Source organism: Microtus oregoni, unplaced genomic scaffold (genome assembly GCF_018167655.1).
Source record: "Microtus oregoni isolate MIOR12 unplaced genomic scaffold, Mior012 000019F_ref0000042, whole genome shotgun sequence".
Classification (NCBI taxonomy): domain Eukaryota; kingdom Metazoa; phylum Chordata; class Mammalia; order Rodentia; family Cricetidae; genus Microtus; species Microtus oregoni.
This window is the reverse complement of record NW_024543078.1, coordinates 10,401,138-10,454,936: the sequence shown is the minus strand read 5'-3', so window position 1 is coordinate 10,454,936 and position 53,799 is coordinate 10,401,138. Positions and strand designations below refer to the sequence as shown.

Here is a 53,799-nt window from a genome sequence, read left to right as displayed (position 1 = left end):
CCCTCATCTCTAAGATCTGGGGAAAGGGCCTTCCCCAGTGAGGTAGGCTTTATATGTGTGGCGGCAAGGGGTTTCCCATACCGCATAGCCTGGCAGCACACACCTGGCACCCTAGCACTGGGAAAGTAGGGGCAGGAGGACCAGGGATTCAAAGTCATCTTCCCTTACAGAGCAAATCCCAAGCCAGTCTGGACTATATGAGACCCTGTCTCCAAAATGCAAACAATAAAATAATTAACATTAAAAACTAGGGCATAGCCGGGTGGTGGTGGCGCACGCCTTTAATCCCAGCACTTGGGAGGCAGAGGCAGGCGGATCTCTGTGAGTTCGAGACCAGCCTGGTCTACAAGAGCTAGTTCCAGGACAGGCCCCAAAACCACAGAGAAACCCTGTCTCGAAAAACCAAAAAAAACAAACAAAAAAAAAAAAAAAACTAGGGCATACAAGGTGGCTTCAGCTGGTAGAGTACCTGCTGCCAAGCCGGATTACTTGAGTTCAATCACTGGACACAAATAGTGGAAGACACTGGTTTCCATGAGCTCCAGCCTTCACGTGCACGTGGCCACACACATATAAGTAAATAAGTAAGTAAATAATTTAAATGTTTATTTAAATAATAAAACAGGGAGACATGATGTCACTGTCTACAAAAGCAATCACACAAGGCAAGTCAAGACAGACCACGGACAATGAACAGGATCTTCCCATGGAGCATCAGGACCTCTGACTCGGGCCTCAGTGTCCTGAAACTCTCACTACGTGCCCCAGGCCAATCACAAACTTGGCAATCCTCCTGCCTCACAAGTGCTGGGATTAAAGGCATAACCCCCCCAAGCCTTCTGGCTTATTTTACTTCAAACTTCACACAAAGTTGTCCAGGCAGCTTCCGGCCTTGGCATCCTAAGTTGATGTGGTGACAGACTGGAGGGTTTCTATTTTCTATGCCGTCCTAGGAAGCAAAAGTCAGGACTGGGGAGCGATGGTCCCAGACACTGCAGCAGCAGGATCAGGAGTTCAAGGTCATCCTTGGACACAGAAAGAGCTCAAGGCCAGCCTAGGCTAGCAGAGAACCTGTCTTCCTTTCCAGAACTCTGGGTGTAGTGATGTCACAGAGGTCACCACAGCTGAGGCGCCCACGGGGAGCTGGGTGGCACTCGGGGGAGGGGAAGGATGTGTCTCCCCCCGCCCAACCTCCCATGTCTGTGGTGAAGTCCATCGAGGTAGTACTGCCCAAAGATGCAGTCTACCTGGCCGGCTCGAACATAGACGGGCAGGTGGTCCTCACCCTCAACAGTACCCTTGTGGACCCTGTTGTGAAAGTAGAGCTCGTCGGTAGAGGTTACGTTGAATGGAACGAAGAAATTGGAGAGACCCGTGATTATAGCAGAGATGTTATTTGCAATAATAAGGCAGATTACGTACATAAAACAAAGACATTCCCAATAAAAGGTAAGGATGCAGCAAGCAGCTGGGGGCAGAAAGGCAAACACATCCGCTAGTCAATCAACAATCCCTTGGGAGTATCATGACATGGATTGGAGATAGGTAGAGGGAAGTCATGTTAAATCATGACCATTGTGAAGATACGAAGACGTGGGAACCAAACAGGACAGAGACATCCAAAATGACCTCTTGGAAGGTAATATATTCAGTCCCACAAACAGCTGTGGGAGGCCCTCTAAGAAATCATTCCTGTCAACTTTCATGAACATCTCCCTCTGGTACTAAGACTCAAGGAGACCCAGGAAAGGGGTCCTGAAGGTCACCTGGGAGGAGGGGAAGACAGCACTCAGGACAAAGTCCTCAGTCCAACCAACCCAGCTCTGGCATATGTAATTATTATGGCTCAGACGGAAAGGTATCCTGGCAATCAGGAGCCAAGGAATACCACAAAGTCACACTGCACAACAAACCTCACATACGAGACTGCGAGGAAAGAAGGCAGGTTTATACAGAGTTTCTTGGAGCTTTCCAGGGTGGGGGTAGGATTTCAAGTCCAGAGCTTAGGTTGTTTCACTCTGTAGGGCAGGGGCTGGGTACAGCCATTGGGGCAGTTGGAGTGTTCTGTGGGTGGGACCTGGCGGTGGGAAGTCCTTAGGTTCCCCACATCACTTCACCTAAGCATCCTGGGAACTCTGTTTCCTTCCCAAACTGTGTTACCGGGTTGTTGTGGGTGTTCATAGGGTTTCCAAATTTAGGATTTGGTTTGGTTTGATTTTTTGAGACAAGATCTTACTATGTGGTCCTGACTGTCCTGGAACTTGCTCTGTAGGTCAGACTTGCCTCAAACTTAAAGAGATCCTCCTGCCTCTGCCTCCCAAGTGCTGGGGTTAAAAGTGTACTCCAGGGCTGGAGAGATGGCTCAAAAGTTAAGAGCACTGGCTGCTCTTCCAGAGGTCCTGAGTTCAGTTCCCAACAATCACATGGTGGGTCACAGTCATCTATAATGGGATCTGATGCCCTCTTTTAGCGTGCAGATATACATGCAGATACAACACTGTATACATAATAAATAAATCTTAAAAAAAAAAAAAGAGTATGCTCCAGGAGAGGAGATGGGGGGCGGCAAGAGAAAGGGAGGGAGGGGAAACTGGGTAAAATTAAAAAAAAAAACAACATGCTTCATCATGCCCTGGTTTTGTTTTGTAATATTTTTATATTTCTTTTTTTATATGCATGACTATTTTGCCTGTGTATCTGTCTAAACATCATGCATGTACCTGGTTCCCCAGATCAGAAGAGAACATTATATCCCAGGAACTGGAGTTGCAGCTGGTGTAACTGCCATGTGGGCACTGAGAACTGACCCCTGATCTTCTGTGAGAACAGCCAGTGCTCTAACCGCTGAGCCATCTCCAGCACCTTGTTTTGTTTTTAAGAAAAGGTTTTACATTTGGGCGGTAGTGGTACAGTTTTTTAATCTCAGCACTTGGGGGATACAGGCAGGCAGAGCCTGTGAGTTCTTAGCCAGCCTGATCTACAAGAGCTAGTTCCAGGACAGGCACAAAAGCTACAGAGAAACACTGTACCACTAAGCCGAGTGTCAGGAAGTATTTTCTTCATTAAAAGAGTTAACAAGCCGGGCGGTGGTGGCGCACACCTTTAATCCCAGCACTCGGGAGGCAGAGGCAGGCGGATCTCTGTGAGTTCGAGACCAGCCTGGTCTACAAGAGCTAGTTCCAGGACAGGCTCCAAAACCACAGAGAAACCCTGTCTCGAAAAAACCAAAAGAAAAAAAAGAAAGAAAGAAAGAAGAAAAAAAGAAAAGAGGCAAGCCGGGCGATGGTGGCACAATGCCTTTAATCCCAGCACTCAGGAGGCAGAGGCAGGCGGATCTCTTGAGTTCGAGGTCAGTTTAGTCAACCAACAGAGCGAGTCCCAGGATAGCCACAGTTACACAAAGAAAGCCTGTCTCAAAGAACCAAAAAGAAAAGAAAAATAAGTTCACAAGAAAAGGAGGCAAGAGCCGGGCGGTGGTGGCACATGCCTTTAATCCCAGCACTCGGGAGGTAGAGGTAGGTGAATCTCTGTGAGTTCGAGGCCAGCCTGGTCTACAGAGCTAGTTCCAGGACAGGCTCTAAAGCCACAGAGAAACCCTGTCTCGAAAAACCAAAAAACAAAACAAAACAAAAAAAAAAAAAAAGAAAGAAAGAAAAGGAGACAAGGTAGGAGGTCCCATGTCGATCAATAAAAACATGGGGGTGTTAGTCAGTGGTTAGCCCCAGCCCCAGTGCTGCCACCAGACAAGGTTCTGGAAGGTTCTCACGCACGGCCTCGGTGTGTTTTGCTTACAGATAATTGGTTAAGGGCAGGCAGCCACACCTTTGACTTCCATTTCAACTTACCTCCCAGGCTTCCATCCACATTCAACAGCAAGATCGGCCACGTCTCCTACTTTGTGCAGGCCCTGTGCATAGGCCGGGAGCATATCCTGGCCAAGAAGAGGCTGTACTTGCTAGTCCAAGGGATTTCTGAATTCCGCCAGCGGAACCTCACCCAGGTACCCGGGAGATGGGAGCAGGAAGGGTAGGGCTGCCTAGCCAGGCTTTGGCGTGATTCCACAACAGGCAGCTTGCAGGGGTCAGGAATAGGGCTTAGCAGGTAAAGGTGATTGTTGCCAAGCTTGATGACCTAAGTTTGATTTCCAGGACCCATCTGAAGAGAGAAGGGAAGAACCAACTCCCTGACCTAACTAGGCATGCTGAAACCTGGGCTCCCCCCCCCCCAGCCTTACACACACACACACACACACACACACACACACAATAATTGATTAAAAAAAATGAAAAAGGTAACTCAGAAACCAAAGCAGGAGCCTCGTAGGTGGGATGACTCTCAACTTTGTGATTTTACATCCTGTGATATTTGGCCCTGGGACATCTTGCAGCTTACGGTTCATAATAGAGCTCCCCACCAGCACCCCCAAACCTCCTAAAAGTCAAGTGAGGGTCCAGGTGGAAGTGGCTCCTGCACCGCAGAACCTTCTGGCAGAGCCAGGAGGCCCAACACCTGACAGGGCCCAGGACATTTGCAGGGAACGATCCAGTCCTTCCTCAGTGCCACTGAGAGAACCGTCAGCATGCCCAGGCTTCATAGCCCAGGTGACACTATGGGGGCCAGAGAGAGAGAGAGAGAGAGAAGACTGGTAGAAGCTCGGGCCTGGCTTAGTCCAGTGAAAGAGTCCACAGCCAAGCACAGGGGAGATGCCCCTGGGTGCCCTTGGATGGGTCAGGCACCCTTTCTGGGGGCTGCATGAGGACTAAAGGTGACTCATCAGCAAATGGGGGTTCAGCCTGTGCAAAGGCCCTGGAGCTGCCCAGAGCTCAGTGTGGAGGCGTGGCGAGGAAGCCCACCTGTAAACCCCAGCTTTGTCTCACTCTCGGCGGCGCGTTCCATGAGGCCCTCTTGCACCCGTGAAGTTGAAGTTTTCTACACAGAGGAGGGGCTCGAAGGGAATGCTCAGCCTTGGTGTAGCAGGCAGAGAGAAATGGCCCCTTGCTGAGAAGGGAGGGGGTGAGAGATGCAGGGGTCAGAGGTTGAGAATGGAAGGTGATGTCAGAACGTCAATGGTTGGTAGACCCTTGACCCTATGAGGACACCTTGTTAACCTGATTGTACTTTTCTTTTTCCTTCTTTTTAACATTTATTTACCTTGGTGAAGGGAGCCCACAGCAAGTGTATGGGCCTCAGAGGATGGCCTGTGGGAGTCAGTTCTCTCCTTTCACCATGTGGGGCCTGGAAATTGAACTTGGGTCTTCGGGCCTAGCAGCAGGTGCCTTTGTCCATTGAGCCACCTCGGAGCTGCCGCCCCATCCCATGGCCTGTAACATTCAAGTCCCATGACCTCTGACAAAGTTGCAAAAGTCAATTTAACATAAACTGGGAGTAACAGTTACATCCTGGCACTTGAAAGATTTAGGCAGGAGGGTGGCAGTGTGTTAGAGGCCAACCTCAGTTACCCAGTGAGACCCTGTCTCAGTGACGATGATGACCATGATCACAACAGTGATAACAGAAATAAAGCAGTAGAGTAAATTCAGACAGGAAGTCATTGTACAAATGCACGGAATGTGAAGCTAAAGCCCGGCGTCAACTCAGAGCACCTAGGGTTTCCTGTGAGCCGAGACATCCAGCTTGCAAAGTGGACAAACTCTTAAACACTCCAAGAAGCATTCTTGTTTTGAGACAGACAGGGTTTCTCTGTGCAGCCCTGGCTGTCCTGGAATGTGCTCTGTAGACCAGGCTGGCCTCAATCTCACAGAGATCCACCTGCGTCTGCCTCCCGAATGCTGGGATTAAAGGTGTGCCCCCACCGCCAGCATTGTCCTGTACATTTTAAAAGTCTCATTCTATAGTCCTGGCTGTCCCTTCTGTGGCCCAGGCTAGCCTTGAACCAACAATCTTCCAATCTGAGCCTCCTGGTGCTCCATGGTCCTTAGGGTTGGAGACACAAGTCAGGGAGACAGAAGTCTGGGTCTCAAGTCCCCCCACCGTCCCCCACAGCCTGCATGAGCTGCAGCAATAGGGCCTCAGCAGGTCTATCCTCTTCCTTTATAGAACCCCATATTGGTGGAAGTGGAGAAGAAGGTATCTTACAGCTGCTGTAGCCAGGGCTGGGTAAGGCTGCAGGTGCAGATGGGCAAGAACACCTTCGTGCCGGGTGAGAATGTGACATTCACGACGGAGATCCGCAACAACACGGGCAAGTATATCAAGACGGTGGTGTTCGCCCTCTATGCCCACGTGCAGTACGAGGGCTTCACGCCCAATGCCGAGCGGCGCCAGCGGGCGGACAGCAGTGAGCTGCTGCGACAGGTGGCCAACGCTCGCATCCCGGCCTTCAACAGCACCACAGTGGTCAGTGCCTTCACCCTGCCACTGGTATTGTCCGTGAGCAACTGCTCCCAGGAGAACGAGATCATGCAAACGAGCTATGAGCTCGTTGTCACTATCCACCTCCCCTGGTCCTTGTCCACCGTCAAAGCCCGGCTCCCCATCATCATCACCAGCAGGAGGGAAGACCAGGACAGCTGCCCCCAGGTGGTTGAGTCACCAAATGAGGATCAACTGGTTTGAATGCCCGAACTTTAATATTAAAAGCCTATTGTAACTCTAAGCGAGCTGCTTGTCTGCTGGGTCTGGGGCTAGCAGGGCAGGTACAATGCCCTGGGCTCTATCCCAGACACCACACAATCCTGGTGTAAGGGCGTGTACCTGTCACCTGGCACTCACTCAGGAGCTGGAGGAACAGAAATTCAAGGGCAGCCTCCGCTACCTAGCGAGCTCCAGGCTAGCCTGGGTTATGTGAGACCCGGTCTGAAGGGAACAAACGTGTCTCTTAAGTCTTGCCAGAGCAGTCACTGTGGGCCAAGTTCCCATGGGTTAAGTATCTACCTCTAAACAGAGGTCTCCAAAGCCAGGCATGGTGGCACACTGTCCCAGAGCTGAGAGGTTTGAGGTCATTCCGATTATATATTACATTGTCAGCAATGCCTGGGCTATGTGAGACTCTGTCAGTGCTACCTCATACTGCCATTAGCAACCTAGTGAAGGCTTTCTGGAACATTCCATCCAGCTCTGCAACTTTCACAGGGAGACTCCTTCCCCCCCCTCCACCCCTGAGACTCAGTGACTCACACAGGCAAGCGTTGGGGACACTTCCTGTGTGGTGACTGACGACACTCACCATGCCAGGTGGGCCAACGGGAGAAGGCAGCTGGGGCCACCAGGTTTCCTGTCCTCCGTGGAAGGGCCCCTCATTCTTCCTGGTTCCCAACCCCAAAATAACCCCCCTCCCAGAAACCTAAGCCACTCACACAGCTGCAAGCTCTGGGGGGAGCAGTGGCTGCAGCTGCCACCGGAGGACCATCCACACTGCAACCAGTGAAGGGACCAGTCTCCCACCACCTAGGACTGGTGGGAGGAGCCCACTTATCTTGTCAATTAGAAGGACTTAAGGATGTCCCCCCAGGTCCAAGGCAACACCTCCGTGTTCACTTATTCAGTTTCAAAGTGGTCACCAGGACAGCAGTCCCCAGTCTCCACCCAGGGGACAGCAGGAACAGCTTGTCCCCACTGGCGTGACAACATGATTAGGATGTCCGGGACTCTGGCGGTGCTGAGTAGCCCGCTTGGCCACTGTGGGCCAGGCTGCCCTCTCTGGGACCTGTGGCCCCTGAGGGATTGGGTTACAGGTCCCACAGGGCACAGCCCTTGGGCCAGCCAAGATATTTATAAAGTGAAGCCTGCCCACTGAGCCCGCTTGCTTTAAAGTCGCCTCAGGAGCCACCAGGCAGCCTGCACAGTCTGTCTCAGAGCCCAGAGAAACAAGGAACCAAGGAAACTTAGTGGCTGCCTCTCGCAGGAGCTGGAGTGCCAGGATGTGGTGGACAAAGGAGATACACGGGGTTTAGAAGAAGCTGGGACAGCTTGGTGGGCCAAGGTCTCAGAGCTGTGCCCCTCCCCCAAGCCTGCCACCACCCGGCCTCTCACAGGGGACAGCGGGCAGCTGGCGCCATGAGGCCCAGGGGGGCGGGGACAGCCAGGGCCTGCGTGTTAAATGTCCCCCAGCTGCCTGTGGTGAGGGGCAGCATAAAACCCTGGCCACACAGGCCATAGAGTAGATGTGGACAGAGGCTGGCCATCAGGTGCTGAGAAAAACCAAGGACTTGTGGCTATAATGTGTCCTCCAAAGAGTGGGGACATGGGGACGTCAGGGCTCAGCCACTGCAGACAGACAGAGTGGGGACATCAGGGCTCAGCCACTGCAGACAGACAGAGTGGGGACACAGGGCCGTCAGGATTCAGACACTACAGACAGAGTGGGGACATCAGGGCTCAGACACTTCAGACAGAAGGCTAGCTCTTTCATCTAGAATCTTTGTTTTTCCTGCCTAAAATCTATGTAACCCAGGCTGGCCTCAAACTCACTGTGCAGAACAGGCTGACTTGAACTCTCCTGATCCCCCTGCTTCCAGCTCCAGGGTGCTGGGGTAACAGCATGCAGCCCACCTGGGAATGTGTGCTGAGGACAGAACCCAAGTTTGGTGTGTACTGATTGAGCAGTGACGCCCAGCAAATGCCTCTCGTTCCAACACGGATGATGGCCTCAGTCGATGAGACAAAATAAAAGTTCCTTGGAGGCCAGCAAGATGAATCAATTAGGAAGGTAGTTTGCTGCCAATTAAAGCCAGAGTTCAATCTCCAGGCACCACGTGGCAGAGAGAAAGGATGCCGGCATACTCTTGTCTGACCTCCACACACCAAATAAATAGATATAACACAATTTTAAAATATCTCTTGGATCAACTCCCCCAAGTATTATGCCATCTTGTTTTTGAGATGGACCCACTATGTAGATCTGGCTGGCTGTCCGTCCCCTAAATTTAGTCTTAATGTTATCCTGCTGGCCTGACTTCCCACTGGTCTCTGAGTGCTACCAAGCCAAGAGGGTTCAGATTATGTTCCCAGGACCAAGGTTAATAGTACATGCCTGCTAAGACACAGGGAAGGGTGGCGTTGGGGGTCACTGAGGGAAGGGCACCATGGGGGGCACAGAGGAAGGGGTACTGTCAGAGGCACAGAGGGAAGGAGCGCTGTCAGGGATCACAGATCACAAAAGGAAAGGTGCCAGGGCATAGAGAAAGGGATGCATGCATCAGGGGCACAGAAGAAAGGGGCGCCATGGGGGGCACACAGAGAAGGCACCATCGGAGGCAGGGCACCACTGCCGGCAGTGTGCCCCATCCCTCCTCTGCCCCTGTGAAGGCCACATTGTTCAGTGGAAGCAGGAAGATGAGGAACACAATCATCAAGGCAATCCAGAAAAAGGGGGTCCGAAACGGAAGTCGGGAAAGGTTTGCGGTACCTCAGCAAGGGTGGGTCCTCCCCAGGTTGGGCTCACGCTTGCACATGTGCAGTTGCAAACGTCTGTGCCCATTTTTTTTACCCCCACTTGAGAGGTCGGGGAGCAGCAGCTATGGTCACCCCCTCAGCAAACATATTCAGCTCTTTCTTAGCCCCTGAGGCCGTCTGAGGTTAACCCCTTGGCTTACAGACCACCGGGAGAAAGATTTCAGGAAGGTGGGCAGCTTCAGGGCCTGCTTGGCCCAGGAGTCTGGGAAGCACGGATGGCCATCTCTGGGTCCCAGAAGGCCTCGGCACGGTGAGCGCCTCAGGCTGGTCGAGAGAAGGCAAGCTTTCACCTAGGGCCTCATCCGGACTGTGCATACTCTTGGCTGTTGAGTCCCCGCGTCCGGATGGAGACTATCACTTGGTACATTTAAAGATGTCAGTCAACCATCCCCTGGATCCACAAGCCTCTGTGAGGTGTCCGGAAACATGCGGGGGTCCAAGGACACCCCCCACCAGAAAACTTTCAGGAAAGGACATTACCCATGATTTCCTCACTTCCACCCCATCCAGGACCAGGGCTCTAGGTCTTACTGGGACTCAACGGGCAACTTGGTCTCCTGAGAAAGGTGGGTAAGTGGGTGGGCGGGACTAAAACATGGGACCCTTTGATTGGTCGTCTGTCTCGTCACTCCCAAGCCCCTCCTCCCACGGAATCCAAAAGGCCGCCCCGCCCCTCCCGGGCAGATCCAAGCTGGCCTTGGGAGGGTAGCTTCCTTGCCTCGACAACCTGAGGACTCTGGTGAGAGCTGGGGGCCCCAGGGTCGATCTTGAGGCGCCCCAGGGGAGGAGGGAGACACGAGACTTTTGCTGGGAGGATCAGAGGCCCCTCCACTTTTACAGGAGACTAACTTTTACCGGAGGCTCCAACTTTTGTAGCGCTTCCAACTCTTGGCCTGGCCACCCTGGGACTTTGGCGGTAGGGACTGAGTTCCTGAGTGCCAAGGAAGGTGGATTCTACCGTCCTGGGTCCCCAGAATTAGAGCTGTGCTCAAATGCACGTCTCATGCTTCCTGACCTGCGGCTCCACCCTCCTCCCCGGTACTGAGTCTCCTGTCCCCCAGAGCAACCAACCCGGCAGGGCAGCCTCGGTCCAGCCCAGCACTGGCCTGGCCCCAGCCGCTAGAATGCGTGAGGGAGGGGAGGGACCCTTGCACAAAGGCGGGCCTGTTCCACAGGAGGTTATGACCTGAGATCTTGTCCCCAGCCGGGCCTGGTGCCGCCTTCTCTTAGAATCTCAGTCCTTTGTTTCTGTCTTGGTGATTGGTTTTGGAAATGGGCCTGCTCTGTAAACTAGGGTGGTCTGGAATTTGCCATCCCCCTGCCTCCACCAGTAATACTGGGATGACAGGATTGTCACCAAACCAGGCAAAAAGACTCCTTGACCACTTCTAAACCCTGACCCGCAGCAATCTTTGACCCTGGGGGCTTCTGGCTGTCTCAGCAGAGAAAGTAATCTTGTGGGCGGGACGTGAGGGGGGGGGGGGTCAGTTCCTGGCAGCTGGAGCCGGTGTAAGGCGATCACAGACCCCAAGAATTCAGAAAGTGCTTATCTGCAGCGGCCGGCCACCTTTTGCTTGGAGTGGGGGGCTCCAGGGTGTCCGACTGACTCCTAAGGAATCAATCAGACTTTGCCGCACCCCTGGTAAGGTGTGGGTGGACCTTACAAGGCCCGAGGCCTGACCCTCATCACCTGACTCCGCTGTTGGGAAATCTTTCTTGCACACCGGAAGCTGGTGTCTTCCTAGAGCAGTTAGGCAGCAGTGCCCGACCTGGTTACTGTGCATCCCACAGACTCCACCAAGCAATCTACCCGAGAGTCTGAGCTAGAGCTCACGGCAAACAAGGGGTGAGCCCTCTGAGATCCTCCCAGGAGGCTCCAGAGTCGGGATCTGCTCCTGCGGGTTGTCTTGTGGGCTCGACCTGGGCGTACTGTGGCGAGCATCCACTCACATACACACATGATACATAATAAATAAAATGTAGAAAATAAAACAGAAAGTGTGGCTCAGTGGAGAGCGCTTGCCTAGCATGGGCTAGACACCTTGGGACCGGCCCCAAACATTGTACACACACCAGAACAGACCCAGTGTTCTGGAATTACTGGGTTCAGACCTGGCACAACAAAATTTCCTGGGGTGCTGGTGTCTGAGTTAGGAGCAACCTTTAAACTCAGTGTTGTGAGTCAGCAGAACCCGGTGGGGAAGACAGCATGGCCCATCCCAAAGCTGCTTTCAATGAGCTGAGACTCCCGCTTCCCTCAGACATGATCTCTTATTGGTTCAAAACCCGACCTTATTTCTTGAGGCATGGTCTCACGTAACCCAGGCTGGCCTAGAACTCACGATGTAGCCAAGGATGGCCTTGAAGTGGCTCTGCCCACTGACCCCAGTCCCACTTTTAACTGGTTTTTGAATAAGTGATATGACTTTCCTGGCCTAACATTCAGGGACCTGCCTTCTACATCCGCCCTCCATCCCAAACTTCTTCTTAGTCTGTCTATTTTCCCGATCCTCTAACATCTATGTAAAGATAAACAAATCAGGCAGGAGAGATGGCTCAGTGGTTAGGGCACTTCTGCCTCTCCCTCAGAGGACCTGGGTTCAGTTTCCAGCACTCACATCAGACGCCTCACACCACCTAACTCCAGCTCTGGCCACTGCGTGCACATGAAACCAAAACATAAACCTTTCTAAGACTTACTATTTTCTTAACTTTTCTGTACACACACACACACACACACACACACAAAGACTTACATTTTTGTTTTTGTTTTTGAGATAGGTTTTCACCCTGAAGACCAGGCTTGCCTGGGACTCAGAGATCCGCCTGCCTCTGCTCCCGGGTGCTGGGATTAAAGGCCTGCGCCACCACCGCCTGGCTTAGCTGATTATTTTTAGTTACATGCATCAAGACCTCAGAGCCCCGGAGCTAGAATCACAGGCAGTTGTGAGCCCACTGCTGCGGATGCTGGGAGTCAGACTCCAGTCCTGTGAAAGAGCAGTACAGTCTCGGTTCCTTAGAGCTATTTCCAGCCCCAAAATACTCTTTAAGGAGAAAGAGAGAGGAAGAGAGAAAGTCTTGAATACTTTTTCACACATTTCGTCTCTGAACATCTTGGCCTGTGAGAATTCTCTGTCTTGAACACATGGGGAAATTGTTAGTTTTTAAAAAATCCCTCTCTGCTGGGCATCTAGGTTGGGACCCATAGGGGTACAGCCCCCTCCTATGGCAGAACAGGTGTGGCATCAGTGTCAACATGTGGTAACGTGGAAGAGGGCTGCGAGGGGAACAGTGCCCTTGAGAGCGGTGTTAGACCTGACCTTTCTCCTTAATAGATGGTGAAAGTAAACTTTTAAATGGCCGGATCTGCTAGGTGTGGCCTAGGACCTCTGTCACAACCATCCAGTGTTGGGGGGTTCTAAATAAGACTTTGGGGGCGTGGTCAGATGGAGCCCCTGCCTAGATCCCCAGTGAGGGCCTGGGGGCGTGGTCAGGGTGGAGCCCCACCTAGAATCCCCCCCAGTGAGGGCCTGGGGGCGTGGTCAGGGTGGAGCCCTGCCTAGAATCCCCCATGAGGGGCTGGGGTATGGCTCAGGGATGCAGATTTGTTGAATGCACCTGGGTCACTAGGTCGGCTCTTTAACACCAACAGGTCAGGGGTTGAGGTGCTGTGGTGAACTGGGCCCCACCTTGGACCTTCTGAACTGATGACGGGGCTCTGGCAGGGTGGAAGGTTCATAGGTCACCTCTGCTTCCTGTGTTCCTGGGGCAGGCTGTCACTTGACTGTCTCTTCTGCCCACAGCATCATGTCTAGCAACGGGTCAGATGTCCCTACTGAAGTCCAGGCTGCTGTGGAAGAACCTGTCCCACAGGTGAGGGGCTGAGCTGCACGGAGCCCTAGGCTCCTAAGGGTGCTCCATGGCATCCTGCTGGGGGCTGGGAGGGGAGGGGCTGGCCAGGGAAGAAATCCTGAGATCTACCTCCCTGCTTCTTTCTTTTCCTTTCCTTTCTTTTCTTTTAGTTTTGAGACAGGGTCTTACTATGTAGCCCAGGCTAGCATGGAATTCACAGAGATTCCCCTACCTCTGCCTTCTGAATGCTGGGGATTAAACACCTAGGCCCGGCCTTTCAATACAGGGTCTCACATAGCACAGGCTAGCCTCAAATTCACTATATGACTGAGGATGATTTTGAATTCCTCTTACATCTCTTTGTCTCTCCTCATCTCTCTGGAACTGTCATTTAGCTCAGGCTGGCCTCTAATTCACTATGTAGCCCAGGGTGCAGTTGAGCCTTCGAGGCCCCAGCCTGTGTTGAATGATGTCATGTACTGCCACGCCAGGTTTCTAGGGTTGGGGATGGAACACAATGCTCTAACAACCAGTGCCTGACAAATATGGAGTTCCTCTGTCACCACACTGCCTGACACTTCACTGGGTGCTCAGTCCAATTCTCAAACAAGCAAGCAACCAGAAGCACCCGATGGGACCTTCCGGTGTCTTGCCTTGTGCAATTGTTTGTACCAGGCATGGTGGAGCCCAGCTGGTCTGCTCCCCCAAATTGAGAGCATACCTGTGGGCACCCTGAGCTGCTAACCAAGTCAACTGCTCTCCACAGCCCAGCGTGGTGGGCCGCATGGCCAACCTGCCTCTCATCAGCTCCACGTGTGAGATGGTGAGTTCTGCGTATGCCTCCACAAAGGAAAGCTACCCCCACGTGAGGACCGTGTGTGACGTGGCTGAGAAAGGCGTCAAGACCCTCACTGCAGCGGCGGTCAGCGGGGCACAACCCATCTTGTCCAAGCTGGAGCCCCAGAGTGAGTTGAGGACCTCAGGGTTTGGAGAATGTTCCTCATGGCCATCTGTGGAGGGAGTCACCCCCACTTCTGAACTCCAGTTCCCTGAAACTGGCCCTGGGTGGCTCTCCCGCCTTTGAAGGGCAGTTACAGTGGATGTGTTTTCTCTGGTACCCTGCAGTTGCGACGGCCAGTGAGTATGCGCACCGCGGGCTGGACAGATTGCAGGAAAGCCTGCCCATCCTCCAGCAGCCGACGGAGAAGGTCAGTGCTGGTGTCGGTTGACTCTGCCTTGAGCCCCTGCCTGAGCCCACCAGGTCCCAGCTTTATCCACAACACAAATACGACAGCCCCCACAGTCCCCACCACACTGGGCAGAAAAGGTGGCAACATCCAGTCAGAACACCATCTGGATCCCACCCAACCCAGAGGAAAGGACACACACTGTCATCTGGTCGGGCCCCTCAAGCACCACGCACAGTTTAGATGGTGGAACACATCCTTAGAAACAGAGTTATAACTATGCAGTGTTGGTGCACGTCTTTAATCCCAGCACTCGGGAGGCAGAGGCAGGCGGATCTCTGTGAGTTCGTGGCCAGTCTGGTCTACAGAGCGAGTTCCAGGACAGGCTCCAAAGCTGCAGAGAAACCCTGTCTCGAAAAACAAAACAAAATGAAAAACAAAAGAAAAAAACAAAAAACAAGCAAACAAACAGAGTTGTAAGCCTTTGGGAAGGAACCTAAACCCAAGAAGGCAGGGTCCACTTATACAGCAAACGCACCCATCAGAACCCTTCCCCAGGACCTTCTCACATGCTATTCTTTTTTGTTGTTGTTTTGTTTTTTTTGTTTGCTTGGTTTTTTGTTTTTGTTTTTGTTTTTTTTTTTTTGAGACAGAGTTTCTCAGTGTATCTTTGGAGCCTGTCCTGAAACTTGCTCTGTAGACCAGGCTGGCCTCGAGCTCACAGAGATCCGCCTGCCTCTGCCTCCCGAGTACTGTTTAAAGGCGTGCACCACCACCGCAGGGCTACATGTGCTTTGCTATTCTTAACTGAACCAGAAACTCTAATCTCCAAAACATCCATTAACCAAATCCAAACTAGTAGAATGTTCTCTTTGTGTGTGTGTGTGTGTGTGTGTGTGTGTGTGTTTTGTTTTGTTTTTTTGAGACAGGGTCTTACTTAGATAGCCTAAGCCTGATTTGAATGTTCTGTGTACCCCCAGGCCCCGCTCCCAGCCCCTCACTGACCACGCCCCCAGATCATTGTGGGTGGGGTGTTCTAGGTGAGGTGGGGTCTCCAGCTAGCTTCCATCTTATCTGGCTTCTGAATCACGTGCTTTCTGATAGGGACACACTTCATTCTCATGTTCTTGTGGGCTGGGCCCCCCTCCTGGATGCCATGCCCAGGAATAGTGTCAACTCCAGGAAAATAGGACAGGTCACCGCTTCTGCACAGAGGCCCCACATCTGGGTGTAGTTGCAGCTGGAGGCCTCCCAGCAGCGAGTGCCCCACCACTCCCAGCAGTGCCCCCACCGCTCCCAGCAGCGAGTGCCCCCACTGCTCCCAGAACCCAGCAGCGAGCGCCCCCACCACTCCCAGCTCTTTTTCTCCTGACACAGTTCTGTTTCGAGGTGTCCTTCGCAAGGAGCAGTTCAGGGTCAGAGTCTCCTGATTCTTCTAACAGAGCCTGTGCTATGGCTCTGGGCTTTGCATTTGGGAGGGGCTGAGCTGTGTTTCCGTTCTGGGTGCTTGGAAGGTCATTTTACCCTCTGGGCTACATGGGACAAGCGGGATAAGCATGTGGCCAAACTGGCATTTGAACCCCGGCTGTAGCATAGATCACAGCTACACAGTGAATTTAGGGTGGAGCCAGCCAGGGATAGCTCAATGAGGACCTGCAGTCAGGTCTGAGAGCCTCAGTTCTATCCCCAAGGATCCACAGAGTTGGATAGAACTGATTGCCTGTTGTCCTCCAACCTCTACACACACACACACACACACACACACACACACACACACGTAAAAAGAAATGTAAACTATTTACTTTCTTACATGATTAATTAAGTGGCTATAGAAATGGCTCAGTGGTCAAGAGTGCTGTTCTTCCTCGGGACCTGAGTTTGGTTCCTATTACCCAGTGAAATAGTAACTGAGCTACCTGAAGGTAGCTCACAAGTGCCTGGAACTCCAGGTGGCCCCCAAGGGCCCCTGCACACAGAACATATACCTATATTGATGTATACACTTAAATAAAAATAATATAAATCTTTTTTTTTAATTTTTAACTAATTGGGAAAGATGCAGGTTCAGCCAGAAGCACCTTCAAATAAAAATCAAAGGCACAGAGAGATTGCGTGACTTGCCTGAGAACACACAGCTAGGTGTGATTTGAATTTAGAAAGTTACTACATTTTAATTTTTTTTTTTTTGAGATAGTAGCTTTGGCTGACCTAGAACTCACTGTGTAGCCCAAGCTGGAGTCCAACTGACAGAATCCACCTGCCTCCCCAGTGCTGGGATTAAAGACCTGTGTGTGCCACATTACCCAACTATGAAGTCGTGTGTGTATGTGTATGTGTGTGTGTGTGTGCACGTGCATGTGTTGAGACAAGGTTTCTCTGTGTAGCCCTGGCTGTCCTGGAACTAGCTCTTGTAGACCAGGCTGGACTCGAACTCACAGAGATCTGCCTGCCTCTGCTAAAGTCTTAACCACACGGGAATGACACCCCTCTGGCCTCTTTGGGTGGGAGATCTGGGTGCAGAATGACCTTCACGTGTCCCGTCTTGCAGGTTCTGGCGGACACTAAGGAACTGGTGTCATCTACAGTATCTGGGGCCAGAGAAATGGTGTCCAACTCAGTGATCAGTGCAAAGGACACAGTGACCACTCGGGTGACCGGAGCAGTGGATGTGACCCGGGGGGCTGTACAGAGTGGCGTGGACATGACCAAGTCAGCAGTGACCAGCGGCGTCCAGTCAGTCATGGGCTCCCGAGTGGGACAGATGGTGATTAGCGGAGTGGACACGGTGCTTGTAAAATCAGAGGCCTGGGCGGACAACCGCCTGCCCCTGACGGATGCAGAGCTGGGTGAGTGTTCTTACCCCGGCCCTATGCTTGGTCCTCCCCCAAGAGGGTACCCTCCTCTGCCCTTAGCCCTCCACGTCCTCTGGTAGATTCTGTCCATCCACCATGTGGGTTCCAGGAATCAAATTCAGTCTTGACAACAAGCCTTTTCCCCCTGAGCTATTGGTTCAGGGATGATCCCCCTGCCTCTACCTCCCAAGTACCACCATCCATAGAGGTCTCAGTTCTTCCTAGGCTGGCCGTGAGCCTACAGCCCTGTGGGTTTTGAGTGGCAGTGGCATGTATTCATGCAAACGAGAGCAACGCCCACTCCTAGCCAACAGTGACCCTTTGTGGGGGAGACCCGCCTGCACCTCAGCAGATCAGCAGACACCAGCCTGGGCGAGGGTGGGGTGCAGTGTCCAAACAGGAACCAGAAGCCCTGTGGCGGCAGCTCCTGCCTGAGCAGGCTTGGTTTTAGCCACTGACCTCCCAGCTACATCCCTGGTGAGGACACATGTCCTATAGGACCCAGGTGGCTTGTAAGGATTTGCAGAGGCTTGTGGAGCTAGCTTAGGAGCCCAAGCAAGGGGCCTGTACATGTCACCAGCACCTGAGAGGCTGAGGAAGGAAACTGGAGCGGTTCTAGGCCAGTTCCATAGCAAGCCCGTCTCAAATACCAGAATTAGCTTCAGACTGAGCTGTGGATAGAGCGTTTACCTGGTGCATTTGAGGCCCTGGGTTCTGTCACCAGCACAACAGACAGGTGTGGTAGCACACCAGTCACCCCAGTACTTGGGAGGTGAATGCAAGGCTCTGGAGTTGGAGGTCAGTTGAGCTGCCCGTCTCCCAGAGACACAGGCCTGTCTCTTCCTATGTCACGCCACACTCTGCCCATGGCTTCCTGCCCTTGCCTTGGCTAAGAACACAGGGCTCCTTTCACTTCCCGGGGTGCGGTCCCCAGCTTCCAAGAGAGCTACAAACCAGATGGCCTGGACCAAAATGTAGCTGTTTTCCTTTGAAAATCTACTATGTAAGGAGAAATGGGAAGGAAAAAAAATTTTTTTCAAAACATAAGATTTTGCCTGGAGTGATCCCACACACCTTTAATCCCAGCACTTGGGAGGCAGAGGCAGGCATATGTCTATGAATTTGAGTCTGGCCTGGGCTACACAGTGAGATGCTGTCTCAAAAAACAAATAAAGCAAAAAGCCCTGGGATTTGACTTTCTGTCATGCTGTCTCAAAGACCTCTGAGTGTGTCTGCCAAAGCCACAGGTGAGCCTGTCTGCCCCAGCCACTCTTCCCCTTGTTTTTTTGAAACAGGGCATCAGTGACTTGGGGCTCACAAGACTTGGCTAAGCTGGCTGTCCAGGGGAGCCCCAGGATCCATCCTCCTGTATCCTCCTCTGTAGCAGGCTTTCTTGGACTGCCAGCCCCCAAATCGTGACATGGAAACTTATTATTAATTATGAATGCTCGGCCTTAGTTTAGGCTTGTCCCACTAGCTCTGTAACTTATATTAACCCGTTTCTCTTCGTCTGAGTTTGCCTCGGGGCATTTTACCTCTCTTTCCTTCTGTGTACCCTCCTTTCCTGCTTCCTCCGTGTCTGACTGCTGGTGGCTGCCTGCCTGGCTGGCTCAGACTTCCTCTCTTTCTCCCTCGTTTCTTGAGCCTGGATTCCTGCTCCTACTTACTCTCTCTGCCTGCCAGCCCTGCCTGCCCCTCTACTGCCGGGCTATTGGCCAATCGGCTTTGTATTAGACCAGTCAGGATGGAGCACATCTTTACAAGCCTGTTTCCTGTTCCACTACCTTCTGCTTTTCTTTCTTTCTTTCTTTCTTTCTTTCTTTCATTTTTTCTTTTGTTTTGCAGAGTGAGGTTGGATATTTATTTATTTATTTGCTTTTTTTTTTTTTGTTTTTCGAGACAGGGTTTCTCTGTGGCTTTGAAGCCTGTCCTGGAACTAGCTTTGTAGACCAGGCTGGTCTCGAACTCACAGAGATCTGCCTGCCTCTGCCTCCCAAGTGCTGGGATTAAAGGCGTGCGCCACCATCACTCAGCATGAGGTTGGATATTTATTTAGTGGGTTATGGAAGAGAAGGGGAAAGGGGCTAAGGGGAGAAGTGGGGAGAAACAGAAGCTTCCTCTTCGAGAGGGAGATGGAAAAGAAAGGGACTCAGGCTGGAAGCTGAAGCTGCTTTTCAAATTTTTAAAACTATATTTCATTTTAATCCTATGCGGCGTGCCTGTGCTAGGTGCACATGGGGCATCCAGAGCACAACTTCCGACCGTCGCTTCTCCCCACTGTGGGATCCAAGAATTGAACTCGGGGGTTTCTCAGGCTTGGCAGCAAGCATCTTGGCCCGCCAGCCATCTTGCTGGCCCAGGCCTGGGGAGGAGCCTCTAGACAGCTGCTCTACCGCTGAGCCACACCGTCAGCCCTCTTTTTGCTTTTTATTCTGAGACGGTCTCCTGTAGCTTGGGTTGCCAGAGTTTTGCAAGCATTCTGCCTCAGGTTCCCAACGAGGCCACGCATTGGGCACTGTGAACCTAAGCACTCTCTCCTTCTGTGCCACAGCCCTGATCGCCACGTCCTCAGAGGGCTCGGACATGGCCTCGCTGCAGCAGCAGAGACAGGAGCAGAACTACTTTGTCCGGCTGGGCTCGCTGTCGGAACGGCTACGCAACCACGCCTACGAGCACTCACTGGGCAAGCTGCGCAATGCCAGACAGAGTGCGCATGAGGCGATGCAGCAACTCACGCATGCGCTCAGCCTGGTGAGCTTTGGGGTGTGGCCAGGGCTGGGGTCGCCTTCCTGCAGCTCCCATCCCTCCTGAGCTGGGATCTCACTAGGTGGACTGGACTGGTTGCCCTGGGGTGGCTTTCTCCATACCATGGTGTGTGAGTCAGCTCAGGCTGTGTAACAAAGGGCACAGTCTGGGCAGCTGGGCCAGGCACATTCATTGTCTGACCATGTGTGAGACTGTAGTTCAGTTGAGAAAGAGGAATTGCGGACTTTGATGGATGAATCCAGTGTGACTGTCTAGACTGTCCCAGGGTGTGTGGGGCACAGGCTTCTTTTTCTCTCTCTGGCTACCTAGGGGTGCTGGTCAGTGGGTCCTGAGTCCAGCTAAGGTACTATTCCATCTTGCTCATTTGAAGTTGACAATGGTTGCTGGTGGAGCAGGATCCATCAAGCATTGCCCAAGGGGACTCCTTGGCGCTTGCCTCTCATCCTGGCAGAGGCCAGCCTGGGCTACGGAGTCAATTCCTGGCTAGCAAGAAACGGAAAAAAATGTAAACGAAGAGCATCCCCATACCTGCTGTCCCCGACTGGAACCCCGTGTCAGGGGCACAGGCTCCCTTAACCCCCACCCCTTTCTCTATGCTGCAGATGGAATCCATAAAGCAGGGTGTGGACCAGAGGCTGGGGGAGGGGCAGGAGAAATTGCACCAGATGTGGCTCAGCTGGAACCAGAAGACACCCCAGGATGCAGAAAAGGACCCAGCTAAGCCAGAGGTACAGGCTGGAGCCCAGGGCTCCCTGTGTCTGCAGGCCCTGCTCTATGCACAGCGGGCTTCCTGTCCCGGGGTGACCGCAGAACCCAGACTTTACACGATTGATTCTGATTTGTTTTGGATTTTTTTCCTTTTTCTCTTGGTTTCTCATGGAAGGCTCTCACTATGTAGCCCTGGCTGTCCTGGAACTCTCTCTCTGTAGCCCGGGCTGGCCTCGAACTCACAGAGACCCACATGTCTCTGCCCGCTGAGTGCTGGGATTAAACGTATGCACTACCACCGCCTGGCATTTTGGCTTGGTTTTTAATTTTTGTATTTTTATTATTACTGTGGAGGTAATTTGGTTTGGTTTTGAGATCACAACTGTATGGCCACCACATCTGGCCTCTTAGCGCCCACGTTGTAATTTGATTTGGGGTTTGTATGTTTTGTAATTTTTGCTGTTTGGCTTTTGTGTCTGATGAGTCTAGATTCTAGGCATCTTCCACGTCTCCCTGTAAATCAATTTTGAAAAGGTTACTGGGACCTGTGGAGAGCCAGATCCCTGTTCCCAATGCTGGGCTGTACCCCTGCTGGCTCTCACCTTGCCCCGTTCCCCTTTCCAGCAGGTGGAGGCCCAGGCTCTCGGAATGTTCAGGGACATTGCCCAGCAGCTACAGAGCACGTGTGTGGCCCTGGGGGCCAGCATCCAGGGACTGCCTGGCCACGTCCGGGAGCAGGCCCAGCAGGCCCGGAGCCAGGTGGACGACCTTCAGGCCACTTTCTCCAGCATCCACTCCTTCCAGGACCTCACAGCCGGTGTTCTTGCCCAGACCCGCGAACGCATAGCCAGAGCCCGGGAGGCCCTTGACCACACTGTGGAGTACGTGGCCCAGAACACGCCGGTCACGTGGCTGGTTGGCCCCTTCGCTCCTGGAATCACTGAGAAAGCCCTGGAAGAGAAGAAGTAGAGACAGGTCAGGGCCAGCAGTTGGTTTCAGCCAGCTTTTCCCAATAATTCTGTTGCACACTAGGTCCTCAGCTACCCTGAGTTAACCTTCTCCCATCAGTCTTTCGAAGAAAAAAAAACCCTCTAGAATGTTCCAGGAGAAAAAAACTTTTCGAGAATGTTCTAGAAAAAAAAATCCCTAAAAGAAAAAACAGTCAGGGAAACCAGTAGTAATGGCACATTCCTGCCATCCTATGCCAGCACTGTGGCGGGAGAGGCAGGAGGATCAAGAATTCTAAACCAGGGCTGGAGAGATGGCTCAGCGGTTAAGAGCATTGCCTGCTCTTCCAAAGGTCCTGAGTTCAATTCCCAGCAACCACATGGTGGCTCACAACCATCTGTAATGAGGTCTGGTGCCCTCTTCTGGCAGAATATTGTATACATAATAAATAAATGTTATTAAAAAAAGAAATGTACGTAAGAATCATTTCTTAAAAAAAAAAGAGAGAATTCTAAGCCGGACGCTGTATAGCAAGCAGAGTCAGTGAAAACCTGAGACTCACTTAAGACCACGGCCTGATGATAGCCCATTCCTGTGCCTTTAGTATGGCATGGACCATAATAGCAAGGGGTTTCCTACCCTGACAGTTGGTCCTCATGGCATGGGCAGCAGGGACGTGAAATTGTTTCAGATGAGAAAATGGCTGAGGACTGAGTGTCCAGTGTTCCTCAAACCCTGGGGTTCAGTATTGCTATAATAAACTTTATGAGCATCAGAGGCCAGGCGGACAGTGTGTGTGTGTGTTCCTTTCGCAGCTGCTGAGCTGCCCTGGCAGAGGAGCAGGAGGGGCCCATTGCCGGGTTTCCCTCCTGTGAGGTGTAGGGGAGGGGGTGGTAAGGTGCGGCAGACTGAACATAACCTTCCAAACACGGCTGTTCCCCTTGATCTGGAGACAGGAGGATTAGGAGCTCAAATTTCACCCTTCGCTACTGTAGGAACTCCTTCAGCCAGTGGCTTTTTTTTGTTTTTTGTTTTTTGTTTTTCAAGACAGGGTTTCTCTGTAGTTTTGGAGCCTGTCCCGGAACTAGCTCTTGTAGGCCAGGCTGGCCTTGAACTCCCAGAGATCCGCCAGCCTCTGCCTCCCTGAGTAGGCAGTGGCTTTTAAGTTACCCGCCTTCTTGGCATGGCCTCTTATACTATAAAAGCCTTGTGAAGCACTTTCCCTCTCTCTTCCCGCTGCCAGATTCTGTACTGTTCCCCATTCATGCAGAGGACTGTGATCTGTTAAGTCTACCCCTAAATAAGTAACCCTTTATTATACTCATTTCCGAGCTACTGTGGGATTTCTTTTTAGCGTCCTTCTTCACTTGGCTACATAGTGAGTAGCCTGGGCTACATGAGACCCTGTCTCAAAAGAGCAAAACTCAGGAGCAGGAGAAAAATGCTGAAGTGCTTGGAGTGTGACCAAGAAAGATACTTGATGCCAATCCCTGACTTCCACAAACGTGTACGTATACACAAGGAAAACACAGGCTATTCTAATACCATCTCAAACATCCAGAGCTTTGGAGACATCATGTTCAGTGACATGAGCCAGATACTTCAGTTTCAAATCCCCCAGTGAGGGGCTGGGGGGCGTGATCAGGGTGGAGCCCCACCTAGAACCTCCCAGTGAAGGGCTGGGGGCGTGGTCATGGGGTACAGTTCCCCCCTCCCACCTATTATCTCCCAGTGAAGGTTGGGAAGAATGGCTCAAATGTACACACCACTTCCCAGTGATTGTAAACTGCTTCTGCTTTTCTGTTTTCACAGTTTAGTTTCATCAGTTTTTTTGTTTTGTTTTTTGAGACAGGGTTTCTCTGGGTAGCTCTGGCTGTCCTAGAACTTGCTCTGTAGACCAGGCTGGCCTCCAACTCATAGAGATCCACCTGCCTCTGCCTCCCGAGTGCTGGGATTAAGGGTGTGCTCCGCCATTGCCGGGCTAGTTTCATCAATTTAAAAACATGCCTGTAATCTAAGCATCTGGGAGAATGAGTCAAGAGGATAGCTAAAGGGCTGGAGAGATGGCTCAGAGGTTAAGAGCATTGCCTGCTCTTCCAAAGGTCCTGAGTTCAATTCCCAGCAACCACATGGTGGCTCACAACCATCTGTAATGGGATCTGGTGCCCTCTTCTGGCCTGCAGCATACACACAGACAGAATATTGTATACATAATAAATAAATAAATATTTTCAAAAAAAAAAAAAAAAGAGGATAGCTAAAGTTCCAGGATAGAGCCACATACATACAAAGACTGTTTCTTTTTTATGCTTTTTGATTTTCGAGACGGGTTTCACTGTAGTTTTAGAGCCTGTCCTGAAACTAGCTCTTGTAGACCAGGCTGGCCTCAAACTCACAGAGATCCGCCTGCCTCTGTCTCCCGAGTGCTGGGATTAAAGGCGTGCGCCCCACCACCCGGCCAAAGACTGTTTTTTAAAATACTAAATATCCAGAAATATCTTTCTAATTTTTTTTTGTTTTGTGTCCTTGTGAAGTCTCAGCAGGTCTTCTTTGACCTACAGACACACACACACAAAATAGATAAATAAAACGCTAAAAATATCCTCAACCAAATACATTTCCTTGTAGCCACTTGCACTCTATTTATTTTGTATTAATAATTTTTTTTTTTTTTTGAGACATGGCTTCTCTATGTAGCCTGGCTGTCCTGGAACTCACTCTGTAGACCAGGCTGGCCTCAAACTCAGAGATCCACCTGCCTTTGCCTCACGAATGCTGGGGTTAAAGGCGTGCACCATCACCGCCCAGCCTATTAATTTAGTTTTGAGATGGAGGTCTCACTGTGTAGGTTAGGCTTGCTCGAAACTCAGGCAATCCTCCTACTCAGCTTCCAGTGTGCTGGACTAATAGGCCTAAATCACCAGGCTTCCTGTGAATTTAGCCACGTGGTGCTTTGCGAATACCCAGAATATATGTCACTAATTTAGGTCTGTGGCCACCAGCTCCTCGGTCTTTGGGGTGAGGGTTTCTCCTTCCCCTGCCTTGGTTCCATACAATGGGAGCTCTGCCTAGTTCCACGTGGCACGGTGGCACTGGGCAGAGGGCAGTGTTAGGTCTGGGGAGTCCTGGGGACTTTCCCCCTCAGGGGCGGGACACAGATGACTTCATCTGCTCCTCCCCCACACGGAAGGGGTGGAACCGTTCCCTCTTCTCCCTCCTCCTCCTCCTCCAGCGGCCACCAGGGACCCTGAAATCCACCAGCCCAGGACCCCACAGCCAGGTAGGATGAAACAGAGGGGACACAGGTGTCGGACCTGCAGGGCCGTGGACAGCCTGGGTGGCACGCTGGGCCCCCACCTGCAGCCCGTTCTGCTTCCTCAAGCTGTTTCCCGTGGACGCTCAGATCTGAGGCCCAATTCCTGCCCCAACCCAGGCTTGCAATCCTTGGTGCTTGCTCAGTCCCCAGTGCCCCCAAATTCCTAGATCTTCCAGCTCCCAGGTCTCCCCCAGCCACACAGCAAACCCCCACCCTCCCCACCCCCAAATCCCTCTCCTGATCTCTATTTCCTGACCAGATCCGCTTTCTCTACCTCAATGTCTCCTGTCAAAATCCCTGTCCCTAGACTAATACAGGCACTGTCTGCTAGGTGTAGGGACTGGCCTGGTGCAGCTCCTGCAGCCAGCTGCCCCTGGTATATGCAAGATCAGCCTGGGAACCATTCCAAGTCCCCTGGCAGCCCTTAGTGCCTGAGTCCCAAAGCTGACAGTCTCTAGAGACTGGGGGAGGGGACCCTGTGCCACAGAGACGGCCATTTCTGCCAGAGGGAGGCCAGGCAAGAGAGAAAGGGACCCCATTCTCCCATCCATTCATCCGCCCCACCCCCATCCACCAGTCCTGGTTCATACTAGGGATGGCGCCCAGGGTCTCACACATGCTGGATGAGAGCTCTATCCACTGAGCGCCTCCACCCCGCTCTTAAAAATAATTACTTTGATTTTTATGTCATTTATGCTATGTTATTTATTTGTATCTTGAGGTCAGTTCTCACTATGTAGACCAGGTTGACCTGGAACTCACCTAGGCTGGCCCTGATCTCTTCGTCTCAAGATACCCTCCTGCTCCAGGGGGGTGGTAGCACACACCTTTAATCCCAGCAGAGGCAGGAGGATCTCTGAGTTCAAGGCCAGCCTGGTCTACAGATCAAACTTCAGGACAGCCAGGGCGACAGGGACAAACCCTGTCTTGAAAAACCAAAAAGCAAAACAAGACAAAACAAAACAAAAAAAACTCCTCGAATACCCAAATACTGTGCGCCCTGCTATATATTGCCTGTTCATTGCTTAGCTGTGTCAATAACATTTCTCTCTCCTCTCTTGTGTCTCTTTCTCCCGCAACCCTGTCCCCACCTGGCATTGGGAGTTGAACGCGGGGCGTCATGTATGACAGATAAGCATGCTAGCCACTCAGTTTTGTCTCCAGGCCTCAGTAAGCACTTACTAAGCACGTACTGTCCTGTTCATGTGCTGAGTTTTTTCCTCCACTGAATGCTTATTTTATTTATAATTGTTGTTAGAGACAGGGTTTCTCTGTGTAGCTCTGGCTATCCTGGAATTTGCTCTGTAGACCAGGCTGGCCTTAAACTCTGAGATCTGCCCGCCTGTCTCTGCCTCCTGAATGCTGGGATTTGTTTATTTAGTAATTTTAACTTTTTTCTGTCTTCCTTCCACCACATGGGTCCATGGACTGAACTCAAATCATCCAACTTGGCAGTGTGACGCATCCCTACCCACTGAGCCATCTTGCCAGCCCTCAGTCAGCATTTATTATGCACCCACTGTGTGTCAGGCACTCTGGATACTGGGAATTAGACAGAGAGAGCTGTACCTGAGCCTTGCTCCTGCTGGGGCCCACACTGGGGTCTGGTATGGGTCATGATGGCTCTTCCACAACATGGAGTCAAATTCAGCGGGTGCGGAGCGAGTGCCCTGCCGCAGAGGGACTACCCTGAGGATATGAGCCGAGAGGGACGCTGCCTGGAGGGACAGCCATGCGAAGACCTGAGATAGGACAGTGCATATAAGTGACAGTATAGCAGGCACAGAGAGATGAGGGAGGGAGGGACAAGCCCTGCTTAACTCTGTAACGCTGTCTCCTCTGCCTGGTGCCCCCAGGTGCTTCCTTCCTAGGGCCTCTGCTCACAGCCTTCCAGGGCGCCTACCTCCCTCGGGGTCAAAGCTGCCCTGGTCCCCCCTCTCTCTCTGCTCCAACAGGTCAGCATCCCTGCTCTTTAGGCTGAGTCCCGCGCCCCAGGGCCTTTGCGCTCACACACTCTCCAAGGGAGCTCTCTGAACTAGCTCACCTCCGCCAGGGTTGCAGCCTGATCTTGCCCTCCCTAGGGCATCCCCCACTCCAGGTTCTGTCTCAGGTTCATTTCCTCCATGGCACTTTTATTTCTCGAAATGACCTTAGGTGATTTTTTTATCACTTCCTGTTGCTCTGCCTGATACCTGCGCGTGTGCCCTCTCCATGTGCAGCATCTCCCATGGCAGTGCCCAGGCTGTGTGAGCAATGCCCAGTCTATGAAGAGACTGCACGGGTGTGGGGGAGAAGGAGGGACATGAGGACATGTACCTACACGTGGTACAAGGCTTTGGTGTGATGGGGAGGCCAGAACAGGGGTTTATCTGGTAGGGCTTTGTTTGACCCCTGCCACAGGGTCTTTGCATGAGCCGTGTCCTCTGCCCCAGGGCCTTTGCATGAGCTGTGTCCTCCCCTGGATGTCCGTTCCCCCCACCCCAGGCTTCTCCATTCTCACGTCCTGTCCAGGTGCTGTCTCTGTCTTAGGCTCACAATGCTCAGATCCGCCAACACGAGCCTTACTCCCTGAGTTCCCCACCCTCTTCCAGGCTTAGTCTTGTCTGCAATCATGATGGGTAGCTGGCCCACTGTGAATGTCCTCCTTTCTCCGGCTTAGCTGTTTCTTTTGTTCCCACTGTCTGTCACTGCGTCTGTCTTCACTTTCACACCTGACTGCCTCCATTTCCCAGCAGCCTCTCTGACACCTTCCTGGTCTGCCATGTCACTGCCCCTACCTGCCAATGGTCATTAGGCCCCTCCCTCTGCCTACCTGACTCCCTTGACCTGGGCCCTGGGCCCAGCCCACTTCTGCTGCTCAAAGTCCAGTCTTCGAAGACTTTTCAGTCATCTGTGTGCAAAGTCTGTGGGTTGACTTCTGCTCTAGACCAGGTCCCTCTTGAGTAGCCCAGACATTTACATGGCCGGCTCATTCTCTGTGAGGCATTGTGGACCCTGTAGGCGCTGAGAAACATCCTTGACCTCCACCCACTCCATGCTATGACTGTCTGGTCACAGCAGCCACACCTGTCCCTGTCTGAGAAGCCAGCAGGGCACTGGGGTGGGACAGGAGTGAGCCCCATCCCAGCCTGGCTGTGGATGCAAGACTGGTGTCGGGGCACTAGGACTAACAGCCTCTGAGTTCGTCTCAGCCGTGAAGAGAGAGTGGGGGTGAGTGACAGACTTGGTCCTCCCACCTGAGGGTCCCTGTGAGAAGCCTCTATGCCAGTTCACACATCTGCTCACCCGCTCACTCTCCACATCTGGCTGTGCAGCACTGGGCGTGGAACCTGCAGAGCCCGCAGCTCTGCATGCTTGGCCAGTGCTTTCCCCTCTGACCACAGCCCTCCTGCTGGTTTGGAGACATCTCCCTCTGTCGCCCTGGCTGGCCTGGAGCTCAAAGAGATCCCCCTGCCTCTGCCTCTCAGTGCTGGGGTAAGTCACAGTGAACTTCCATTCCCACAGGTCCGTTGCACCATCCTCCAGGATCCCCTGCAGCTGGAGACACACGTGCAGGAGGCTGTTGATCCAGAACATGTCTTCACCCGCCCCAGCCTCTGTGGCTCCAGGCTTCATACTTCCTCACCCATGGCCAACCCAGGCCCATCGCTCCATGGCATCTTAGGCATTTTAGGAGCTGTGGGAAGGGACAGGCTGGTCCACCTGGAACACAAGCTGGAGAGTCTGCACCCAGGCAGCCAGGAGTCCAAGCTTCTTCACGCCATGGTGCTCTTGGCTCTGGGCCAGAACACAGAGGCCAGGACCTCTTTGCAGTCCTTGAAAGCAGACACAGTGGCCCAGCTTGTAGTCCGCCAGTGGGCAGGCGAGGTCAACACAGAAGGCCCCGAGGAGCCCCCAGATTTACCCTGGACTGTGGCTCGCCTGTATCACCTGCTGGCTGAGGAGAACCTGTGTCCAGCTTCCACAAGGGACATGGCTTACCAGGTGGCTCTCCATGACCTTGCCTCCCAGGGTGACCACCTGCTGGGCCAACTCCAGAAGGAGGCCTGGGATCGGTGTAGTTCAGACACCATGGGGGACTCCCATGGCTTCCAGCCACTACATTCTGATCAGGGTTGCCTGCCGCCAACTTCAGCATCTCCTTCAGTGACCAGAAGCCAGCCTCGACCCATTGACACATCATCAGACTGGAGCCGGGGGCATTCTCTACACTCCACTGGCAGCATGGCCTCACTGGCCAGCCACCTGGAGATCAGTCAGTCACCCACTCTGCCCTTCCTCTGTCCACAACGTGGAACCCATGGACCCAGCAAACTCTGTGACACACCCCAGGCCTCCCCTGAGTCTCAGCTTGTCCCTGCAGGCTGCCAAGAACCTGAGGAAGTGAGCTGGCCCCCATCAGTGGAGACCAATGTTCCCTTGGGGTCACCACACAGAACTGGGGTCCCAGAGGTGTCCCCTGAGGTGACTTCGGTAGTTCTCCCTGACTCTCTGGCTGCTCCAGACACAAGTGTCCACCACCCAGTTGAATGTACAGAGGGTTCTAAAGGTTCCCAGTCTCTTTTGCCACCCACGGAAGGTGTTAGAAGGCAGCTGTCTGTGGCGAGTCATATGTCGCCTCTGCGCTCTGTCGGAGATGACAGTCGGCAGAACACCACGTCCAGCCCCCCTGCACTGCCACCATCCCCCCAGACCTCCAGTACACTGCCTCCTTCCCCTCCGCCCTCCACCTGCTCCTCCAGCAGCTGTCCTGCTCCCCCAGCCCCCACGTGTCCCGTTCTGGGTCACTCGGAAACATCTGAGCAGAAATTCTATAACTTCGTGGTCATCCATGCCAGGGCTGATGAACACGTGGCCCTACGTATCCGGGACAAGTTGGAGACCCTTGGGGTGCCCGACGGGGCCACCTTCTGTGAGGAATTTCAGGTGCCTGGGCGTGGTGAGCTGCACTGTCTCCAAGATGCCATCGACCACTCGGGATACACTATCCTGCTCCTGACTACCAACTTCGACTGTCGCCTGAGCCTGCACCAAGTCAACCATGCCCTTATGAACAGCCTCACTCAGTCGGGAAGGCAGGATTGTGTGATCCCCCTCCTCCCACTGGAGTGCTCCCAGGCCCAGCTCAGCCCCAATACGGCCAGCTTGCTCCACAGCCTTGTGTGGCTGGATGAACACTCCCCGATCTTTGCCAGGAAGGTGGCGAACACCTTCAAACCACAGAAGCTCCAGGCACACCGGATGCGCTGGAAGAAGGAGCAAGAGGCCAGAGCCCTCAAGGAGCAGAGCACACAGCTAGAGGCCGAGCGGCAAAGGTTGGCTGCCATGTCTGCTGCCTACTCCGCCTATGTCCACAGCTGCAGCGCCTGGCAGGCACAGATGGACAGCCTGCGGGTGGTCTTCGGCAAGGACTTGTCACTGGGGACCCCTACATTCTTTCCCGGTTGGCTAGGATGTCCACAGCCAATATCTTCACATCCACGCCAGGGTGGTACCCCAGCTTTCCCCTGTTTCCCGCAGCCTCCATCTTTCCCACAACCTCCATCATCTTTCCCGCAGCCTCCGTCTTTCCCGCAGCCTCCGTCTTTCCCGCAGCCTCCATCACCTTTCCCGCAGCCTCCGTCTTTCCCGCAGCCTCCGTCTTTCCCGCAGCCTCCAGTCTCTTCCCCACAGTCCCCACCCTTCCCACCTGCTTCTTCAGCAGCCCCCCAGACTCCAGGTCCTCTCATTATTCACCATGCCCAGATGGTTCAGCTGGGGGTCAACAACCACATGTGGGGCCAGACGGGGGCCCAGTCGACGGACGAAAAGACGGAGTGTCTGGAGGAACGCTGCTTGGGCCCTCCGAATGACCAGGGGGAATCCTTGCTTGATCCGGAGTGACAGTGGGAGAGGGGACACTCACTTGGGTGCACACAGTGGCCATGAATTGGACCTCAACTGTAAACTCAGGGCCTGGGAACCCATAACTCTATTGGACATTGCACAGGACTCTGTGGAACCCCAACCTGCATTCTCTAGGTGGAAAGAAGTCGATGGGGCCGCGGGCTCGTCCGAGGTGCTCCCAGCAGCTACGTGACCTTCATTCAGTGTGGCACGTGCTGTCTCTGGGGAGGATGCAGTGCTGGGGCAATGGAGACAGAGAGTCCGGTCTTTATAATAAAGTTATTGGCAACTGAGTCATGAGCCAGCATCCCCCACGCACCACCGCCCTCAAGAAACCAGCAGGAGACTCAGCTTCGCCAGGGCTGGAATCCAAAAGCTCGAGAGCCAGCGGGCTCCCTGAGAGGCAGAAATCGGAAGTTGTGGATGAATTCTTATCCCATTGGTCAGCGCGGGACATGTGGCTTTTTGCTGCAAGGGACTCTATGAAATGTAGGCTTTTTTGGTGGTGGCGGCGGGCGGCCATATCGCAGAAAGGAGAAGAAGAAAAGACACTGGGGGTTTCTGGTGATTTTGATCGTTTTGTGCATTTATTTATGTATTACATGTGTGCCAGACATGTGTGGAGGTCGGAGGACAACCTGTTTGAGCCGGTCCTCCTCCTCCATGTGGGTCCCTGTGATAGACACTTCAAATTCACTCTCATACAGTAAAAGAAAGTTTTTGGTTTTTTTTTTTTAAATCATTTGACAGATTTTGCTACAGCGGGTTTTCCTTGGCGTGTGAGCGTGTGGTGAAGTTCAGCCAAGGCTGTGCGACTCTGCATCTCTGGCCCTCTGCTGTCTCACCTCAACTTATTTATCGGTTTTAATTTTTTAAACAGATGTATTATTTTTATTTATGGGTATGTGTGCCAGGTTATGTGAGTTTATGTGCACCTTGCAAGTCAGAGAGTTACAGGCAGATGTGAACCCCTTGCTGTGGGTGCTCGAAACCCAGCCAGCATCCTCTGCAAGAACAGTAAGCACTCCTTTATTTTTTAAAGGATTTTTTTTTACTCACTTTTGTGTCTTATGTATATAGTTGTCTTTGTGCATGTATGCACACCAGAAGAAGGCATTGGGTCTCATGAACTAGTTACGGGTGGTTCTCAATCTGTGGGTCGCGACCCATTTGGAGCCCAACATCCCTTTCACAGGGGTCACCTAAGACCATTGGAAAACTGAGAAATTTACATTACAATTCTTAACAGTAGCAAAATTACAGCTATGAAGTAGTGAGGAAAACATTTCTGTGGTTGAGGGTCACCACAACATGAGGAACTGTATGAAAGGGTCTCCGCGTTAGGAAGGCTGGGAGCAGCTGGTTATAGACAGTTGTGGTTGCTGGAAACTGGACTCGGGGTCTCTGAACCACTGCTCTTAACCACTCAGCCATCCCTGTGCATTCATTTTCTTATCATTTATTTATCCTGTTTCCCCCACTCTTTATTTATTTGTGTTTAGTTTGTGACGAGGTCTCTTTACCTAGCCCTGAGTGAGCCAGGCGTTGGTGGCACACACCTTTGATCTCAGCACTTGGGAGGCAGAGGCAGGCAGATCTCTGTGAGTTCAAGGCCAGCCTGGTCTACATAGTGAGTTCCAGGACAGCCTGAGCTACACAGATGAACCCTGTCTCAGAAAACCAGGAGATTTTAATGTGCTCAGACATCCCAGCCCTCTGTGAAATGTGGACCCATTTTTACAGATGGGGAGAACTGAGGCCCAGCACTGAATTCTGGCTCTCAGCATCACTCTAGTCAGAATTTAGGGGAGCACAATGCTAGACTTCCCAGGACGGGCAACTGCGGGGCCATCCCACAAACAGCCAAGCCTGAGGGCTGTTCCAGGCCCTGACTGATGCTGCAGGAGGGGCATGAATCACTCCCCTCGCTATTTCAGTCTCTGAGTCAGACCTGGTCAGGGCTGTTCTGTGCATGGCGGAGCTGAAGTGAAACCAGCACCGGTCGGAGATTCTAGGAGGGCAGTGAAGTCATCTGACCAATGGTTGTGTGGGATTGTCCGTTTGCTGGGGTCAGAGGCTGGAAAGGGGCTGGGCTCTTGCTACGCGGTTCCAGGGTGTAGAAGAGGAAAAGGAGTAAAGAAAGTAAAGAAAGCCAGGGGACTTAGGAAAGCTCAAAGGAACTTGGAATGGGCAGGGAGGTGACAGCCTGTCCTGCGGTGTACGTGGACAGGAGAGCCCAAGCAAAGGCCCTGGGGCAGGACAGAGTGTGTTAGGGGTACAGTGGGGGGAAGTGGGAAGGGGGTGTAGGTGTAGGGAGGACAGGTAGGGAAGGGCAGAGAGCTCCCTGTCAATTCATTCCCCCTGGATTTGGCGGGGGGCGGGGACAGGGACCGGAGAGATGGCTCAGCTGGTAGAGGTGCTTGTCATGAAGCCTCCTGACCTGAGTTCCCTTGCCAGGACCCACACGGGAAGGGCCATACACAGTGCACATGCGCACACCCACAATAGAGCAAGAAATGTAATTTAATTATTCTGGCACTTGGGAGACTGAAAAAAGACCAAGAATTGAAGGCCAATCTTGGCTACTTAACAAGTTTGAGGCCAGCCTGGGCTGTGGGAGACCCTGTCTCAAGTCAAAAAGTGTACATTTTCTACACGGTTCCCTCTTAAATTTGCTTGTGGAGGTGGATAAGGTGGTCTACCTTTGAGCCACAGCTCTAACCTACATGAACTTTTAACTAGTCATTACTTTGTACCTGCTGTGCGTGGACCTGCGCTGTGCTGGGCACTGGGACACAGCAAGGCCATGTCTGTGCATTTACAGTCTTAGGGCTGTGACGGGGCAGAACTGGTGGCTTGATTAAAGGAAGTTTCTGGAAGAGGAAGTCTGAGGGGCTGGAAGTTTGGCTGGACATTCTCTGACCTCCAGGGTCCCTAGTCTAATGTCCCCTGGTAGCAGCCTCAGCAGGGTGTGGCCCTAGCTAGCCCTTTGTGATTTCTGTTGGGTGGTGGGTGGGGTGGGATGGGTCTCATGTTGTAGTTCTGCTTGTCCTGAACACCAGGCTGGCTTCAAACTCACAGAGACCCAACTGCCCCTACCTCCTGGGATTCATGCTGGACATTTTTTTTTTTTTTTGATTTTTTAAAATTTATTACGTATACAGCGTTCTGCCTGCAGGCCAGAAGAGGGCACCAGATCTCATTATAGATGGTTGTAAGCCACCATGTGGTTGCTGGGAATTGAACTCAGGACCTCTGGAAGAGCAGCTGGTGCTCTTAACCTCTGAGCCATCTCTCCAGCCCCTGACCACCCCCCGCCCCATGCTGGACGTTCTTAAGGGATTGTTTTTCAAATGTTCTCTCCAAGTCTGTGTGGCTGGGGTTTGACCTGGGCAGAATGTGTTTTTACACTTCTTTTATGTGAGCAGGTGTGTGGAGGTTACAGCACAAGCTAACAGTCTTCTCTTTCTGTTGGGTCCCAGGGCTCCAACTCAGGGGTGGTGAGGCCTAGTGGCCTCACAGGCAGCGGAGTGGCTCCCGTGTCTGTAGACAGCTGGGGTGAGCCAGGGACAGGAACAGGCTTCTGCTCATGTTTGCAGCTTGTTCTAGAAGCATCTGGCAACGCCACTTCCTGGGCCCCGAGTGTACTGCTGGGCTGAGTCCAGGGTTACCATGACCTGGCTCCAACCAGCCTTGTGGGCCCTACTCGGGGAACTGAAAAGAGGAAGCTGTGCCACCTGCCAAGGCCCTCCTGGCTTCTGCCCACACCGGGGAGAACTTTCTGGAAGGTGATGACAGCCCTAGGGGCACAGTGGGTTCCTACAGGTTGTTCCAGAAAGGACTTGGATGCACGCTGGGTGGCACTCTCCTCCTCTCACTGCGGTGAGAGGGCTTAGCGGGTACCGTGCTCCTGATCCTGCACGAGTGAAACAGCTGGTGCACACTTAGGATCCCAACCTGTGCTGTAGGTCAGTGAGAATGACTCAAAATCAGCCAGCAGAGGGCTCAGACAACAAGACACTTGTGGCCAAGCCTGCGGCCTGTGTGCAAACCCAGGCAAGTACCCAGAGTTGTTCTCTGAGCTTCACAGAAGGGTCATGTGTGTGGACACTCACACACTCAACATACACACACACACATACACACATATACAGAGACACACAGACACAACATAAAGACACACACAACATAGAACACACACAAATGCAAACCCAACAAACCACCAAACAGCCAAGGTGAGCAGCTCTTTGAATGCTGACACTCCCAGGCCTCCAGACGTGTGTGTGTGTGTGTGTGTGTGTGTGTGTGTGTGTGTGTACATCCGTATCCACATGTGTATACGCGTGCACAAACACGATTATTTCTGGCATTGGGGATCAAACTCAGAGCCCTTACCGAGCCAGACAAATGCGGCACTGCTGACACACACCCCAGACAGACAGACAGATGCTGCACTGCTGACACACACCCCAGAGACAGACAGACAGACAGATGCTGCGCTGCTGACACACACCCCAGACAGACAGACAGACAGATGCTGCACTGCTGACACACACCCCAGACAGACAGACAGACAGATGCGGCACTGCTGACACACACCCCAGACAGACAGACAGACAGACAGATGCGGCACTGCTGACACACACCCCAGACAGACAGACAGATGCTGCACTGCTGACACACACCCCTAGCCCAGACTCACTTCAGGTCAGCCCTTTAACCCAGGCCAGAAGCTCATGTGGCCACCTCAGCACTTGAGAGGCCTTAACTCAACAAAAACCTTTCAAATTAAAAACTAAAACTTATGCCAGGCCAGTCTGGGCTACATAGTGAGACCCTATTTCCGAAGCAAACACACAAACCCCAAATCAAAACCCCTTACACGCCACCTACCTAGTCTTCCACAGGTCCCCACTACCACACACTACTCCACTATTTACCAACCACCCTCTGGTACTCAGCAGGTGACCAGGAAATGGCTGACTCTCAGCTGACGTTCAGCTCTACCTTGGTCCCTGTCCCCTCCTGCTGGCTGGTGGGTCCTGTTCGTTCTACCCTCACTCCGGGAACGTTGACGGGAGTTGATGTGATGCCTGCTGTGGTCCCTGCCTCCACCTTTGTGAGCTCCAAGGCCAGCGGTGAGGATGCTGAGGGCACAGTAGGAACTGGCAGGCAGGCGGGAATGAGTCCACCTGAGGATGCAGGGCACAGCTGGGGAGGAGTGTGGAGCTTTTGAGGGGCCCATCCCCAGTGAACCAACAGTTCAAGGTCAACTTCAGCTAAGTAGCGAGTTTGCGAGTTTGCGTTCAGCCTGGGCTGTGGGATGGTTATAGCATGTTAAAGAGTGTGGGGGATGATGGGACATGCCAAGGCGGCGCCACCATGAACAGACTTTCAATCGGGGCACCCAGAGCAGCAACCTGAGGTCACAAGCACAGTCCAGACTGCTGAGTGTTTCTGCCCTGGGACAAAAACAGCAATAGGGGCCATCCAGATGCCCTTCCTGGAGGGGCACAGTGTTCCTTCCAAATCTGCAGGCAGGGAAACTGAGGCCCAGAGAGGTGGTATCCATCTCCAAGATTGAGTGGGGCTTTTCTACCTTGAGATGGGCACCCAAAGAGTGCCGTCTCCTGCCTGGGTCAGTTTCCTGCCAGATGCCAGGGCAAGGCTTTTATTTTTAGCCTGTCCTGTGGCCCAGGCCTTTAAGCAGCTTTGGGATGTGGTCAGAATCTCAGGTAAGTGAGAAGGGGGTTTCTTCTCCCTGAAGACTTAGGCTCTCAGACCCCTCACCAGATGTGAGCAGGTCAATGCCGTGACCACGGCTCTGCAGCTTTGATACGCCCACATTGAATTCTAATTTTGAGGGTTCTGTCCTTCTGGTTCTGCTGGCGATCCAGCCTCACTCACTCATCCCGCCCATCTTTCCCTGCCAGCCCTCCTTTTTGTATAAAGATTTATTTATTATGTATACAGTGTTCTGTCTGCATGTCTGCCTGCACACCAGGAAAGGGCACCAGATCTCATTATATACGACTGTGAGCCATCGTGTGGTTGCTAGGAATTGAACTCAAGTCCTCCGTATCATCAGTGTTCTTAACCTCTGAGCCATCTCTCCAGCCAGAGCTCTTGTTTGTTAAGTCAACGTTAGTTTTTAAAAAGTGTTTCTCTCAGTGCTGGGGGTTGGGTCCCAGGGCTCCATCCACAATGTTTACTGCTGACCCCTTCCCCCAGGTCTGAAAATCAGCTTCTGGGGGACCTCTGGAAATGGCAATGGCTGTGCACCTCTGAAGTATCGATGTGCTAAAAACTGTGTGTATATGTAAACACAGCTTTGCAAACTGAGCACGATGGCACAGGCCTGTCACCCCGGCACTCTAGATGAGGCAGCCTGGGCTACAGGAGCCTGCTGCCTAAAAAGCACAGCTCCAGATCCGGGCGAATTGACACTTCCTGCCTCTGCAGACCCTGCGCTCACATGCATGCCCTCTGAAACACACATAATTTAAAAAGCGAGTAAGCACTCAGCTAAGAAGGAAAGAGCCTGGAAGGCTGCGCTGGGAGACTCGTGGGTGATCTAGAGAGCTTCTGCAGGTCAGGCTCCACCAAGCTCACTTGGAGTTTGTTTCTGTCCCCAAGAAAGGGTCTCACTGTAGCCCTGGCTGTCCTGAACCGCACAGGGAGCATAGGGAGCCGGGCCTCCCCTGCTGGGACTGAAGGGGTGTGATGGCGCCTGGTTTACTCTCACTCCTTGACAGGCTGCGGGTGTGGAGTCTCAAATGCACAGCGCCAGGCCCACCTCCTCCTCACCCACACCTGCTATGCCAGTCAATTCTCCTGCCATCCTCTTGGGCCCTCTGTAACACTGGCCGAGTGCCCAGTGACATGGCTCTATACTGGGCTATGTTTAACCTGGGGCAGGAATGCTCCCTACCTAGAAATAGCAGACACTGGTGCAGCCTCAAGGAACAGTCTGTGCCACTGCCCTGTTCCATATGAACAGAGAACACTGCACCAAGCGCCCGTCTGTTGTGATGGGGTGTGGCGTCAAATGGGGACATGTCACCCACCTGTGACTGGCACCCCCACACTGGGGTTAGGGTTCCCCCTCCTTGTTCCCAGTCTTTCTGCCCACCCACAACGGTGCTGTGTTCTGAGGGGTTGAACTGGAGTCTCACGGGTGGCAAGCTCTTACCCACTGAGTCATCTCCCCTGCATGACTCTTTGTTTTGGAGGGCAGTCTCTCTAGTAGCCCTGGCTGTAGACCAGGATGGCCCTGCACACAGAGATCCAGCCGCCTCTGCCTCCCAAACGCACCAAACCCTGCTTTAGTCTTTTTTTTTTTGATTTTTCGAGACAGGGTTTCTCCGTAGCTTTTGGTTCCTGTCCTGGAATGTGCTCTGTAGACCAGGCTGGCCTCAATCTCACAGAGATCCGCCTGCCTCTGCCTCCCGAGTGCTCGGATTAAAGGCGTGCGCCACCACCGCCTGGCCCCTGCTTTAGTCTTTAATTCCTCCCCAGAACTCCAACCTTATAACCGCAGGTCTCTAGGCTACCTTGTAACCAATCACTGCAGCTAACTCACAGGCTATTGTGATTGGCTGGGGTACACAGGCTTGTCCAATCACAGACACCACATAGTGAAGGACAGGCGGACCCTGTAGGGATTTGGCAGGAAATCTTTGATTCTGTTGTTCCCACCAAGGAGAACCCCTTGGGAGCTGCAAGATCAACCCTCCCAGGGATGTCCAGCAGAGCCAGGCCCAGAGCCAGATGCTCAGGGGGCTGAGGCAGAGGAATGGATCTGGGCACGTCAACTGCTCAGAGAGAGTTCAAGTCTGCCCTCTGGTCATGTGCTACATGTCCCTAGGCCCTCGGCTGGTGATCTTAACCTCTCTGGACTAGCTCACAGGCACCTGAGTGGAAACAGCTCCTTCAGAAGGCAGCTACCGTGACGCAGGGGCACATTTGAGCACTTCGGTAGGGCCCGTATCTCACAGGAGACGGTTTTAAGAGGGTGGGGGTCTTGACTTAATGTCACCTCAGGCTGTGCTTGGACTCACTTTGTCCTCTAGGACGGCCTCCACCTTGTGATCCTCCTGCCTCAGCCTCAGCCGTGCTCAGATGGCGGGTCTGTGTACAGGCATTCTTGACAGGCACTCACCTGGCTCCCCGCCCACGACCTGCCCACATCAATTAACTGCTAGGCAGATTCCTTCACATACCTGTATTTTAATCAATAAATATAAGTGCCAAGACTCACAGGGGTTCATGTTTGCCCTGAGCTTCGGATGGCAGGGCAGTGAGGCTCTGCCCAGTAAGGCCTAAGGCTTGTTTTATACAGAGAACAAGCTACCTAACACTGCAATCACACACCGATGTCCTCGCGGGACGGCTTCCACGGCTTCCACGGCCAAGGGAGGGACTGGCCTCTCTACACTAGACTTTCTCCCCTTGCAGCTGGTTCCCACAAGCCAGGGATGTGCACCTCCTGCCTTGGGGTGATGCAGGTTTAATCCCACTCACGGTAAAGGACAGGGACAAGAGCTGGTGGAGCCCCAGGCTGGTGCTGTTCAGGCGGTGTGCACCCCTAGGGCTGCACTCAGGGCCCGGGTGGCCTATCCCAGCCCTGGGCAGCTCCCCACCTTCCCACTCCTGGCAGTTAGTGGGGATACTATGTACTCTTCACGAAGATCTGGGGTCAGGTGAGACAGGACAAGTGTGGCACGGATGTGACCTGGTGACCAGAGCACCTGCCAGCCATCCCACAGGATGGGGCTGGAGGCAGTCGTCGGCCTGGCTGTTTCTGTCACTTGCTCTAGCTCTTCTTGGGGACAGTCCTCTCTCTAAGCAGTGTGGAAGCTGGGAGGCTTCGCAGCAAGTCTGTCACAGGTCTGCACTCACAGCTCATGCTGGTTTCAGCTGTGGCCACACCAAAGTCCTGGCAGCAACTTCAAACTAAGTCACTGAGTCCAACAAACAGAAACCAAGGAAAAAAAGACCGAGCAAAAACCTCAGAACGTGGGCTCCAAGCTGTCGCCCACTTGCTTAGTAAACAACAAACCAACCGCAAACATCTAGGTGGCAGGTGCCCCACTGCAGGAAGGCGCCAGTGACTTCTGACTCCATCTTGACAGTGTCGGGTACATAGGACTCCAGGACAAGCTAGCTGGAGACCAGGTGACAGGGCAGAGGTCTCCAGACCCAGACAGATGCCACTGAGGAGGCCCGGTACCCTTCTGCATTGCCACGGAGAAAGACCATCTTCCTACCACGTGACCCTGAAGGTTTCTAGAACCAACAGTCGGGCTCACTCCACTGCCAGTAGGCCAAGGGGACAGGATGCTTCTGCTGGGAGAAGGCCAAAGTGCAGGCGGGTAGCGGGTCAGGCTCAGTGCAACTGGATGAAGGCCTCCAGCTCCTCTGGGATGAAGCCCTTATAAGGGACCTTGTTCCTGTCCAGGGCACGGGCGGCCAGGCACTGCAGTGTTACATAGTTGAAGGGCTGCACGGTGCTCTTGGCCAGCAGCTTGGCGTCCAGCAGCTCATAGGCAGTCTTCTTGAAGGCGTTGGTGGCATCCATGTGGGCCCCGGCCTCAATGAGTGCGTCCATGATGGCTGGGCAGTTGTTTTGAGCAGCAATGTGCAGTGGAGTGTTGTTGTCGAAGTCCCGGCTGTCGGGGTCAGCCCCGCAGTCCAGCAAAACCCTGACCACATGCAGGCAGGGGAAGACGCCCACACGATAGCGGCCCACGTTGGTGGTCTCCTTGTCCACTGCCATGTGCAGTGGGGTGAAGCCATTTTTGCCACGCGGGGCACACTTGAGCAGGCGGTAGACTGTCTGGTGTTTGAGGTGTTCCTGGCTAGGGGTGCACTCCACCTTCTCCAGCAGGTACAGCAGATGAAGGATGATGGCGATGGCTTTGGTGAACTGCGCCGAGTCCCCCGGCTCCTTGGGCAGCTGCAGGGCTCGCTCCACTTCCCGTACCCCTTTGCTGAGCACACCCATGAGGTCGGGAAAACCAAGCTGCATGCCCAGATTGCCCTTGGCGGAGCGGTCCTGCAGCACATAGGAGAAGAGCTCTGCAAATGACAGGAAGCTGCTGGCCGTCATGGGGCTCAGCGGCTCCAGGTTGTTCTGCTGCATATCCAAGGCATACTTCCAAAGACGGATACAGCGCTCGAAATTTCCAGAGTCTGCATAGACAGCACCCCGGTACCTTATGTAGTAGGAAGTGTCAGGGTGCGAGGGGCCCAGGATCCTCTCCCGTATCAGCAGGGCCTGCATCCGCATCTCATCAGGATCTGTGATGAGGGCCTCCAGCTCTTGGGGCGTGGTCACCTCCCTGGAATAGTCGTAGGCCAGAACCAGCTGTTGGGGCTCGGGCTTGGGGAGGTAGTCCCCACCCTGGTGGCGGAGCTCCATCGCCCTTCTCCAGTGCTTCAGGGCTCCGAGCAGATCCCTTTTCTTATCCACGTAGGTGGCTCCCAGCAGCTCCAAAGCCTCCACGGCCGCTTCACGGCTGGTGGGACAGCAGCTCTCATAAGGCTCTGCTTCCTCAGGGGTGGAGCGGCCGCTGCTTGCCCCCTGGGGGGACCCTTCCCTGGGCAGCTCCACCCCCGAGAGATGCCCGTGGCCGGGCTGCTCCTGGATGAGGTACTCCACGATGTTGGTGTGCCCGGTGACACTGGCGGCCAGCAGCGGGGTCATGCCATAGCCGTCGCGCTCCATGCGCGCGTGACAGCCCAGCAGCAGCTGCAGGATCTCCAGGCTGCCGGACTCGGCGCAGTCGTGCAGGGCCGTGTTGCCCTTGGCGCTGCGCCGGTTCACCTGAGCACCGCGCTCCAGCAGGTAGCGCGCGATCTCGCGGTGGCCCTTGTAGCAGGAGATCATGAGGCACGTGTGGCCGTGGCGGTTGGCTACCTCCAGGTCGGCCTTGTGCTCGCCCACCAGGTAGCGCACCACGTCCAGGTGGCCGTCGAAGCAGGCGGCGCGCAGCGGCGTGGAGTTGGTGCGGGTGGTGCGGTTGACCGAGGCGCCGCGGCGCAGCAGGCTCCGCACCACGGCCAGGTGGCCCGCCGCCGACGCGGCCCAGAGCGGCGGAGCGCCCTCGATCGTCTCACCGTCGAAGTGCACCGAGCCGCCCGCCTCCACGCTGGCGCCGCAGTGGTCCACCAGGTACTCCACCACGTCCAGGTGTCCGCGGCGCGCCGCGATCAGCAGCGGCGTGCCGCCGCCCGCCACCTCGCCCAGCAGCTCGTCTAGCTCCTCCCGCCCGCGGCCGGCCAGGAGCTTCTGCAGCAGCTGCAGCTTGCCGTCGTGCGCCGCATTGTACACCGCCGTGTGCAGATCCATGCTGGGCGCCACGTTGCCGGCTCTAGCCGGGCCGCCTGTCGCAGGAGACAACCTTCACTTTCTCCCCCGCCGCCATCTTAGCGGTCTCCGGGCGGAACGAAATGGCCTCCGCGACGGGGCGCGGACGGACTCGGCGCAGGCATGCTGGGAAATGGAGTCCTGTGAGCGATCGCCTGCCGGAGGTACCGAGATGAGAGCGGAGAGAGGAGAAAAGACTACATTTCCCGAAAGGCATAGGGAGAGCCTCTGGGAATCGAAGGCAAAGTGGTGGGCAGTGCCGAAGGGAGGACAGCAATTTGGCCAGGCCAGGCCAACGATCAGATGAGTGCGACCCTGGGAAATCGGTCACGCACGTCCCGTTAGTGTACGGCGGACTGCAGGAAGCACGTTCTCGCTCCGTTCTACAAAGGACACCGGCACCGGCAGGGATTATACAGGGGGTTCCCGCCCTGCTCCCTGGAAGTGACATTTCCCAGGATCGTCGGCAGGAAGCGCGGTGGTGCCAACAGAAGCGCAGGCGTCCTCCCGGCCAAGAAGGGCTCGGTTTCCGCGCTCACTGAGCATCGTGGCGTGGCTCCGGAGCGTGCGGGTGGAGATCTGTCTTGCACGGCTAAACTGTCATTAGTGTGTGCGACCCTGGGAAATGCGGGTAAACGCGCTCCTGCCCTAACAGGAGTCCCAGAAGGTTGGGCTTCAGCCCAGAACGGCACGAGGAGCATCCGAGCCGGGGGTAGCTGCTGAATGACTACGGGTCCCACCATGTGAAGCTGTACACCATGCTTTTAGAGGCGCAACCGAGTCGGCCGAGTGATGGCGTGCTTCTGGTGCCTGTCATTACCGCAGAGCGTACGAGAAAACATGCACGTCCGGCGAAAAGAAACTACATTTCCCCGAGGAAATGTCAACGAGTAGGCGGTAAACAGCCTGCGATCCTGGGAGTGCTGGGACCTACTTTCGGTTTGCGTGTGGGCGCAGGCAGGAGACGAGGCTGCATCGTTCCGCGCTGCTGCCTACATTTCCCAGCCGGCACCGAACGTGCCTCGGAGCCAATCCGGAGCTACGCTGAGCAGGGGCCGAGCTCCCTCCGGGCTCCAGGAATCTTAGGTGAAGCAGCCGCTGGCCAGCAGGGGGCGTAAGCTAGATCTGACCGAGCAAGCGGAGACGGGACCCACCCCCACTCGCCCGGAGCTTACTTGGCAACACGTTAAGCAGACCCCTTTTTCATGTTAGGTGGTATTTTCTTTCCTTAAAGAGGCACGTGTGTCAACCTCATGGGCGCCGTGTCCTCCGAGACCGACAGAGCGCATCGGGTCCCCTGCCGCTGGGTACACGTCACTGCTGAGCAAATGACTCCAGCCCTTCACTTTAGTTTGAGATAGGATTTCATTCCCCGCACCCACATGATGGAAGGTGAGAACTGAGTCACCCCAAGGGTTGTCGTCTGACATCCATCCATATGCTGTGGCACACGGGCATAAACCCCCACAGTGAAAAAAACAATGCCCTTTGAAAATGTGTTCTTGTGCATGCGCACACGCGCGCCACAGCAAACAGTTCTCACCTTCCACCACAGGGACTCAGGGAATCGAACTCAGGTCTTCAGGCTCGGCAAGAGCGTCTTTATCTAACCATCTCACTGGTTGTTTGGTTTCCAATTCGATTTGGTTTTCTGTCCTTCCGCAGGCTGTGCTTGGGGGCGCTCCACCGCTCTCTGAATCTTTGTATCTGTACCCCATGAATTTGGCCTTGCTCTCTCCTTCTCCTTCTTGCCGCAGACATCTGCCTGCCATGCGTGAGCATGTCTTGGGCTACCTGCCAGGCGCACCCAACTGGAAGTAACGAGCCATAAGCCACCTCCGAGCCCCTGACCACCACCCCTCATGCTGAGATGTGGCTGAGCCACCTGTGTCGGCCTTACAAGAGACTGTTAGGTCTCTGCTGGCTTTCTTCCCACAGGGCCTTCACAGTGTGTTTAATGAAAAATAAAACATTTAAACATTAAAAAAAATAGAGAAAATGGGAACACAGACTCCAGGGTGGCCAAACCAAGAACGGGATGAATTTGGTCGTTCTGTAACTGATTGGGTGCCAAGTAGGAAATGCGTTTAGAAGCTGGGTGATGGCAGCCAGGACACACACACACACCCCAGAAGAAGGAAAAAAAACCACATGGAATCTGTCAGGGAAACAGTGAGGCTCATGGGAGGTTAAACCAACGTGCAGTAGGTAGATCTTCCTGGACAAACCTAGACACCTTCAACCCTGATTTGCTCTCAGTGGTGCTGGGGACATGGCTGTGGGAACTCCTTCAGCCAATAGCCTTTAAGATACTGGCCCACTTTGGGCATGTTCTCATTGCTATAAATGCAGACAAAAAGCACACGCAGGCCTCTTGGCTGCCAGATTCGGTTCCAGTTCCAAGTGTATGCACAGGACTGCAGATCACTACACTTTCTGTGAGTTTATCCCCAAATAAATAAACCTTCGTTATATGCCTTTCTGGGCTATTGTGGAACTCTGTAGTATGCCAACAAATTGGTGCCCATGTGGCCTGAGTACACACCATTGCCAGGCCCTGCCAGACCCCCACGGCCACCTCCCACCTCAACCAGCTGCACTACTACCCTTCTGCACAGCTGCACAAGGTTTGGCTCGGCTGACCCACCGCTGCACCTTGGCAATTTCTCACCAGCCCATGCTGATGGGGCTTGGTCCCATCTACTAAGCGGCTTTTTGCAACAACTCTGTGGCTTCTCTGGCTTCTGCCGGGCCTGCTCTGATCAGGCTGAGCTCTGACTCCAGGACCAGAGGCAGTAAACCTGTACCTAGAACACTGGCTTGCGTTCCCAGTTCAGATCCCCGATTGCCTGGCCCGAGCTCGTGGCTCGTGACTGGCTGCAAGCTCTAGGTTCCTTGATATTCTGCCCAACTCAAACCTCTGTGTGTGGGTGTGCTGCTCTTATGTAACGGACTAAATTTGTTAGTATTTCAGGAAGCCTCAGGTAACTGAGGTTCGGCTCTAGGAACTGCCTTACTGCCACTACTGCGACACCTGCTGGCCAATCGAGATTATTACACCTACAATTTTCTGAAAATTATAACGAAGGTAAGATAATTTGGTAAATAAATAAACAAACAAATAAATAACTTTGAAAATTGTAAACCAACCCCAAAATAATGGTAGACAATATCACCATGCAGGAATTTAACAACCTTTTTGTTTCTACTATGGATGGAATTCTGCAAAAGCTATATGAGCTACCTTGTACTATATATATCTGTGGTCATGGCAGCTATTAGCTTTATTTTTCTTATTATACCTTTTTTTTGTTTTTTTTGAGACAAGGTTTCTCTGTAGCTTTGGTTCCTGTCCTGGAACTAGCTCTTGTAGACCAGGCTGGCCTCGAACTCACAGAGATCCGCCTGCCTATGCCTCCCAAGTGCCGGGATTAAAGGCGTGCGCCACCACCACCCGGCACCTTATTATATTCTTAAAGAAATGATTTGATAACAGAGTTAAGAATGAGAAATTTTAGGAATGATACAGGTTTAGTTGAAAGGATTCATACATTGAAAATGATAACTGGGTTATGAAATCTTACAATAGGACTGAGAGATTATCTGAAAGGATTTATGCTGTTGAAATTCACAGTGAAAATCTGTGAAAGAGTTATGATAAGCTGGCAGACAGAACATTCTTCCAGGAAGGCAATCTATGCGCCATCCAAATAATATCTAAGGATGAGAAGATACCATTAATGCAAAGATTGAAAACCTTGGAATCACATGTGCCAAATGAGAACCAGAAATTAATTGGTTTGATGGAATCATTAGAAATATTCACAAGTCAAGAGATTCAGGCTTGGGGTTGGTGAGATGGCTCAGTGGTTAAGAGCACTGACTGCTTCTCTAGAGGACCCAGGTTCAATTCCCAGCCCCCACATGGCAGCTCACAGCTGTCTGTAACTAACTCCAGTTCAAGAGAATTTGATATTGTTATACCAATGCGCATGAAATAAAGTCAAATAAAGTTTTTAATTAAAAAAAGAGAAATTCAGGCTTTAGGCCAGGCAGTGGTGGTGCACACCTTTAATCCCAGCACTCGGGAAGCAGAGGCAGGCGGATCTCTGTGAGTTCGAGGCCAGCCTTGTCTACAAGAGCTAGTTCCAGGACAGGCACCAATGTTACAGAGAGACAGAGAGATTCAGGCTTTATAAGACAGTGATTGAATCGACTGAGGAACTTGTCAGAACAGATAAGCAAAGAGAGGAGTCACAGGCAAAAGACATAGTAAAGATTGAGCATCTCTAGTACCTCTCAGAGTCAGAGATGACTTACCAAGAGTTTTAGCTACCTCTCCTATTACTACCTATGAAAAGCCAGCAAATACTCAATACCCAAACAGATACGTGGAATGTAAATGAAAACCGATAGGTATGAAAGATTTAAAAGAAATTAAGCAAGCAATAGTATCTTATGGCATGTATTCACCATTTGTTAGGGAGATAGCAGAGACATGGGCTTCAAACAATAGGATTACTCCACATGACTGGCTTCAGTTAGTGTCAGAGGTGCTAGAAAATGGGCTGCAGTTACAGAGGAAGTGCTATTGGAGAGGGGAGACTCAAACCTTGAGAGTCAAAGGATTTGAGGCTTCCCAAGATCAAATCCTTGGTGAGGGCACTTATGCTGATCCACAGAGTCAAGTTATTTATAATGAACACATCTTGTCCCTATGCCAACAGCAGCCTTGAATGCTGAGACAGGATTCAAGAAGCAGGAAAAAGAACTGAATCACATAATAAGGTCATACAAGGCCCAAGAGAACCCAGTAGTGACTTTCTACAACGATCAACCAAAGCTGTACAAACAGGGGTAACAGATCCAGAAGCTAGAAAAGTACTTATTCACTCTCTAGCTTTTGAGAATGCCAACTTAGAATGAAGAAAGATACTTGGGCTTTAAGGTCAAATCAGCACCAATGGATGAATGGATCCTGCACACAGCCAATGTTGAGTCATTTGACTATAATACTGAGGCTTGGGTAGAAGAAGCAATTTCTGAAGGTAGGCAGAGACATCAAAATACCAAATATTTTAATCGTGGTAGAATAGGACAGCTGAGAAAGGATTGTAGACAAGGCATTCCTAGAAATAATGTTTCCTCTGGGGCTGACAAAAATAGAAGGTCTCAATCTTCTGGATTATGTAGAAGATGTGGGAAAGGCCGACACTGGACCAATGAATGTAGATCAACAAGAGACAAACAAGGCAACCCCTTACCATCAGGAAACTCCTTGGGGGCCCTCTCACAGGCCCCCAGATCAAACATGGTCCAGTCATTCCCAGTCACAGTAAAGGACATGCCCCCCCCCAGAAAAATTAGAATATCCAGTGCCTGTTGTGAAAAACCATACTGCTCTGGATGAAGAATACACATGGAGGTTGAATCAAAAATTCCAAGAGGAAATAGGAAACATATATTTTGTCAGACTTCCATAAATGATGAAAGACCAAAGCTGAGCGTGTGTATAAATATGAAGGATTACTGGACACGGGTGTGGATGAGACTGTTATTCCTCCAGAATATGTCATCCATATTGGCCTTTTCAAGAGGCAGATGTTCAGTTCCGAGGAACTGGAACCCTATCTCTAATAAAACAAAGCATGAGATGGGTTGAATGCACATTTTTCTTTGCTTCCCTCCCTGCCTCTCCCCTCCCCCTTCAATCCTCTCCCAAGGTCCCCATGCTCACAATTTACTCAGGAGATCTTATCTTTTTATACTTTCTACTTCCCATGTAGATTAGATCTATATAAGTGTCTCTTAGTGTCCACATTGCTGTCTAAATTCTCTGGGATTATGGTTTGTAGGCTGGTTTTCTTTGCTTTATGTTTAAAAACCACCTATAAGTGAGTACATGTGATAATTGTCTTTCTGGGTTGGGTTACCTCACTCAAAATAATGTTTACTAGTTCTATCCATTTTCCTGCAAAATTCAAGCTATCATTATTTTTTTCTGCTGTGTAGTACTCCATTGTATAAATGTACCACATTTTTCTCATCCATTCTTCAATCAAGGGGCATTTAGGTTGTTTCCAGGTTCTGGTTATGACAGACAAAGTTGTTATGAACATAGTTGAACACATGTCCGTGTGGCACGATTGAGCATCCTTTGGCTATATACCCAAAAGTGGTATTGCTGGGTCTTGAGGAAGGTTGTTTCCTAATTTTCTGAGAAATCACCACACTGACATCCAAAGGGGTTGTACTAGCTTGCATTCCCACCATCAATGCAGAAGTGTTCCATTTTGCCCACAACCTCTCCAGCGTAAGTTGTCGTTAGTGCTTTTGATCTTGGCCATTCTTACAGGTGTAAGATGGAATCTCAGAGTTGTTTTGATTTGCATTTCTCTGATGACTAAGGATGTTGAACAGTTCCTTAAATGTCTTTCAGCCATTTTACATACCTCTGTTGCGAGTTTTCTGTTTAGGTCTGTACTCCAATTTTTTTTTTATTGAATTATGTGTTCTTTTGGTGTCCATTTCTTGAGTTCTTTGTATATTTTGGAAATCAGTCCTCTGTCTGATGTGGGGCTTGTGAACATATTTTCCCATTCTGTAGGCTGTTGTTTTGTCTTGTTGACCATGTTTTTTGCTTTATAGAAGCATTTCACTTTAAGGAGGTCCCATTTATTGTTTCTCTCAGTGTCTGTGCTGCTTAAGTTATATTTAGGAAGTGGTGTCATGTGCCAATGTGTTCAAGTGTACTTCCCACTTTCTCTTCTGTAAGGTTCAGTGTGGCTGGCTTTATGTTGAGGTCTTTGATCCATTTGGACTTGAGTATTGTGTATGGAGATAGATATGGGTCTATTTTCACTCTTCTACGTGTTGATATCCAGTTATGCCAGCAACACTTGTTAAATATGCTTTTTTCCATTTGATGTTTTTTGCTTCTTTATCAAAGATCAGGTGTTTGAAGATGTGTGGATTGATATCCGGGTCTTCTATTCAGTTCCATTGGTCCTCCTATCTGTTCTTATGCCAATACCAGGGTGCTTTCAGTACTGTAGCTCTGTAGTAGAGTTTGAAGTCGGAATTGTGATGCGTCCAAAAGTTCTTTTATTGCCCAGGATTGTTTTGTCTATCCTGGGTTTTTTGTTTTTCCATATGATGTTGAGTGCCACTCTATCAAGGTCTGTGAAGAACTTTGCTGGGATTTTGATGAGCATTAGAACTAAATTTATAAAGAGAGCTACTTGTATCCTTTCTCACATTGTATATGACACACCAATAACTGGAGCCCCCACATTCTATACTGATGCAAATAAATCAGGAAAGGCAGGTTACAAATCAGAAGATTTAAGTAAAGTGGAATAAAAACCCTTATGATTCTGGCCAAAATACAGACTAATATGCTATTCTCATGGCACTAAGGGATTTTAAAGAAACTCTCAATATAGTTATTGATTCACAATTTGCAGAAAGAGTTGTTTTGCATATTGAAACCACTGAATTTATATCAGATGATATGGAATTGACTTCATTATTTGTTCAGATTCAAGATATAATCAGGAATAGACTTTGTCCCATGTACATAACAGGTCTGCCAGGTCCTCTAGCACAAGGTAATGCAGAGGGCTGGAGAGATGGCTCAGTGGATAAGAGCATTGCCTGCTCTTCCAAAGGTCCTGAGTTCAATTCCCAGCAACCACATGGTGGCTCACAATCATCTGTAATGGGGTCTGGTGCCCTCTTCTGGCCTGTAGGCATACACACAGACAGAATATTGTATACATAATAAATAAATATTAAAAAAACAAGGTAATGCAGAAATTGATTGATTATTGATTGGAAATGTGCAGAAGGCCTCAAAATTTCATAAGAAAAACATGTCAATAAGAAAGGTTTTAAGAGCCGGGCGGTGGTGGCACATGCCTTTAATCCCAGCACTCGGGAGGAAGAGGCAAGCGGATCTCTGGGAGTTCGAGGCCAGCCTTCTCTACAAGATCTAGTTCCGGGACAGGCACCAAAGCTACAGAGAAACCCTGTCTCGAAAAAAAACAAACAAACAAAAAAAAAGGTTTTAAAACTGAGTTTTCTATTTCATGGCAACAAGCTAAGGAGATGATAAAGAAATGTCCTACTTGCTCTTTCTATAACCAAACACCACTACCTATAGGAAGCAATCCAAAGGGTACACAAAGGAATGAAATCTGGCAGGTGGAAAATTAAAATATGTACACCACACCCTTGACTCCTAGCCAGGCTTTCAATGGGAAACAGCTTTGAGTTCAGAAAAGGCTGATTCAGCAATCACATATTTACTATATGTTATGGCTATAAAGGGTATACCTGCACAAAGAAACACAGACAGTGGTTCAGCATATGTGTTTAAGAAAAATGAAACAGTTTTCTGTTTATTATAATATAAAACATATTACAGGTATAGCACACAATCCTACATGTCTTGCAATATAGAAAGATCAAATTGAACTATAAAGAATATGTTAAATAAGCCGGGCGGTGGTGGCGCACGCCTTTAATCCCAGCACTTGGGAGGCAGAGGCAGGCGGATCTCTGTGAGTTCGAGACCAGCCTGGTCTACAGAGCTAGTTCCAGGACAGGCTCCAAAGCCACAGAGAAACCCTGTCTTGAAAAATCAAAAAAAAAAAAGAATATGTTAAATAAACAGAAAGGGATGATAGTTACTTTCTTTTTTTTAATTTATTTATTTATTAAAGATTTCTGTCTCTTCCCCTCCACCGGCTCACATTTTCCTCCCCCTCCCCCAATCAAGTCCCCCTCCCTCGTCAGCCCAAAGAGCAATCAGGGTTCCCTGCCCTGTGGGAAGTCCAAGGACCACCCACCTCCATCCAGGTCTAGTAAGGTGAGCATCCAATCTGCCTAGGCTCCCACAAAGCCAGTACGTGCAGTAGGATCAAAAACCCATTGCCATTGTTCTTGAGTTCTCAGTAGTCCTCATTGTCCGCTATGTTCAGCCAGTCCGGTTTTATCCCATGCTTTTTCAGACCCAGGCCAGCTGGCCTTGGTGAGTTCCCGATAGAACATCCCCATTGTCTCAGTGTGTGGGTGCACCCCTTGCAGTCCTGAGTTCCTTGCTCGTGCTCTCTCTCCTTCTGCTCCTGATTTGGACCTTGAGATTTCAGTCCAGTGCTCCAATGTGGGTCTCTGTCTCCTTTCATCGCCAGATGAAGGTTAATATTCAGGAGGATGCCTATATGTTTTTCTTTGGGTTCTCCTTATATAGCTTCTCTAGGATCACTAATTATAGGCTCAATGTCCTTTGTTTATGGCTAGAAACCAAATATGAGTGAGTACATCCCATGTTCACTCTTTTTGGGTCTGGCTTACCTAACTCAGGATAGTGTTTTCTATTTCCATCCATTTGCATGCAAAATTCAAGAAGTCCTTGTTTTTTACTGCTGAGTAGTACTCTAATATGTATATATTCCATACTTTCTTCATCCATTCTTCCATTGAAGGGCATCTAGGTTGTTTCCAGGTTCTGGCTATTACAAACAATGCTGCTATGAACATAGTAGAGCATATACTTTTGTTATATGAGAAGGCCTCTCTTGGGTATATTCCCAAGAGTAGTATTGCTGGGTCCAAGGGTAGGTTGATCCCCAATTTCCTGAGAAACTGCCACACTGCTTTCCAAAGTGGTTGCACAAGTTTGCATTCCCACCAGCAATGGATGAGTGTACCCCTTTCTCCACAACCTCTCCAGCAAAGGCTATCATTGGTGTTTTTGATTTTAGCCATTCTGACAGGTGTAAGATGGTATCTTAAAGTTGTCTTGATTTGCATTTCCCTGATCGCTAAGGAAGTTGAGCATGACCTTAAGTGTCTTTTGGCCATTTGAAGTTCTTCTGTTGAGAATTCTCTGTTCAGCTCAGTGCCCCATTTTATAATTGGGTTGATTAGCCTTTTACGGTCTAGTTTCTTGAGTTCTTTATATATTTTGGAGATCAGACCTTGGTCAGTTGCGGGGTTGGTGAAGATCTTCTCCCAGTCAGTGGGTTGCCTTTGTGTCTTAGTGACAGTGTCCTTTGCTTTACAGTAGCTTCTCAGTCTCAGGAGGTCCCATTTATTCAATGTTGCCCTTAATGTCTGTGCTGCTGGGGTTATACGTAGGAAGTGGTCTCCTGGGCCCATGTGTTGTAGAGTATTTCCCACTTTCTCTTCTATCAGGTTCAGTGTGTTTGGACTGATATTGAGCTCTTTAATCCATTTGAACTTGAGTTTTGTGCATGGTGATAGATATGGATCTATTTTCAATCTTCTACAGGTTGACATCCAGTTTTGCCAGCACAATTTGTTGAAGATGCTCTTTTTTCCATTGTATACTTTTAGCTCCTTTATCGAAAATCAGGTGTTCATAGGTTTGTGGGTTAATGTCAGGGTCTTCTATTCGATTCCATTGGTCGACTTCTCTGTTTTTATGCCAATACCAAGCTGTTTTCAATACTGTAGCTCTGTAGTAGAGTTTGAAGTCAGGGATGGTAATGCCTCCAAAAGATCCTTTATTGTATAAGATTGTTTTGGCTATCCTGGGTTTTTTGTTTTTCCAAATAAAGTTGATTATTGTCTTCTCCAGATCTGTGAAGAATTTTGATGGGATTTTGATGGAGATTGCATTGAATCTATAGATTGCTTTTGGTAGAATTGCCATTTTTACTATGTTGATCCTCCCAATCCAAGAGCAGGGGAGATCCTTCCATTTTCTGGTGTCCTCTTCAATTTCTTTCTTCAAAGACTTAAAATTCTTGTCATATAGATCTTTCACTTCCTTGGTCAGAATTACCCCAAGATATTTTATGCTATTTGTGGCTATCATGAAAGGTGATGCTTCTCTGATTTCCCTCTCTGTTTCCTTATCCGTAGTGTATAGGAAGACCACTGATTTTTTGGAGTTGATCTTGTATCCTGCCACATTACTAAAGGTGTTTATCAGCTGTAGGAGTTCTTTGGTAGAGTTTTTGGGGTCGCTTATGTATACTATCATATCATTTGCAAATAACGAAAGCTTAACTTTTTCCTTTCCAATACAAATCCGCTTGATCCCCTTATGTTGTCTTTTTTTAAAATATTTATTTATTTATTATGTATACAGCATTCCTTCCATGTATGTATGCAGGCCAGAGGAGGGCGCCAGACCTCATTACAGATGGTTGTGAGCCACCATGTGGTGGCTGGGAATCGAACTCAGGACCTTTGGAAGAACAGTCAGTGCTCTTAACCTCTGAGCCATCTCTCCAGCCCCCCCCCCCTTATGTTGTCTTATTGCTATTGCTAGAACTTCAAGCACTATATTGAAGAGGTATGGAGAGAGTGGACATCCTTGTCGTGTTCCTGATTTTAGTGGGATGGCTTTGAGTTTTTCTCCGTTTAATTTAATGTTACCTGTCGGCTTGCTGTAAATAGCTTTTATTATATTTAGGTAGAACCCTTGTATCCCTAATTGCTCCAATACTTTTATCATAAAGGGAT

At 51.5% G+C, this 53,799-nt stretch overlaps 4 protein-coding genes across 4 annotated transcripts; 3 read left to right on the top strand and 1 right to left on the bottom strand.

The window, feature by feature from the left end:
• The first annotated feature begins 1,196 nt into the window (after window positions 1–1,196).
• On the top strand, window positions 1,197–6,576 carry Arrdc5 (arrestin domain containing 5). The gene is made up of 3 exons (XM_041668762.1): window positions 1,197–1,449; window positions 3,795–4,000; window positions 6,058–6,576. The coding sequence occupies exons 1-3, from the start codon at window positions 1,197–1,199 to the stop codon at window positions 6,574–6,576; spliced, it is 978 nt and encodes a 325-aa protein (XP_041524696.1).
• A 3,505-nt stretch (window positions 6,577–10,081) lies between these two features.
• Window positions 10,082–22,122, top strand: Plin3 (perilipin 3). The gene is made up of 8 exons (XM_041669392.1): window positions 10,082–10,153; window positions 13,218–13,287; window positions 14,033–14,231; window positions 14,392–14,474; window positions 17,002–17,299; window positions 19,857–20,056; window positions 20,674–20,799; window positions 21,404–22,122. Exons 2-8 carry the CDS (start codon window positions 13,222–13,224, stop codon window positions 21,746–21,748), a joined length of 1,317 nt encoding a protein of 438 aa, XP_041525326.1. The 5' UTR covers window positions 10,082–10,153; window positions 13,218–13,221; the 3' UTR covers window positions 21,749–22,122.
• Window positions 22,123–24,924: 2,802 nt separating this feature from the next.
• On the top strand, window positions 24,925–31,640 carry Ticam1 (toll like receptor adaptor molecule 1). The gene is made up of 2 exons (XM_041668726.1): window positions 24,925–25,007; window positions 28,548–31,640. Exon 2 carries the CDS (start codon window positions 28,671–28,673, stop codon window positions 30,924–30,926), a length of 2,256 nt encoding a protein of 751 aa, XP_041524660.1. The 5' UTR covers window positions 24,925–25,007; window positions 28,548–28,670; the 3' UTR covers window positions 30,927–31,640.
• A 7,132-nt stretch (window positions 31,641–38,772) lies between these two features.
• Window positions 38,773–42,392, bottom strand: Fem1a (fem-1 homolog A). The gene has a single exon (XM_041669091.1). The coding sequence runs from the start codon at window positions 42,280–42,282 to the stop codon at window positions 40,318–40,320; it is 1,965 nt and encodes a 654-aa protein (XP_041525025.1). The 5' UTR covers window positions 42,283–42,392; the 3' UTR covers window positions 38,773–40,317.
• Between the last annotated feature and the right edge of the window lie 11,407 nt (window positions 42,393–53,799).

Excerpts from the sequence above, each read along its gene's own strand:
- Arrdc5 (XM_041668762.1), top strand. The coding sequence starts at position 1,197 with ATGTCTGTGGTGAAGTCCATCGAGGTAGTACTGCCCAAAGATGCAGTC. Across the intron at positions 1,450-3,794 it reads AAAGACATTCCCAATAAAAG|ATAATTGGTTAAGGGCAGGC; the intron begins GTAAGGATGCAG and ends TTTTGCTTACAG. Across the intron at positions 4,001-6,057 it reads GCCAGCGGAACCTCACCCAG|AACCCCATATTGGTGGAAGT; the intron begins GTACCCGGGAGA and ends CTTCCTTTATAG.
- Plin3 (XM_041669392.1), top strand. The coding sequence starts at position 13,222 with ATGTCTAGCAACGGGTCAGATGTCCCTACTGAAGTCCAGGCTGCTGTG. Across the intron at positions 13,288-14,032 it reads TGGAAGAACCTGTCCCACAG|CCCAGCGTGGTGGGCCGCAT; the intron begins GTGAGGGGCTGA and ends TGCTCTCCACAG. Across the intron at positions 20,057-20,673 it reads TCACGCATGCGCTCAGCCTG|ATGGAATCCATAAAGCAGGG; the intron begins GTGAGCTTTGGG and ends TCTATGCTGCAG.
- Ticam1 (XM_041668726.1), top strand. The coding sequence starts at position 28,671 with ATGGCCAACCCAGGCCCATCGCTCCATGGCATCTTAGGCATTTTAGGA.
- Fem1a (XM_041669091.1), bottom strand. The coding sequence starts at position 42,282 with ATGGATCTGCACACGGCGGTGTACAATGCGGCGCACGACGGCAAGCTG.